Source organism: Miniopterus schreibersii (assembly GCF_964146895.1).
Source record: "Miniopterus schreibersii genome assembly, chromosome: 1".
Taxonomy (NCBI): Eukaryota; Metazoa; Chordata; class Mammalia; order Chiroptera; family Miniopteridae; genus Miniopterus; species Miniopterus schreibersii.
Genome location: NC_138101.1, coordinates 164,334,199 through 164,406,287, shown reverse-complemented (window position 1 = coordinate 164,406,287; position 72,089 = coordinate 164,334,199). Strand labels below are relative to the sequence as shown.

The 72,089-nt window shown below is 46.6% G+C and overlaps 1 protein-coding gene across 1 annotated transcript; it reads right to left on the bottom strand.

Annotated features, from left to right (window-relative positions):
• Positions 1-27,886: 27,886 nt before the first annotated feature.
• NOX5 (NADPH oxidase 5) lies at positions 27,887-62,673 on the bottom strand (the record flags this gene model as incomplete). The annotated part of the gene is given in 24 exon segments (XM_081126522.1): positions 27,887-28,018; positions 29,086-29,215; positions 29,217-29,247; positions 40,041-40,140; positions 41,057-41,134; positions 41,410-41,486; positions 41,489-41,537; positions 41,860-41,904; positions 43,468-43,662; positions 45,936-45,976; positions 45,979-46,050; positions 48,561-48,639; positions 51,198-51,293; positions 51,299-51,355; positions 51,403-51,504; positions 52,783-52,933; positions 52,935-52,972; positions 54,544-54,649; positions 56,724-56,809; positions 56,811-56,888; positions 58,489-58,574; positions 58,577-58,583; positions 58,585-58,612; positions 62,624-62,673. Coding segments are annotated over 24 exon segments (1,914 nt in total).
• Between the last annotated feature and the right edge of the window lie 9,416 nt (positions 62,674-72,089).

Here is a 72,089-nt window from a genome sequence, read left to right as displayed (position 1 = left end):
AGAAGACAGTCTTAACCAAATGAATATGTAATTACAAATGGAAGGAGGATGGTGCAATCATTCATCTGTGTTTGCTCTTCCTGCCACAGACATTCCCCCCCCATGGGAGGCAGCCCAGGATTTTTAAGTTCTGTTCCCAGAGGCCTTTGTGTTGCCTGGTGAGCTGGGAGACACAGGCTGCAGTTTGTTGCCAAGCACCCAGAAGACACCCTCCCCTTCCTGGCTTTTGTTTTGTGAAAAACACATTTTCAGGGAAATTATGCTGCATTGTCTGAGAGAGGGAGTGCTCGGAGGGAGCAAGATAGAAGCAGCTGGAGTAGAGAATTGGGGAGCTTCTCCCAACCAGAAAAACATCAGGCTTGGGAGGTGGGGACCATGCCCTGATGGGACCTCAGAGGGGTGTGGCCATCAAGGAACCTACTTGTCACACAGACTGCCAACCTTGGCAAAGATGCAAATAGTCCCCTTGCCGCCACACACACATACACACACTCAAGTGTATGCTTGGCAAGGAGATACTAGAGGCTGCAGTCTTTGGGGTCTAGGAAATATGCCCACAGCTGTTAGGTGTGGCTTTGAGGGTAAATGTAGACCAGCCTGATTGATGTTGATTCTGTAAGGCCCCTGAGACCCTTACTTGAGTGGGGAGGAGCCACAATGTCAACTGAGATGGTGTTTCGCACCCTCATGAGCACCCCCAGTTCCTCACCTGGTTCTCCTACTTCCTATTCAAACTCTTTCCTGGCCTCTGAACACTGTCTGAGGGGCTGGGTGATGGTACTACTACTACTTATTGGGAAGTTGTATTAAATGAGATAGTCCACATGCTGCATTTAGTACAGTGCCAGGCACATGGAAAGTGCCCAATAAACATTAGCTATTGTTATTAAAATGACCTCTCCAAGTACAGGGAAAGTGGAAGGCATGCCCAAAGGCGTGAAGGTGCAAGGCACGTTCAAATAGCTTCATTACGAACAGTGCAGCGCTGGGCTCATGTGAGGTAACCAAGGCAAGGCAGTGGCCCGGGGCCTAGAATCTGTATGTCATCATATGTGCCCTGCTAAGTGGTCAGTGATTTGTTCCGGCAACCCATGGGAAGTGTTTTTCAAGCAGGAATGTGTATTTTTACAGAGCCCACTCAGCCACAGTGTGGAAGATGGATCCGAGTGGAGAGAAACTCAAGGATGTGCTGTTACATGCCATTGACCCTGGTTTATGAGGACAGACTTCAATATCTGGTCAAGCTACATAAGAAGGGGAGTCTAACCCATTTCCCAACAGCATCTCATTTTTAGTGAGTAAGCAACTTTAGAATCATGTTAATTATACTGGCAGGGAAGTGAGAGAGCAGGAGGGAAAAAACCCTATAAAGAGACTGCAAAACAGAAAATAGAAAATCCGCTGATGTGGCTATGCAGGTATCAGCGATTCAGTGTCAAAGTTTCTGTAATGCTGACACCTCCCCTCCCATCCCATGTTCCTCCTTTCCAAGCCTTCTCTGACCACTCCTCTTAGACTTTGGGGCTCCTCTTCTCAGACCCTTTAAGTAGAGGGTCCTCACAGTACTCTCTTCAGGCCTCTCTCTCCTGAGCTGTCTCACCTTCTTCTGCCTTCTCTGACCACCCATTTGTTAATGACTCCTGAATCCACACCACAGTCCAGATATCACTCCTGTGCCGTGAAACCATAGACCCAGCTCCCCACGGGGCCTGTGCATGCGAAGATGCCACCGAGGCCTGAGACACCTAAAGCCCAACTCAGTCTCACTCCCCCGCAACCACGTGGCTCCAAAGCTGCTCTCCTGTGTGTTCCCACCGTCACTGCTGAGCTGGAAACCTGCTCATCCTTGACCCCTCTCCCTCCCTCCCCTAAATGTAATCAACCTCCAGGCCATAAATCTCTCCAGAGTCCATCTACTTCCTGGCTGCACCGCCCTTTTGTGTTAGGTGCTCAGGAGGTACTGGGTGACCACCGGCGTCTCTTTTCGCCAAGGCCCCATCCCCTTCGCTGTGGGACTGTGTCACTGCTGCCTCGGCAGCTGAGTGGCCTTGTGCTGAGGGCAGGGTCTATATTTTTGTCACTGATGCACTGACTGGAGCCCAGGACAGTGCCTGGTGTTTAACAACTCCCACAAAAATATGTGGAATGAACAAGCAAATGAATGAGAAAAGAGTAAGAGGGTTCTTTTTGGGGAGGAGAGCCAACATTTCTGAAAGCCCAGGAGAGCAGCTGCCTCAGACCACCTGTGCTGGCCTTGGCCATTTGTCCCCTCCTCATGCCATGCTCATCAGGCCGAGGGGTGCCCACCACCAGGCAGGGGGACTGCAGAGAGGCTTCCGGTGTGAGGCAACCATTCGAGGAGAGGGTTCCTAAAGGCCCTTCAAATCTCTGGATCCTGGGACTCCAAGAGTTGGGCTTTTCCTTTAAGCGCAGTACAGTTAGCCCCAGTTACCACCTAGAGCAGCTAAAAATGGAATTGCTCCATTTCTTGTTTGAATTCACCTGAAAACTAGCACATCACAGCAGGGGCTCTGGGGACAGAGTGGGCCTGTTCACCCCCGCCTCTGGTCACGGGTGGTGGGCATGTGGGCTAACGACACCTAGGATTTCAGCTACTGCAGTGACATTAAAATGTGTATCGGGGGAGGCAAAATGTGCCTGCTTGGCTGGAAAAGGCTCACAAACTTTATTAACCTTCTGTGACTTGGCAGAGACGGCAAACTGGTGGCAGACACACAAATGTGAAAATAGATATGTGTCTGCGCCACGTTGGCTTTCTCTATGAGGCCTCTGTGCTCTTACAGACAAAGACTTGCTCTTACCTCTCTTCAGCGGAACAAGGGCTCCTTTGCCCTTGACAGGGTTGGAAAGAAAGGTAAGGAAGGAGAAGGGGACTTGGTTTTGTTGTGTTCCTGCCAGGCTCAGTCTCCATGACGCCTGCGCACCTCATAAGGACTGTCTTATTTAAGCCTCACAGGAACCCCAAAAACAAACATCCTCACCATCACTGTTTTACTGATGAAGAGACAAAGGCCCAGAGGAGACCCCGGACGTGCTGGAGGTTGAATGGCTGGGGAGTGGCAAAACTGGGACCTGAACGCAGATCAGTTCTCCCCATAGCCCTGGAGGCGCCAGGCTGATGACACAGTCATGTTAGTTCTTAGGGCCTTGGTGACCCAGGTCACAGATGCCAGGATCCCAGAGGGCTGGGGGTTTATTACACTTCTTTTGGCTCTAGCCCCCCAAGGAGAAGCCTGAGTAGTAAACCTTACAGAACAGCCCAGTGCTTCCTGTTGGCAAGAACATAATACATATATACCACAATAGATTCTCTGCCAGGTTTGCACCTATGTGGTCCACTTTTTATTATGCTGTTCGAACATTTTTTTTCTCTTAATAGAGAAAGGTACCACTTACCCAGAAGTCTAACCTCTTTGGGGATCCTGCTGGCAGCAGAAGGGTGTGGAGGCAAGGGGCAGTATTTGACAGAAATTGTGTTCTGTTCAGGTATTTTGTTTGAGAGGTGGAGGGATGAATTAGATGACCTCCCAAGGTCCCTTCCAGTTTGACCTGCCCATAACCATGTCCCCACCCTTGCCAATCTGCCTCCGATATCTTACTAAGAAACCTCCAGCCTTAAGGCCTCCCTGAGCAGATGGACATGAGATTTTCCCCCCTTCTGATTATAAAAATAGTGCATACCTGTTATTACCAAAAAATCAAATTCAGAAAAGCATAAAGAAGCAGGAAAATATACCCATAATCTAGATATCCAGAGAGAACCATGATTAACACTTTAGCCTATTTTCTTCTAGTCTTTTCCCCATACATATATATTTGTAATTCCTGTGAGAGGCTTAGTTCTGGAGTTTTCTGGAGAGGGGGTGTCAGGAACTCAATTTACTACTTCCCGGTATCCCCAGTGCGTCAACGCTGTTCATGCCCAGAGGCCCTCAGTGAAGTGCTGCTTGGCCCACCCCACCAGGGAGGAGGCTGGCGAACCTTTCTCTGCAGTGGCCCTGGACCGTACTGAATGAGACCGGAACACCATCTTCAAGCCTTACAGAATTGGAGCTGTATTTGGTGGGGATGGGAAGGTGGAGCAGGTATCTTATAATGTCCCATGGACCTACACAAGGTCTCCCACTTGGATCTCTTTTCCTCTCTCCTCTCCTCCTGTTGCCCCTCTGACTCTTCACCTCTTTCTTCTCAGAAATCCAGCCCATCTCCTTCTGGGAATCACCTCGCTTCCAAAAACAAATGAGGAACTCTTGAATCCACTCCCGTGCCTCCCACATTCCCAGCTTTAAATGACCACGTCTTCTCTCCACTGCTGCCAGCTGCTCCTGCTCCAGAGAGGAGGGGAGGTTTCCCGGGGGGGGGGGGGAGTAGAACGCAGGGAGGCAGAGCACTGTTCTCTGGGGTGCAGGGTGGGAGGTAGAATATGCGGCACCTCCACTTAAACTGTAGCTGCTTCACCCAACAGTGTATCTAAATTAAAGCATATCGCATTACCCCAAGTCTAATTTCTTCCAAGAAAACCCCCCACAACCGTACAATATTTGACCCACATAGGAAATTAATATTCTCCTTATTACTATACTTGTAACTCTATTTCCTGTGAGCAAACACCCTGACCTTATTAGCCCAAAAGAACATTTACCTTCTCTCTGTCAAGGTTAGATGACAAGATAGCCTTCATTACCTTGACAAAAAAGCATATTGCTTTAATTGCTTGAAAAAGAAATAGGGGTGGTGGGGAGGGCAGAGTGAGAAGTCTCTTTTTACTCCATCAATGTATTTTTTAACATACTTGAAATTATACAATTTTGTATCCTGCTTTTTCCACAATATGATAAGCATTCTCCCAAGTTTTTAAAAACTCCCTAAACACCCTGTCTTTTATAAGCATCATTTGAAATGATTGTATAACATTCCAATTTAGAGCACAGCCTGGGATTTCCAGGGGCACAAAATAAACATTCCAGGATTATTATTGCTACAGTAAGTCTTTAAGAGCCCTAATAACTAGCTTAGAAATTGCTGGGGACATTCCAAAGAAATTGCTAATAGGGAATAGCTTACGTTAGACTGGAAATGCCGCTCTAGGTTATTAAAGCTGTGTGCAGAAGGCATCGAGGCCAGACCTATGGTAACCACCTGACCGGGTCAAGAAACATATCCTAGGAGGAGCCAAAGTAAAAGTATAAAAAAACTAGATGCAAAAGACACATTACGTGGGTGATTGCGTCAGCAGCCGTCAGTGTGTCCCCGGGGGGTAGAAGGGAAAGCATTTTATCTTGGACACAGGCAGACTGTTGTGTTACTGGGTGGGAGTGGACAGGCCTGGGCCAGAACAGTCCTAACTTTGAACCCTGGCTGTCTCTGAGACTGTGCAGCCCTCGGTTCTCAACCTTGACTGCAATTAAGGAAAAACAAACCAACAAAAACAAAGGAAATGACCAGGGCTTATCACATACTTATTAAAGAAAAAAAAATCAGATTTTTTTTTTCCTCTAGAGAAAGACAAAGCTCTCTGTTTAATTTTACAGTTTAGATAGCCTAGAAAACCTTTCTGGGGGCAGGGAGTGACCTGTATGACCTCTAACAGGTGTCTCCTGCCCCTCCCCCCATACCCCCCCCCCCCCAAGTTAGGAATCTATGCTTTTTTAGTCAGGACTTGGCAGGAAACATTGGAATATCAACAATTTTATTTATTTATTTATTATTATTTTTTAAATATATCTTTATTGATTTCAGAGAGAGGAAAGGAGGGGGAGAGAGAGATAGAAACATTAATGATGAGAGAGTCGTTGATCGAGCTCGCAACCCGGGCATGTGCCCTGACCAGGAATTAAACCCTGATCGCCTGGATCCTAGGTCCATGCTCAACTGCTGAGCCACGCCCGGCCGGGCATCAACAATTTTAAAGAACATTTGTGCCTAGTATTTTTTTAGGGGTTTAATAATTTTATTTACTTATTTTTTGAAGGAAACAAAGGTCTTTTTATTTTTTCAATTACAGTTTATATACATGTTATTTTGTATTAGTTTCAGGCGTACAGCATAGTGGTTAGACAGTCATATACTTTACAAAAGTGTTCCCCCTGATATTTCCAGTATCCAACTGGCACCATACATAGTTATTCCAATATTATTGGCTATATTCCCTATGCAGTACTTTACATCCTCATGACTATTTTGTTTTTGCTTTTGTTTTAAATATATCTTTATTGATTTCAGAGAGAGGAAGGGAGAGGGAGAGAGAGAAATAGAAACATCAATGATGAGAGAGTCACTGATCGGCTGCCTCCTGTACGCCCCCTACCAGGGATCGAGCCCACAACCCAGGCATGTGCTCTGACCAGGAATCAAACCTCGATCTCCTGGATCCTAGATCGATGCTCAACCGCTGAGCCACGCTGGCTGGGCCCCATGACCATTTTGTAACTACCAATCTGTACTTCTCAATCCCTTCACCTCTTTTACCCAGCCCCCCAACCACCCTCCCCTCTGGCAATCACCAGTTGGTTCTCTGTATCTAAGAGTCTGTTTCTGTTATGTTCATTTATACTGTTCTTTAGATTCCACATAAAGGTAAAATCATATGGTATTTGTCTTTCTCTGACTGACTTATTTCACTCAGCATAATACCCCCTAGGTACATCCAGTGTTAGTGTTCTGTTTTGTTTTTAAATCTTGCAAACCCTATTTTCAGGTATCATCATCAGGAGACTTGGTTAAAAGGACAGAAATCTGGGGATGACAAGGAACTCAGCTTTGGCTGCCTCAGGTCTTCTCAGGCTGTTCTGGGAATGAAGAGTTTCATCCAGATCCTACAGGGGAACTTCCAGGGAAATAATGGGAAGCTCACTGCCACAAGGAGTTTCTCATGCCCTTACCAGAGGGCCCAAGCTAGGAACCTGGCAGGAAGCTGTAGAAGAGCAAGCCCAGCCCCATATTACATCACAAGCAGCTTCCAGAAGCCAGCCCTGAAATATTTCATCCCCTCCTGATCCGAGCCCTTCACCCAAACTCAGACATCTGATCAGCCAGGAAGAGTTATCAACACTGCCTTCCAAGTCTGTCTTAGATCCACTTCTCCCCAACACCAACTCCCCGATGCAGGAGCAGCTCCTCATGGGTCTACCAACCTCCGGTCTCTCTGCCTCTGGTCTGTTCTCCATGTCACAGCTGACATGATCTTTCCAATTTTAGAACTTCTGATTTAAAGATGGTGCCTAGTTAGTAATCCCTACTTCTTTTACTGGAAATAATCCAAAACCAAAAAGGAGTTGAGAAATAAGTACACAAACCCCATCTTTAGTGAAAGCAGGAAACACCCAAAACACAAAATAGGTGGAAGAGTTTCCCCAAACAATGGATCTTCAGCAGACACTGGTAGCTGAGGACATGGTGCCACAGTCTCGGGGGCAGCCTGAAAAGCCCTCATCCAGAAGGTGAAAGGCACACCTGGAGGTGCAATATGTGGAGGTGCAATACAGAAAGTCCTTGTTTGCAACAGAAGGAAGCAGGTGCACATGCCAGTGGCATGAGTCCTGTTGTAGATCAAGACTAAACAAGACATTACCCGGACTTGCCATATTTGTAGGAAGTGGTCTGTCTCTGTGGCAACAGGGGAGGAGAGACTTCACATTGGGAACAGCCTCACCACTGTCTGGAGAGAGTTCAAGGCTGAGTGCACTTGTATTAATCTTGGGTCAGAAGGAAAATTTAGCCTACCTGGAAGACAACCTCAGCCACTTTTATACTGGAGGTCCATGGGGAAGGAAAATAAATCACCTGCTTCAATGATGAGTAATCTATACAAAGATATGACAAGAAAAAAAGAGGGGGGGGGGGAAACCCAGCAGGCAAAGAAGACACATCAAAAAATGTTGTCATGGAGCAGATGAAAATTCTAACCAGAAAAATCTAAAAACATAGTGAAGAAATTGCCGCTACGAAGGAAGTACACGCATTAGAGGTCAGGGGAGCAGTCATGAAACAACAGGAGGAAATGAATCCTGGGCTGGTGGAGCTCAGGGAAGGAGTGGGAGAGAAAAAGACAGCCGCCCAAACTTCATTCTTGATTTAAAGCCTAAAGTCTGAAGGAGGAAAAGGGAGAAAAAATCCCGATTAAAAACTCAGAGAGAGAGAGAGAGAGAAATAAGAACAGTTGGCAAATTAAATAGAAATAGAGAGGATTAGGGAGAAAACAGTAGATATGAAAGGCAAGAAGATCCGTGTGAATGTGCATTAAATGTCTCAGAAGGGCGCACAAGGAATTGGTAATACGGTTTGCTTCTAGGAAGGGAAACTGGGCAGGTGGATGGGTGCGTGGAGGCCAGGGGTGGAAGAAAGAATTTTCACTTTTATGTCTTAAGATTCTGACTTGTAGGCACATATTAGTTCATCAAAAAATCTAATTAAGAAATCCGTCCGCCCCCCCCTCCCCCAGCACCCAGTCCCCCAAACAGATGTGACTGTGTGTATTTACTCTCCTTTCTTAAAACCCTTGAATCGCCCTCACTGCTGTTAGGATAAAAAGCGCACATCTCCAAATGGCTTCGAAATTCCCCATAGAAATTATTGCCCAACAGGGCACTTTTGAGATTCAAAGGAGGAAGTGCTACTGATTAAGTTGGGACAGAGGTCCCCTATTTATAAGGCCAGTCCTGGCCTGGCCCTTGCTGCCCACGCCGGCCTCAGGTCTCACCTTCTAGCCCTGCGGCCCTCACCCCAGCCACAGGCCAGCCTCTCAGCACTCACAGCCCCCTCTACACATATTCCACCTCCTCCACCCCGTCCCCAACACTCCACACTCTGGCTTATTCTGCCAAATGTCCTTTGGATGCGAATTTACCCCTCAGCACTTTCATATTTTATCCATTCTAAAATGCACGTTTTCCCCCCTACATTTTCATATCTGAAATTAGAATAGGTCTTGCAGTCCATGGCCTGTCACTGTTTAATTGGCAGCATTTTTCTTAGTGGCACATACATTAACGGTACATCTTGCAGCAGAAGGCATCTTAGATCTGGTGACATGTGTTATCACACTGCACTGTGACTGTCTAGTCACATGGTTAGCTTTCCACTAATTGGGATATCTCCGAGGGCAGGACCACGTGTTATTTTTCATTGAATACCCAATGGCACTTACTAGAAGACAGTAGTTACACAATAAATAAATTCTGTGATAAAGCAGAAATTTTCAGAAAAAAATAATTGTCTAGGAATAGGGGATTTTTCTCTGGAAAATTTCTTTTTAAAAAATTTTTTAAAAATAGATTTTTAGAGAGAGAGGAAGGGAGAAAGAGAGAGAGAAACATTGATGTGAGAGCAAAACATGGATGAGTGGGATTGAGCCCATAACCCAGGCATGTGGCCTGACTGGGAATTGAACCAGCAACCGTTCAGTGCATGGGACAATGCCCAACCAACTGAGTCACACCGGCCAGGGCTCTCTTGAAAATTTCTGAAAGAACATTTCTCAGGAATATTTCTGGTTTCTCTGGGTCCAAATATCCAAACTTGGTGACCAAATGAAGGAAATCAAGTTCCATATAAAATGCATCTTTATGTTTCTAACAATGGGGCTTTAGATCTATAAAGGAAAGTGAAATTAAATATTGTATATATTCCTATTTTATTTCAAAGTTTCCATTTCATGCTTGACTTGGTTTATAAGATAGAAGTGACAAAATACAAAAAACCATTTATTCATTCAACAAACATCCATGGAGTCCCCACGATTTGCCTACACTGCTCTTCATGCTGAGAATGCCAAAACAATAACATACACACAAATAAAAATATAACATGTCAGAAGTGGTGATTATAATGATGATACTATGAGAATATAGCATTTTATTACAGTTGTGGGTCCCCAAGCTTATCTGATCATAACCACCAAGGAGCTCGTTAAAGGCACAGATTTACTGGCCCATGTCAGGTCCACTGAATCAAGAGCTACAGGGGAGAGGTGTGGGCAAAATTATATGAAGGAGTTCTCCAGCTGATTCTTGTGGGCACTGAATCCCTAGGCTGTATCAGAGGTTTTAAACTTTGGCTGCATGGTAGAATCACCTTGCCCAGGTCCCTGCCCCATAGATTCCAATTTAATCCATCTGGGGTGAGTTCTGAGCTTTTGCATTTATTTAAAAGCTCACCAGATAGTGTTAGTGAGCAGCGAGAGCTGAGAACCAAGGGCTATACTATCTCAGGAATGGTCGAAGATTGAAATTAGGAACTTCTGCCCCGCCCCCCAGCCTATCCATCCCTGCCCAGGAAGCAGGAATTAGGCTCTTGCAGACACACCTGCCTGTGTCCAAGATTAAATGTCTCAGATGCAGACCCAGAGACAGACTGATGTCTAACTCAGGTACTGTCTTTTGCACCTGGTTTTATACTTTTGTTTTGGCTCCTCCTCAGATGCTTTCTGCGCGGAGCCGTGTCTGAGAGGTGACCCTACTGTACCATTTCAGCCACGCCTGGCTCCAGTCCCTTCTGCGCACGGCCATGACAACCCGGAGCAACACTTCCAGTCACCCAGTATAGGCTGATCCCTCTCTATTAGCAATTTCTTCAGAAAATCCCCAGTGAATAATTTCCATTAGTAACTTCATTTGGAAATCTCATCAAGTCTACCAGGTGCTATGCCAGGAACCCAATAAGCAAACACGCTAACAGCTCCCTCTTTAAAAAAAAAATGTTTTCCTCCTTCAGCTCAAAATTTCCAATATCATTACATTACATACCTCCCACAGCTGGCCTCTGAGGGGAAATGACGAGGGAGAAGAAAAGATGGGAGCTGCAGCCCCCCGTGTGAGGAGCACCACTGTGCTCTATGCCTGTGCCTAGCTGCTGAAGCCCCCCCCACTCTGACAGGAGGTTGAAGGGAAGCCCCCAAATGGCCTCAGTTGTAGCTGTGTGACATCTGTGAGCCTCAGTTTCTCCATCGATCAGTGTTGTTTTAAGGATCGGGCAGAGTGTAGCTAAAGTAGCAAGTACCTCACCTTGCACGTAGTAGGCAGCTGTGATTGTTATGACCTCTTTTCTGTGCTTTGGTGTTTTTCTTCTAGAGAATTGACTGCGTTGGGACATTTTTATGTCATTGCTCAATGAGCTGGAAACGGCAGCCCTGCTGATTAAAATTCTGGTTTGCAGGGAACTGAGTGATAGTGTTGACATTTGCAGAAAGCTTTCTTCCTAAACTTTAAACACTTTGCAGATCTAATCCTGCTGGCATTGCCTGTTAGTGATATTTCTATGGTGATGACGGGCACACCGAGTTCAATAGACACCTGGGGAAAGGGCAGGATAATTGGTTTCCTTTAGGGTCCCAGCGAAGTTAGGTGGGCACCAAGTCTATTTTAGCATGAAGGAAACTAACATGTATTGAGTGTTACTGAGACAGGCCAGTAAGCCAGAGCAAGTGGAATAGGGAAACTGAGGCAGTTAAATGGCCAAGCAGTTTACAGCCATCTAGTAAATCGAAAAATCCTATCTTCCCTAACCAAGGACACCTAAGAGTAAATGGTCTGCACTTCTCCCCAACCAGAGGGTAAATAGCTTAAATCACCCTACACAGGGAGATATATAGCAGAAATCCAATTAGTGCCATTTGCCAACCACACTCAAGGTTGGAGGAAGTCAGAGAAATAAATCTCATTTTGGCACATCAGCATAAGGCTGATGAATATTCTCTTGAGATCCTCCCCTAAGACCTCTCCTAGACTCCCAGTCTCTAAAACTCTCAAGACAAGGACTCAGGGTGTGCTGTCCCTCTCAGGAGCTCTTAAAGTTCCATTGGTGTATTGCTTTTCTTTTAAATTACATCGATGGTGGTTCCCTTAAGCTTTGTTATGTTTAGAGCCTCTAAAGGTCTTAGGCTCTGATCATGAGCTCCTTAAGGCCAGGGTAGCAAGAGGATAGTAACCAGCCCACCTTACTCTCTGTTCCATCTCAGGTGAAGAGAACTTGGTTCAGGAAGCGCAAACAGGCCCAGCTGGGCAGATGCCTAGCCAGAGGAAGGCAGAGAAGAGTTGAGGACTTGGTTTCTCCCTAGACACAGGCTGCCCAGGTGCTTCAGATCGCCCTGACAGAGTGGGGACAAGCAGGCGACCAGGTGGCCGGATCTCAGAGTAAAAGGCCCACTTCTCTCCTGTTGCTGTTACGACCTTGTAGGGTTGCAAACCGACGAGGCCCTCCCTGTGCCCCCTCCTCCAGTCTCTCATTTGTGCCCAGATCCCCGATTCTTCCCTAGGCCTTTATGCAGAATCTGCCTGGACTCTGGGGTGTGTGCTGTCCCTCAGGGCAGTGCGCACAGCAGAGAGCCCAGGGAAGCCAAAGCTCTCTGACACCCACCCTGCTCCTGGCTCACCACTGCGACCCCCTTACCTCCTCTCCCCTGAGGCCACTCTGCCACTCTGCGCAGCCTGCCACCCCGTCCCTTAGGGTGTAGATGCCCTCTCCAACCCTGCACCCTCTCTCTACCCCAAACCCCACAAGTGGAGTGCAAGGGCGGGAGGAGGGGGTGGAAAGAGGCAGGGAGGTGGGACCAAATTGGCAGCTACCATCGTCCTCCCCATCAAAAGCAGCCCCAGCACCTCTGCTGGCCAAGCAGAGGCAAGGCCACAGAGAGGAAGTTCCTTCTTGATGTTTTTAAATAAGAGGCCTATAATCAGGACTCAATGGGTTGTCAAATGCCTCTCCCACTTGTCCTTCCTTCCATCTTCTGTATCTGCCTGCCTCTCTTTCTCTCTTTAGGATTTTCCTTGTTTCATCACACAGTGGGCTACACAAACACATTTTCACAGTGAGAAGTTGAAACAATACATGCCTGAGATTAGGAAGCAAAATGTCATCATATTGCATTTCCGCTCCCCCACCCCCCATGGAATTTTCACTTCCCCCCTCCCAGGTAGAATGCCTGCCAGCACTTTGCTATGCACCGTTTCATCCCTGCTCACACATATATGAATATATACATTTGGGTATATACAAATATGGCTTTATTACAGGTGTGCATATATGTACATGCATATATAATTTTTTTTGGTGTTTTTATATAATTGGGTCCACATCATAAGTGTTCTGCAAATTCCTATTTTCACATAGTAATATGTTTTGGGGAGCTGTCAATGACAGAGCATATGGGTGTTTTGCACAAAGCCCTGTCTCATTCTAACATCTGCATGTTCCAAACTGTGGAAATCTCATGGTTTATTTAACCTCTCATCATTGTCACTTCTGGTGTTTCTAATTTTTTTGCTATTACGAACAAGGAAGCAATGAGTTCTGTATTAGTTATCTGTTGCCTAACACATTACCCCAAAACTTGGTGGTGTAAAACTATAATAAATATTTATAATTGCTCATGGTTTGTGCCAGTCAGCAATCTGGGAGCTGCTTGGCTGAGTGGATTCGGGCTCACGGTTTTTCATGAGTTTGCAGTTCAGTTGTCTGGGCTACAGTCACTGAGGTATGACTAGGGCTGGAGGGTCCACTTACTCCCAGGCTGGTGACTGGGTGTTGGCTGATGGTGGGAACCTTTGTTCCTCCCCATGTGGGCCTCCCCACCAGGCTGATTGGATGTCCTCACAACAAGGTGGCTGGTTTCCTCCAGCATGAGTCATTCAAGAGAAAACCAAGCAGAAGCAGCAGTGCCTTTTATGACCTAGCCTCAGAAGTCACGCATTTCACTTTTGCCACATCTATTCATTAGATGATCATGCCCTTAAAGAGGCTGTTAGCCTAATTCCTCTTTCCCCCTGGAGAATGCTGTTTGGAAAACAGATGTGGTGGAGGCCAGCTCCCACCGCGTGATGAAGGCAGCTCCCTTGGAGATGGTGGGTGGGGTGACCATAGAAATAACCTGGGTCCCTGGATGACCTTGTGGAAGCAAGCCACCCTTCTTCCCAGGACTTCCTACCAACTCAGACTTCTGTATAAGAGAAAAATAAAACTTCCGTCTTGTTTAAGCCACTGTTATTTACTGATGAATTTTTAGGCATCAGCAAAGCTAGATGAGGGGCACTTGGCCCAATTGGGGGTGCTTCGCTAATGCTGTTGGAATCATAATTTTTAGGGAGCTGGTCCCAATTTCCTCTTCTCCCCCCCCCCCTCATCTTTCCTCTCCTGTTTTCTGTCTATCCTTGCCTAAATGGCCATCTGAGTCCCCGATGATTCAATGTGATTACGTTTCCATAGGCAGGTGTGTGTCTTGTTTAGTCACATTAAAAATAAATCACTTGGCCACACACAGTTGATGCATCAATCTGTTACTTTCCTCTGCTTTCCAGGAACAGATTGCTCAAAAAGCAAATGACAATTGGGTGAAATTCGAGCAGGAAAAGGAGTGAGATGGAGTGAACAGAGCCTTTCAAAGCTTGCCCTTCAGACTTCCCACAAATCAGAAAGGGAATCAGTCACGCCCGCAATTATGCCAACCACGGAGCATCATGCTGCATTCCTGAGACCAATGACAGTGAGCTGTGGAAAAATAAGGTTTGGGAGGAGATATACCTACTGAATACCTACTATGTGCCAGGTCCTGTGCTTACTTTTGCATCTGTTCCCTTCTAAAGCAGATCAGGGCCCTGGCTGAGGGACCCTGGGCAATTTTGCCTTTGGGGTCTCATTTCTTTAGACTAGACACATTGCATCATTCTCTAATGATTCTTTTTGGTATGATGAAAAAGTCACAGTGTCAGAAAGACCTAGCTCCACCACTGTGGGCAGATTACTTAACATCTCTGAGCCTCAGTTTCTTCATCTCTAAAATGGGGATGGAGATCAGGATTAAATGAGATAATGTATCTAAGACACCTTGTAAATAGGCAGCTGAAAAATAATGGGTGTTTAATCTCTCCTTCATAACATACACACAACGTCACCCTCTTAAAGATTTTGTAATTTTATAGGTTGTTATTTTTATAGGGGTGTGTGTGTATGCTATTCTTGATGAAAACAGTCTGAGGGAGAGAGAAACAAGTTTTTCATAGAAATCTTAGCCCTTCAGAAAACCAGTCCCTGGCCCTGATAAAATGTTCTTGGGCTTCAGTCAGAGAGTAGTGAGTGTCAAAGACATTGTCCAGCAAACCAGCTCTCCATAGTCCCACCCTGTGTTGTCTCCTTCCACATTGGATCCTGGCTGGCCTGTGACTTGCTTTAACCAATAAAATGTGGTGGAAGTGACCCTGGGACAGTTCTGGGACTAAGTCTTAAGAAGTTCTAGAAGCTTACACTTTTGGGCTTTTGGGCTCTTAAGCCAGTATGTGCAAAATTCTGTCTCTCTGTGTTAGAAAGACCCTATAGACAGAACATGTGGAAAAAGAATATATGGAGAGAGAGTCCCACCTGTCCCAGTTCCCAGCTGAGCCCAATCCTCCAACCACTTGTCCAAGGCACCAGGCAGATGAATGACCCACCCTGGACACTACAGCCAAATCCAGCCCAAATGGCTGTGGCCCCAGCTGATATCATGTGCAACCTGAGAACTGCCCAGTTCTCAATTCCAATCAACCTGCAGGCTCATAAGAGTCCCAGAATGGTTCTCTTAAGCCATTAGCTTTTTTTTTAAAAAAAAAAAACTTTTATTGATTTTTAGAGAAAGAGGAAGGGAGAGGGTTTGAGAGAAACTTCAATGTGGGAGTGAAACAAGATCAATTGTCTCCTGCACACCCCCTCCTGGAGACTGAACCCACAACCTGGGCCAGGAATTGAACTGGCAACCCTTTGGTACATGGGACAACACCCAACCAACTGAGCCACATAGGTCAGGACAAGCCCCTAACTTTTGGAGTGGTGTATTACACAGCAATAGAGACCTGAAAGTCCGCAATATTTTCAAGCTTTCATTGTGTACCAAACCATGTCCTCTCATTATGAGAGAGACAGAGGAACCGCCCTCTGGAACCTAGTTTAGACAAGGAGATTGAACTTAGGTAAGTGTAAAGATCTGAGGCAGTTACTAACCCACACACTCCAGTGTATGCTTAGAAGCACAATGCAAGCAGACTATTTAGTGATGAGGTTGGGAGGGTGAGGCAGGGAACACTTTCTAGAGAAAAAGGGTTTTGACCTGGATTTTGAAGGAAACAACAGATGACATTTCTGAGAATGGTGTGTGTGTGTGTGTGTGTGAGGTATTGATAGCAACATGGCAAGAAAATTAGGAGCACCTGGAGGAGCAGAGAAACTTCAAGTTTGATATTAGCTGGATATCAAAAAATGGGGCTAAAAAGAGATCTTGCCAAGTCAGGATCTAGGCCTGCAGCGGGCACCTCAGGAAAGCTGGTTATTTCAAGATCTTTACTGTCTCCTTCCCATTTGGTAAAAATATAACTTGCAAATGGCAGCATCTCTTCCTGCTGAATTATCCATGCTCATGCTTGTGATTGTGAGTCTCTTGAGGGAAAGTTCCTTTCAGCACCCATTGGTGGGTGCTCGGGAGGGTATGCAGAACCTGTTTGCAGAGAGCCCTTTAGGTCTCCCCCAAGGACAGCTTGTGGGGGGTGGGAAGTGAGGTTGGCAGGGCCTCTCCATGTAGCCCTAGAGCAGAGACTTAAAAGACTGTGAAAGCAGCAGCCTCAACCAGAGCTAATTGGTTGGTAATTAGCAGGTTAATGGCTCACATCAGGGATAATGCAAGGCTGGAGCCATGTGGCAGGAAATGACTTTAAAGTGCCCCCTTGGTGCTTCCCTCTGCTCCTGGTGTTTGGTGGGGTTTTGCCACTCTCCTCCCTGGGAAGACCTGGGTCCTGCTCACCTCCTCAGCTCTGGGAGTCAGGGCCAGGCCAGAGGGCTGCACCAGGAAACAGTAACTCCTAAGAAAATAAGCGACTCTGCCCTTCCCATGAGGAACAGGGAGGGGTGCAAATGCAAGCTGGAGCGGGGGAGAGGGGCAAGTGGTCCTCACTCTAGGCAGCAAAAGGCTAAGAGTTAGGGAACCACGTGGCTCATCACACCATCTCCTTTCAAATTTTAAGGTGGCACCTGAGTTGTGGGCCTGCCCAGTTTACTCCATTTATAACTTCAGCATACAGTGTTATTAATTTTTACAGATACTGAATGAATCCCTTAGGAATGAGTTTAGTTGTTAAGTAACACATCTCTCAAGTGACAGTGCCTAAGCAATAAAGACATTCCCTCAATCCACAAAGAATTACTGAGAGGTGACCATGTGCCAAGCACTGTGGCCAGGTGAGGGCAGGGGCTTGACCTTGCCCTGAATGCCTGAACGATGTCTTTTTCCTCCATTCACCCTGTGTATTGGCTTCTGCCTCATGGCCATTGGATTGCTCAGGATGCCCTGGAATCTGGGTCAAGACAGGAAGCAGGAGACAGAGGTGGCACCGGCCTCACCTGTTCCCTTATCAGGAGAACAAATCTTTCCCAGAACCCCCTGTAGATTCTTCCTTACCATCACCAGGGAGAACAGGCACTTGGCCACATGGGAATTTTCATGACTATTAATCTGGTCATTATTTATCACCTGGGGTTGCCCAGAACAAAGTCAGCATTCAGTTCGCATAGAAGAGGGGGAGAGCATGTTGGGGTCAGGTGGCCTTGCTCCCTCCCTGTTCGTGGGGGGAGGCAGACACTGACAGAGGTAAACACTCCATGGGCAAATACACTACCGTAAATCTTCAGTAAACAGTGAAACAATTTAACAATGACATTAGATACAATCCAAGATCAGGCAAAAAATCTTTATTGAGTGCCTGCTGTGTACTCTTTTTCAAGTGCTCTGTAGGAAATGTGCAGCAGGGAGAAAAGACCCAGCTTCAGGCAACTTCCAGGCCAGCTGGAGGTGACACACACTCATAGGAAGAGCCTGTCACCATGAGAGATGAGAAAGGCTCTGGTGGGATCTGAATGCATGGGCATCGAACCTGGCAGTTTGAAAGGCACTCACAGCCTGTCCTGCCCACACCGCTTCTAGACTATGTCGCAGCTTCTAAAGGGGTGGTCCTATGGTTGTCCAGTTCCCTTCCCCCAGGCCCGGCTGATGTCTCTGCCAAAGGCAGCCAATCCACTGGCTGGCAGCAGTGAGGTGGGCCGAGCCACTCCGAAGCTCTCTCTTGAGAATCCGAGGAGATGGAGACGCAGAGACTGCTGCCCCCATGTGAAAGGTCCTGGTATCATCTGGGGCCATGTCAAGAGGCCATGCAGGTCCTCACTCCTGACCTGGGTCCACCCTACCCTGGGGTTCGTGGTTGCCTGTTCCCTCCTGATTATCAACTTTTTTTTATTTTTTATTAGAGCTGGTTTGAAACGGATTTTGTGTCTCAGCTTGAATAGTCTTGGTGTGGGAAGGTTTTGTCCTCAGCTCTCACCCCTCTCCCCTTCACCTACCTCTTCCCCCTTCCCCAGGCGATCCCCACCTCTGCCTCAGTCCAGGTCCTCTTTCCCCTGCATGCTCTCCCTGCATTTGCTCTCCTCTCTCCATTTCATTTTCCACATCTTTCTAACATGACCTGTCACACCCTTGCTTTAAACCTTTGAGTGGCTCCTCATAGCTCAGCCTCCAGGCCCATCCCCGCCCCTGCACTCCTCCCCTCACTGGTCTTCCACCTCTCTCGGCTCCAGCTTCCCCAAGATAAACAGTCAGACCTCTGTGCCTGTGCACGTGGTGTCCAGACTTGTATGCACAAATATAGCCCCCCCCTCACATCTACACCCACACCCACACCCCTGTTTACCACTCCTTCAAGACCAAGGTCAAGGGTCATCTCATCCCACCCTGACCTTGACTCCCCCATCCTTCAGCCACCGTCACACTTCACGAGGCCCTGCACTGGCATCTACCTGATGTATGGGCACTATATTTGGTGTCCTTGTCGCCTGGCACAGTGCCTGGCATACGGCAGGCATTCAACAAATGCTGTGGGGAGAATGAATGAGTGATTCTCTAATGATGAGCTAACGGGCCTCAGCTGACTTGATAGGGTTTGCGGGGCATAGTGGGGCATGAGGAGGGAGCTTTGCTTTCTGGGAGATCAGCCTCAGTCCAGCCTGGGGCAGGGGTGGGGGGAGGGCAGGTGTTTTTTGAGGCCCTCCAGCCTCCTTCCCCTAAAGCCCCCCATCTCCCTCCTCTGCTGGAGATGGGCTCATGGAAACCGGCCTTTCCCTCCTCAACACCAGAACCGAACCCTGCCCTCCCTCTGTCCCCCCCAGCGAGAAGCATTTCCGTTTTCCTCTTCTGGAGAGGAGGAGCTCAGAGCCAGAGCCAGAGGGTGGGGAAGCGCAGCTCAGATTTGATAAACAGGCAGGAGATTTCAGAAGCAATCAGGGGAGAAGAGAACATACATTATCCCCGGAATTCACAATGCAGCGCTAATGAGCTGGGGGAGCTGTGATTTGATCTCCTCTTGCCTCCTGCAGCCCCGATTAGAGGGTTTGGGAAAGGAGCCTGGAGGGGTGTTGTCTGCTCCAGGGTTTCCACACTGCAAGGCCAGGGCTTCCCCTGGGATGTGAAGGAGGGGGGGTGGTGTTTGCTGACCCCTGGGAGTCTTGTGGTTTCCCCCCCAGGGAGGAGAAGGCATTTGTGGGCCCCCAAATGTGACTGGTCATAAAGAACCGAAAGACAAGGGGCTGCAGGTGCCTCCTGGCAGCAGTGGAGCCACCCGGTAGAGGGTCCTCACCAGAACTCCACCATGCTGGCACCCTGATCTCCTCGGACTCCAGCCTCCGGAACTGGGAGAATAAATTCTGTTGTCTATAAACCGCCCAGTCTATGGTATTTTGTTTTAGCAGTTCAAATGGACTAAGAAAGAAATAACCATCACCTACTGAAACTTACTACATGCCAAACCCTGTTTGAAGCACCTCTCGCACATTAACTCATTTAACCCTTCTCATTATTCCATTTGATAAATAACATTTTTATTATTGTCCCCATTTTATGGAGGAGGAAACTGAGAGCAGGAACCTTGACTCTTCCACCCACAGTTGAACTCTAGCACCCCGATCGGTAGGAATTCAACAAACTCATCTATGTAATATCACGCTATGTGCTCTAACGTGGAGCCTGGGGGCCAACAACCTCTCAGGAAGTGGCACAGTGTGACCTGGAGATGGACCTCCGGGTCTGAAGCTATTCAAGAGGCTCCACCCTTCCCTCCTGCACGCTTTCCTACCATACTTATTTTTAAGGGCCTCCTAGGTGCAGAACTTGTGCACAGAGAGTCATCAGATTTACTTCCTGTCTCCAAGTAAATTAAAATTACAATTTAATAAACAGGGATAAGCTATGAATAAAAATTATGGTAAAGTAATAAAACATACAAAAGGAAGCAGACAGTGTGCTGTAATAACTTTGTCATCCATTCATCCATCCATGGCTCAGTCCATCCACCCATCCACCCACTCATCCACCCACTCATCCACCCACTCATCCACCCACTCATCCACCCATCCATCCATCCATCCATCCATCCATCCATCCATCCATCCATCCATCCATCCATCCATCCATCCACCCACCCACCCATCTATCCATCCATCCATCCATCCATCCATCCATCCATCCATCCATCCATCCATCCACCCACCCACCCATCCATCCATCCACCCATCCATCCATCCACCCATCCACCCACCCACCCATCCACCCACCCATCCATCCGTCCACTCAGTCACTCATTCAAGGAGCATCCACAGCGAAGCCGTGGGACGTGGGGCTGAAGGTGACTCAGGGCCCCCTCTGGCGGAACGAGGCAATGGCTTCCTCCCTCAGCATAGCAGAGGGTTGGGGAGAGAGCTGCCCAGAGAGCAGGCTCCAGGCCTGAGGCCTCCCCCAATCCCTCTCCTCTGCTCTGAGGGGTGCTTTCCCCAGAGCTGGCCCAGAGTGAGGACTCTGACCTGTCAAAAAAGCAGATCAGAGAGCCTTGCCCCTGTCCTTTGGGCTGACTGTCCCCTTTCAGTGTCTCTGGCCTTCCTCCCTCCCTCCTCTCCGCAAGGTGGCTGGCGGAGGGCCCCAGGCTCCTGGCCTGGCCTTTCACGCGAGGAGCTGACTGCAGACAGTGCGTGGCCGCTCCCATCCGCCTGCCCCCAGAGCTCTGTGGGGTGATTGATGGGGCTGCTCTCGCTCTGGGTCCCAGAGAGCTCCTTTGAATAATAACTTGGCAAAATTACTCTCTCTTTTTTTTTTTTTTTCTTTCCCTCTTTCTGATTCATTTGCTCTTTCCCAGTCATTCATCACTTTTGAGTTCGAGGATGACTGAGAGCGAGGAGGAAGAGGTGTCAGAGGCTACAGGGCCCGGGAGCCCCACCTCCTCATTTTACAGGGAGCTGCAGACGTGGCGCCTCCACCATCAGGAGTCCTACATGGAACCCGACCTCTGCTTGAAGAAGAAAAGCACAGTGGGAGGAATGGAGGTGGGGAGGCAGGGCTCTTCCCAGGGCCCCTGGAGTTACACCTTGAAGGCTCACTCCGTCCCCATGTGAGGCTGGCCCTGTCCGCCTGCGGGATGCTGGCGTTTTCTCCCTGAAGGAGAGAAACAGAGAAGGTAGGGAAAGGAGGGAGAGATGGGGGTTTAAGTGAGTCACATCAGCTCACCAACACTCTCATTGATCACCTCCTACATGCTGGGCGCTGGGGACACTAAGACGAATAGACACTGTCCCTGCCCTCGAGGAGTTCACAGACAAGTAGATGGGTAAACACAATACCAGTGGTAGATGCTGTGGCTACGAAGTAGGTCCCAGGCAGTCATACAGAGGAGACAGTTTATTCCGTGATGAGAGGGATCGGCAAGGAAGTCTTCACAGATGGGCTGATGATAAATGCTCTGAAATCTCAATGTGAAGGTGGGGGAACATGTTCCAAATGTCAGGCCCTGCGGAGGCAAAGGCTGGAAAGCGTGGTGCTGCGTGGAGTTGCGGGAACTCTAAGTTATATGGTACTTTTAGAGCACGGAGAGTGAGCTGGACGTGGGCAAGACGCAAGAGGCAGACACCAGGGATCATACTGGTTTTAATAATAACAGCAGATCTCAATGGAGTGCTTATGTGGGAGAGGCCTGTGTGCCAGTCTCAGGAGTTCAACGACTGCAATAGGACAGTTACCCAACGGGAAGTTGCGTGATCAGATCCCCAGCAGCGTGGAGGATTGGAGCTGAAAGAGGCTGGAGAAGGGGCCTGTCAGGTGAGAGACCAGGCAAAGGGCAGTTTACGAACTGAACCAAGGCAGGGCCAATAGGAAAGGGAATGGATTTGAGAAACATGCAGAATGTCACATTGAGAGGGCTTGGTGGTTGACTGTGGGAGGAGAAAGGGGGAGGTGGAGGAGTCAAGGGTACCTCCTGGCACCAGCAGCTGAAACAGAGCTCGTGGGGGCAGAAACATTCACGAAACACCGACTGCCAGGCACCTACTTGGTGGTTGCACTATTCCCGCCCCGGAGACTCAGAAACAAATCACGCGTCTCCCTTGAACCTACTTCAGGGTTATTTAAAAACAATCCTCATCTGTAGACATAAACTCACATCCAGCCAAATCTGGGTGAATCTCAGAATTTTTTTTTACCAAAAAATGCACCCTTTTCTCCCCTGTCACATTGGGATGATTTGAGGTGGCTTCATTTGCCCGTGGGTAGGATTAGGGCAGCCCGTTTGGGGCCATGGCTACCTGGCTAAGGTTGGGAGGCTGGAAGCTTCCTCGAGAATCAAGTCTCCTTCCAGCCATCTCTGCTATTCAGCTTGGGTATTTTCCCCCCTGGGATGGATTTCCCCATAAAATAAATGTCTTGTCTGAATTAATCTTATTTTTAAAAGGAGAAAGTCATCCCATTGTAAAGACAGATCATAAAAAGATGCATCAATTGGTCAGGAAGGCTGGTTGATATGAGTATTTGTTTAGCAGAGACTGCACCCTGAGGCGTCTGGACTGGGAGGCTGGGCAGGTGCTGGGCCTGGCCCTGTGGGCAGAATTTCCCCCTGAATGCGGGTGGCCTCTGCCATCTCTCTGGACCATCCTCAGGCCTGCAAGGGGCCTTTGGTTTTAATATTCAGGCCTTGGAAGGTGGGTAGCGGCTTTGTATATTGTGCACTGGTGCTGTAGCAGCCTCCCTTTTCAGAAGAGGCCCCCCCTGGAGGGGGCAGACCCATGGCCCAGATGTGTCTGAAACACTCTCACTTGAAGACTAATCAATATGAGGGAATTTTAGACTTCAGCTCAGAAAATCTCTCCATTCTGTTTTAGTCTTTTGAGAAATGTACACAGGCCGTAACATAAGTACACAGACAAAAAAGTAAAACATCACACGAGTAATACATGAAGTGTATGGTGTAAAAATTCTCTTCTGTGAAACATTACATGGGAAATACATAAGTATGTGAATCAGAAAAGAGAAAGTGCTCAAGTCCTCCTTTACCACTTCCACAGTTGACCACCGTGAACTATTTGGTGTCTCTCACCCTCTGCCAACGCATTTCTACCTATTTGTCCCATGCACAATGCACATACAGTTTATGTTTTGTTGCAAGAATAGAATCATATTAAAATTTGGTACTTTTTTTAACGTAACATTCTAGTTTGTGTTTCTTTTAAAAATAAAAGTATAAAACTAATACTGAAGTATAACACTGCCATTTTCTACCCTTACAACCGCTACTTTGAAGATAAGTAAGAGCAACAAAATTTGGTAGAAACAATGACCTCTTCCCCTCCCTGGCTCTTTGTAAACGTCGTAAAAGATTTCCGCCTGTAAAAATTCCAGGGATTAGTTAACCAAGAAGGTTAATTAACACTTATCTTAGCTTCTGTCTGCCGTTTGCTAGTCCCCCACCTGCAATCTCCCCAACCAGGCCGTGGTTTTTGCCTTTATATTCTCCCTGTGAAGACTGTTCGGGGCTGTGAGTTTTGTTTGGGGCAGGAGCCTGCTCGCAGTAGCCTGCTAATAAAAATCTCCAAACGGTCAATTTGGTCTCTGTGTGAACTGGTCACGAAGGTTGGGTACAACAATATATGTTTATTATGAAAACTTCAAACTTTAAAGAGAGAAAGAAATTAAAAAGTAAAAAAACACCCCAAAACAAAAAACAAAACGATTTCCTTCCTGTCCCTCCACTCCCACTCTTCAGAGCAAAGAGATAAATATATAAATGTATTTTTGTTTATCTTTTAAGAAATGATTATGCATATACTAGTATGTAAACACATATATCCTTCAGCTGTTCACTTTATAGATGAGGAAGTGAGAGCTCAGAGAGGTCATAGGCTTATCCAAGGTCACACAGCTGACTCGGACAGAGGCAAATGTGGAGCCCAGTGCCCTGACTTCAGAGGGCAAAGACCTTTCCGCTGCACATTTCCAAGGCATTTGCCCAGAGCCAGCCTGGGCTGATGTCTCCAATCCCTTCCTAACCTTGACTTGGTCTGCAAGGCGGTGACACTTCTCACTATTGCCATGTCACCCTTCCCTCCCAGGAATGCTGTAGGTTCTCAGTGTGTTAATAGACTACACTTGTGCTGCTCATCCGGGTACCTGCCTGTTTATTTCACTAATGCCTGCTGTCTGTCAGCAGATCAGCATCGTGGAACCTGGCAAAGTGAGCTGTGTTCGCACCTTTGTTCCCAGATTACAAATGACAATTATATGCAGAGGACTCTTCCCAAAGGCAATTCCATTTAAGCAACCCCTTGGCCTGGTGGGAACCAATGTCTGCATAAGGCCTATTGTCCCTTCCTCTGTTTTAGATTCTGGGGCCACAGGCCTGACCCTGGGGAGCTGACAGCACACACCCTCTGTCTGCAGTTAGCCTGCGCTCCCTGGTGTGTGTGTGTGTGTGTGTGTATGTGTGTGTGTGTGTGTGTGTGTGTGTGTGAGTCTTAGCCAGCTTGGGCCCAGATGTGTCTACAGCATTGCCAACATCTGGGTGAAAGGAGAAAAGTCAGTCAGCCATACAGATGCATTTGTTTCTTGTTGACAGCAGGATGGCCCCATCTGGACATCTGGGAACCATCCAGATGGACAGAGAGAGTGATCCATACACCCACATATTAAATCCTGCCACCTATGATATGAGATGCAGAGTCCAGACTTACAACTCTCCCTCAGCTAGGCCTGTCCTCACCTTGCAGATGGGAAAGAAGCTCAGAACTTGGTCACTGGGTGTGGGCAAGGGAGGGGTGTGTATGTGTGTGTATATGTGTGTAGGGCGGCAGGCTTGTGTGTCCACATGCATTTGTGCGTTGGGATGAGGGGCTGGCAGCTAGAGAAACTCTGATCTTGAAAATGAACTCTCCTGACATAACAGTTCTGCCTGAGACTGGGCCTGGAGGTGTTGCCTTGAGCAGGGAGCTGCGGAGTGAGGTGCGGTCTTCTGTGGCCCATCTTTGATTCACTGCCACTCAGGAAGCAGGCTCCTTCCACCAAAAAACTCCTCCTGAGATCCCTGATTCTGCATCGCCCTCTAGTGGGCAACTGGAATATTTCTAAAGAGAAAGCCTTCTGACACACTTGATTGCAAGTCAAACACGTGGATTTTAGAATCTCAATTCTTTCTCTGTTCTCCCCCAGGGACCTCCAACCCAAGCCGTGGAAAAGAAAGGTACAATTTACAATCCCATTGGAAAGTGCCTGATCCCAACTCCATGAAGGCAGCTTTGGGGATGAGTGTTTTAGACTGTCACAGAAAAGACAGAACCTGGCAAGACTGGACGCAAGGTGGAAGGTGCCCAGGAACCATGGGGTTCACAGGGCTTTGCCATGTGGGGCAGCTTAGATCCGAGGGGTTGAGGCCAGCCCTTCACTCCTGCCGCAGCCCAGGGCCTCTCCTCCCCAAAGCGTCTGCTAGGAGGGCTTCTGCATCTGCTGTCTCTGCTGTCCACTCCCTCCCAGACAGCGATAGATGCAAACTGAGGCTGGGACACAGAGAAAGAGGGAGCCACATGTAGCTAGAAAATGCAGAGACAACGACGTCTGGAGCGATAAAGAACCACATGGGAATGGAAGACGAATATCCTGAGCACTCAGAGTGGTGTCTCATTTTACTGTCAATTGTGACAGAGATGTCATCAGTCCCATTTTTCAGATGAAGAAACAGACTCACAGAGGTTGCCAGGGCCATACAGCTGGGGTGTGGCTGAGCTGAGCTTCAAGTCACAACCTGTCTGATCCGCAGCACATGGCCATTCTGTGACCTCACAGACACACGGCACTGTTCCATCTCATTTCTCTGATGACTCAGTGCTTGGAGAGAAGGGAGAGACCGACAGTGTAGAGCAATGGAGGGACACTGAGGAACAAGGGAGAGAAAGAGAGAGAGAAAGAGAAGAAAAGGGGCACAGATAGAGAGATGATGGGAAGACATGACACAGAGAAAGGTTGAAAACTATGCTGCTTATCTCTCCTACAGAAATAGCTTTGGGAGAAAATACACATCCAGGTCTCATCCCCAGATCTTTAGAATCAGAATTTCTGGGAGTGGGACCCAGGAATCTGCATTTAAAGAAATCTCCTTGCCCAGCCGGTGTGGCTCAGTGCATTGAGTATTATCCCATGCACCGAGAGGTCGCCAGTTCGGTTCCCCGTCAGGGCACATGCCCGGGTTACAGGCTCAGCTCTTGGTGGGGGCGGTCCCGGAGGCAGTCAACTGATGATGTTTCTCTTTCATTGATGTTTCTATCTCTCTCTCTCCCTTCCTCTCTCTAAAAAAAAAAAAAAAAAATCCAAAAAAAAAGAAATCTCTGAGTAGCAAAGTATACTTTGTTTTTCTTTTTTTTAAGTTTTAGCTCAGAAATTCTCTTACTTTTGGTTTCAAAGGTCAATGATATCAGTAAATGCTATAAAATGTTCTAAATTACTCTTAACTAATTTCTTTATTAAGTGAAAGCATGTATAGCAGATGCAATATTATTCATAGATTAGATGCTAATTTTGTACCATGGTTAAAACATGGGGTTCAGCCTGGCCGGCCTGGCTCAGTGGTTGAGTGCTGACCTATGAAGCAGGTCATGGTTCAATTCCCGGTCAGGGCACATTCCTGGCTTGTGGCTCAATCCCCAGTAGGGGGCACGCAGGAGACAATCAGTGACTCTCTCCCACCATTGATGTTTTTCTCTCTCTCTCCCTCTCCCTTCCTCTCTCCGAAATCAATAAAAACATTTTTTAAAAGTGGGGTTCAGTGAATGTTAGGTTAAAGAGGATATAAAAAGTGACTAACTATTCATCTCCTATTACTAATAATAGCAAAAAAATTATAGAAAACTTTTCAGAAAACAGGATTATGAGGGATTTTGAATGACATCAAAACTAAGAATTAAACCAGTCTCAATACATCAAAAACTTAAAATTTGTTGGTGTTAGTGTTACCCTAAGTTGATTTATTTATAGAAAGACCAATACAGTTTTTATTTTAAGAATATAAACAAATGTACTGTTATCTAATGTGTGGCCTGAAACTCTTAAAATCTTTACCTTGCAAAGTATACTTTGAAATGCATCAGAAAAGTAAGGTACATTGATGAGTGGATAGAGGGAAGGACAGGTGGATAATACGTCATAAAGCAAACATAGCAAAATGCTACTGAGGGCTCTAGAAAGTGGATAACACTGTTCACTGTATAATTCTCTTCATTTTCTGTATGTTTGGAAAATTTCATAATAAAATGTTGGGGGAGAAATTTCCTGAATGATTGTGATGATTAGGCAGGTCTAGGAAGGACCACTGCTGAAGGGGGAAGGCTCTCTTGGGAGACTTTTGGAGGAGCAGTTGCCCTGGAAACCTCCGCCCTACCCCTTGTGAAGGAAGTCCATCTGCCCCGCGGGGCCTCCTGTTCTGTGTGTGGCTGTCTGAGGCTGGTCCCTGCGGCAGCTGGCGCAGTCCAGTCCAGCTGGCTGGTGGTGTGGGCAGAGTTTGGAGAGGTGGGGCTAGAAGTTCTCTTGGAAGAATCTGAAGCTGAACTGCTCACAGTGGACCTTGAGCACCTTGGCCAGGGCTAGGGAGCCCCAGAAGATGACCTGCACCTCACCTTTATTTCCAGAGGCCACTTTCTGGAACACCTGGAGTCCGTGGGGTTGGGGAAGAGCAGAGGGAAGAGAGATGGGACTGTGGCCCCACCCAGTGACATGTCTACCCGAAGCTGACAGTGTAGTGGGTTAGCAGTGGCAGTGATGGCCATCTGTCCATCCCCATGAGAAATGCCAAGATCAGCTGCTTGTCTTCAGAGCAGAGTCTAACATGCAGCCATTCCTTTAGGAGCCATCTGCTCCACTTGTAACCTCACCCCGACCCCAGGGAGGGGGTAGGCCAGAGAAAAGTAAGACTCAGGCCCCTTGCCCAAGGAGCTGTCTCTGTGGGAAAGATGCACACCTCTGCCATGCTGGAGGACAATGACAGAGACCCTTGTGGCATGCTGATCCCAACTGCCTAAACCTCATGCTGGTCCACAGCTGGCCATGTGGCTCCATTGCAATGCCTCTTTCCTAAAGTCACGCTTTTTTCCCTCAGTGGGGACCCTTTTCCACCTCAGATTCGGTTTAAGAATTGCCTTTGCTGAAAGTCCTCTTTGGTGCCCAAGCCCCACTGGCAGCCTGTCCTGCCTTCAGCGCACACTACCTGGGCCTGGATTATTATAGCAGTTGGAAAGCAGTACTTGCTGGGTCACTTTGAGGAACTCTACCACAGCTGGTAAGCACTCAGGGAAGAAAAGTAATAAAACCAGTCTGAGAAATAAAATAGAAAGAATGCAAACTACTTTATGCCCCTGAGCCTTGGATCTCCCACTTGTATGAACCAAGAAGGCATAAGACATGGACACTGTCCACTTGGGCCTTCTGACTCTGGCTTTTAGGAGGTCAGAGATGGGAGAAGCTTTGGAAGTTGTATAGGCCAACTTCCTCTCTAAACAGATGGGGAAACTGAGGCTAATGATGGAATAAAGGGAGCTAGTGATGGATCCAGAAGTAGGTCCCCTGCCTCCATCTGGATCCAGCCCTGAGATCCTGGCTGGATTCCAGATACTGGCCTCATGCTTCGTTCCTGGCTGCTGGGCCCTAACCTAACCTGCTGCTACTCCAAGCTCTCAGCCTCGCTAGTCCCTGCGGCTGTGGCTCCAGCCGGTCATTACCTTGCTCCAGTCAGGCCACCCCGGGTGGGTGCATGTCTGGAGACCCCTGATGGAGTCTTTCTTTTCCTTCTTGGCCAGAAGATTGAGAGCCATCTGCAGGCCGATGGCCTTCATGTCATTCTTGCCCAGAGGTCATGTACATTTGCAGCTCCAGGAAGTGGCCTATGTGGGGGAGGAGAGGATGGCACTGAAGGGCCAGCAGCTGTAATGGGGACAGAATGCCAGCCACCTTGCCCTGGGCCTTGGAGGAACACCAAGAGGGCTTGGCAGTCACCTACAGCCACTGTGTTCACCCAGGGCCCCCATGTGACACGTGCTGTAGAGAGAAAGACACCCACTGCTTGAGCTGGGCCTCCTCTGTGCTCCACAAACATGAGTTGTTTCATATCCATTGTCTGATGTGAGTCTCACAACCAGCCCAGAGGTTATATTTCTAGAGGGGAAATCAATCCTAGGGCAGCATGCAGTCCTTGGGCTCCGAAGTATGGGCCTTTCCATTCCACATGGTGGCTGCTCAGTCAGGTTAGGGACACAAGCCACACACACATGAAAAGGTGCTGAGACCAAAAAGCCAAGGGTTGAGTGAGTGGCTGAGATGGCAGATGTTACTGATACACACGGAGGAGCTGGAGCAGGCGGAGCTGCTTCCTGGGAGAGTGGGGGTGGGTCAGGTCTTAGAAGAGGGGCAAGAGTCAGAGGAGATGAACAGAAGGCACTCTGAGAAGGGAAACTAGCATGAGCCAAGGGCAAGAGGATGGAACACACATGGTAGTTGTGGGGCATGAGGTGCCTGCCTGGCTGGAGCAGAGGATCGTTGAACAGGAGCATCAGGAGGTGGGACTGAGGCTAGAATGAGAAAGGTTTTGGATGCCCAGCTAGGAAATGGGGGCAGGTAGAGGGTATCTGAGCAGGGCATGCCAGGATGGAAAGGGGAGTCACAGGATATAGGGACAGGGCACAGGCTGGCATCACAGAGACCATTAGGTCTGAGTAGCCTCAGTGACACGCCTACAGTGAGACAGGTTAGCTGAGGTGCTGACCCTTCAGCGTTCAGGGCAATAGAAGTTCCCAGGTGGGCAGCTCTGTGTTCAGGCTCTTTCCTCGGTTTTCCTAGACATGGCATACACACGTTACCATTTCCCGTGTGTGCCACAATGTGTGCTGCTTAGCCTGTGCATCTGTGCAGAGTCAGGTCCGGGCTGCTGGATTCCTGGGCTGATGATCACTGCATCCTTCCCCTCCCCCTGGACTAAAAGATTTGTGCAGTTCTCACTAGCTCTCGATGGTTTCATAGGGCACCATGGGCCCAGTTTCCCCTTGGCTTACTGTCTTGGCCATGTTACTATGCAAATGGCCTTAGAAGGGACTCCACATTTTATTTCACATATCAGTGAACTCGAGTAGTGCTGGGTGGTATGGGAGGGAGGGCGATATACTGTAAAGGATGCCTGCCTGGGAGAGCCCTGACTCCATTCCCCCTCCCGCAGCCACCATACCCCAGAGACCGGTAAAAGAAGAGAGGAGGAGCCCCAGGTGGGAGGGAGGAGGAAGATCTGACCTGACATAGGTTCTCCCTCTCCAAAACAGCTGAGTTTAGACAGTCATCCCATTTCTGGGACACTCTCCTAAGGAAATCATCCAAAGGAGGGAGAAAAAACCTATGTGTACAGACACACTGATGGCAGCTTTACTTACGATAGTGGAGAATTAGGAATAAACAAGATATCCAGTAGTAAAAGCTTGGTTACATAATTTGTGGCAAACCACTAACTGTACCATTCATTAATAGCCATTAACTACTACTACTGCTATTGCTAAATTTATTGAATAGCTACTACTTTTACCACTATTAAGTTTATTGAGCGGTTACTATTACTGCTACTACTACTGAATTTTACTGAGCAGTTGTTAAGCTCCAGTCGCTGCTCTAAGTGCTGTACAGATGATATCTCATCTAATCCTCACAACAATCCTATGAGGTAGGTACCAGTCGCATCCGTATTTTTCACATGAAGAAATTGCAGCAAAGCAGGCAAATAATGTGCCCAAGCCTGTATAGCTACCGAGGGATAAAGATTCAGACCAAACAGAACGACTGAAGCTTAAGCTGTAGAAATTAAAAATGATAAATTGCATTCTTTAACTCAAACCTCGGTATAAAATTAAAATTAAACCAGAGGCCACAAGTTTCAGCTGCAGTTAATGAGAAACTTTGGCTGAAATTTGAGGCAATAAAGGTGTTGACTCGAGTGGAAAGCATTGGGTTAGCTGTTACTCCTTGTTTACACAGATCAGGAGGAAGCAAACAGCTAATATTTACATACCAGTAACTAGAAATTTACATTAAATCTAAACTTTTCCCTTTGCTTACATCATAAAAATCCAGTTTCTAATGAATTAATATACATAAAGGCACTCAGAACAAAGTCGATGCTATTTAAATATTTGCTATAATTGTTATTTACAAGAAAGGGCAAGGAGCTTCACTGCAACATTCTAAAGTTTAACAGTTTTCTTCCAAAGGCTGTTGACTTGGGCTTTAAGACTTGAGATGTTTGTTGAAGTAAGCTGCATCTGTTTGAATGTTTCTTGTAGAAAACTATGTTTGATTACTTGAACTTATAAACTATGTTTATTATTGGAATTGGAATTTACTCATGGCAACCTTGTGAAAATTAAACAGCAAAATAAGATCTAATTCCAATGAACTCAACCAGGATTTAAAAACACACCCATTCTGTTGAAGTTAGAAGCAGATCTAAAGATATTTCTCCTTGTATAAGTTATTCCACAAGTAAAACAAAATGAAACAAAAATAATGAATCTAGCATATTAACTTTAGAACACAGGACAACGCCTCAGGTCCCACAAAGGTGTCCCCTGAAGACTATGATGTAACCCAGAGAAGCACGTTCTCATACATCTAAGCATTGGCTTAGTAAATAATGTAGAATGTGCACTTGGGTGGGGTGGGGGAGACTGCAGGGGCTGGAGGGGGACATTCGAAACATTCCTTTTTGATGAAAGTATAAAAGAAGGGACCAAACAGTAAAAGAACTCGTATATAAGGTGTTTAATCTTTACCTTAGACCACTCTTTAAATGTTTTGACTGCCACCGCATCAGGGGAAACGTTGAGCATTTAACCACAATAAATATATGTGTTTATTTGCATGTTCGTTATATTAAAAATGCATGTTGGAGTAAAAAGAACTATATTTACTTTCTCACCTTAAACAACTAGAAAAATGGAAAAAATAAGTAAAACAATGGTCAACAGGTAGTGTAAGACTGTAATTGCCAAGAGGGAAGCAAATGAAGTGAGCCCTGCAATTGCCCCAGCCTGGTGCTGGTCTCACTGAGTGAGGAGAGAGAAATTGGAGTTCAGACGGAAAGACAACTAGAATTTGCAGGCACAATACTGGGAAAAGGGAACCGCAGAGAGAGAGGGAAGGCAGAAGAGAGGAAGGGAGGGGGGAGGGAGCTAGCTCTGGAAATCTACATAAAGTTTCCCCTAAGCCTTTGGCTAAGCATTAATCTGTACATGTGTAAAAGAAAATTTCCAGAAAACACTAGACTGAGCAGTACCTGGAGCTCAGAGGGTTGGGAATAATCTTTGCTTCCACCAGCAAGACGGGGGAGACCTTGTACTACACAGGGCAGTAGGTAGAGTCCTCAGAGGTGTAACATCTTCGTACTGGGGCTAAATTAGTCCCACAGTAAAGTCTGCTCTGGACTCCCCATACCAAAAGTGAAAGCAAGTCCTGAACAGATGCAAATTATCCTAAATAATGTAACTGTGCACCAGAACAAAGTAAGCACTATTTAAAGAAATACCACAAAATCCAGAATACAACAACATGCAATTCACAATGCCCAGGATCCAATAAAAAATGATCAGGCATGAAAAGAAGAGGGAGAAAGTTAGTAATTAGAAACAGGTCCAGAGAAACGAGATGGCGGCGTAGGTAACAGCTGCACTCACTGCCTCCCGCAACCACATCAAAATTACAACTAAAATACAGAACCACCAGCACTCAGAGCCTCCTGAGATCTGGCTGCACAGAAGCCCCACAACCAGGGAACTGAAGGAGCAACGAGACCGTAGGAGAGGGGGAGACGCGGGCGGATCGGGGCTGAATCGCGGAGACACGGCTTCAGGCCCACACCTGGTGCCGCGGGTTAAACCCAGGAGGGAATCTCGGCGGTGGGGGTTTCCCGGAGGAGTGAGGGGTCCCAGCCCCACAGCAGGCCCCCAGCCCAGGGCTCCAGGGCCGGGAAGAGACGTCCCCATAACTCTGGGCTGTGAAACCAGCGGGACTGTCCCTGAGGGTCGCGGAGGCTGCGGGAGCCCCAGCAGCTCCTCTTAAAGGGCCCGGCACGGACTCACCCGGATGCTCCCTCTGAGCCCAGCGCCGGGCAGCGGCCGGAAAGGACCCGGGACACTCGGGAAGGAACTAACCTGCCTGGAAGCCGGGCGAGAGGTGGAGGGGCGGCTTCCTCCCAGGCAGAAGGGCTGGCGGAGGCCATGGCTCCTTTGGCGAATCCTCCCCGCACACAGCCGGCAGGCAGGCGCCATATTTGAATCGCCAGCACCTGACTCACACCTTTGGCCCCGCCCCGTGATTCCCGGAGGCCCCGCCCCTCCCCACCTGCAGCTCATCCAGGCCATTTCCAGGGGCTTTTCTGTGCAAGTGGCCTCTTCAGCCTCATGCTTAGGACTTTCCTAAAATCTCTCAAACAAGCAGCAGCGGGCCCCATACAGCTTGATAAGCGGCCCCAGGCCTGGCACTAGCGGCAGCCTGCATTAGCTCATAGCTTGGCCTCTCCTGGACACCTCCAAGCCCAGCACAAGTAGCAGCCAACTACGGTTTGCTGAGTAGCTCATGCTGGGGGGCCCTGGGCAAGGCACTGCACCTCCCCGGAGGCCCCAGAGACAGTGCACCTGGTGGTCAGACTCGACCATGCTGGATTACAACCCTACCACACCCACGAGTGACACACTCAAGGGGTGCACTTGGTGAGCACCAAAGCTCCACTAGAGTAAATCCTGCTCCATAGGGGTCTCCAGCACAGCAGCTCTCTGGCTGTAGTTGCAGCTGGTCCTCACAGCTGATTGGCCGGGGGGGTCAATTTCTCCCAGTGACGCCAACAGCAACCAAGGCTCAGCTACAACAGGACAGTGCACATAGCCCACACAGGGGAGCACCTAGAAGGCCCAGCTCAGGTGACTGGGGAGGCTGAGCCACTGGACCCTACAGGACACCTACTACACAAAGACACTCTACAAATTCCAGGAGACATAGCAGCTCTACCTAATACATAGAAACAAACACCAGGAAGCAGCCAAAGTGTGGAGGCAAAGAAACATGTCACAAAGCAAAGAACAGAAGAAATCTCTAGAAGAAAAACTAAATGAAATAGATCCAACCAAGCTAACAGATACAGAGTTCAGAATTTTGTTTATAAGGATGTTTAAACAGACTATTAGGGAAATAACTGAGAAAATTGATAACATAATAAAGTTCCAATTTGAAATGAAGGCTACATAAACTGAAATGAAGAATAATTTACAGGGAATCAACAGTAGAGTAGAGGATGCTGAGAATCAAATCAGCAATTTGGAACATGAAGAAACAAAAAACACCCAACCAGAAGAGCAAAAAGAAAAAAGAATCCAGAAATATGAAGATAGTATAAGGAATCTGTGGGACAACTTCAAGATGCCCAATATTTGTATTATTGGGGTGCCAGAAGGGGAAGAAAGAGACCAAGAAATTGAAAACCTATTTGAAAAAATAATTACAGAAAACTTCCCTTACCTGGGGAAAGAAATAGACTTACAAGTCCAGGAAGCACAGAGGGTCCCAAACAAGAGGAACCCAAAGAGGCCCACACCAAGACACATCATAATGAAAATGCCAAAGGTTAAAGACAAAGAGAGAATCTTAAAAGGAACAAGAGAAAAGCAGTTGGTTACCTACAAGGGAGCACCCATATGACTGTCAGCTGATTTCTCAACAGAAACCTTGTAGGCCAGAAGGGAGTGGCAAGAAATATTCAAAATGATGAAAAACATGAAACTACAACCAAGATTGCTCTACCCAGCAAAGCTATCATTTAGAATTGAAGGTCAGATAAAAAGCTTCACAGATAAGAAAAAGCTAAAGGAATTCATCACCACTAGACCAGCACTACAGGAAAAGTTGAAGGGTCTTCTTTAAGAAGAAGCTAATGAACAAAAGAATCTGATGAACTAAATAGATCCAGAGACATTGACGCATGTAACAGACGATCATATTTTAGAGGAAAGAGGGAAGGAGGGTGAAGGGTGGGAAGAGATTAACCAAAGAAGTTATATGCATATATGCATAATCCATGGACACAGTCAATAATGGGGTGAAGGCCTGGGGAGGGGTGGGAGCGAAGTGGAGGGGGTCAGTTGGGGGGGGAAATGGGACACCTGTAATACTCTCAACAATAAAGATAAATTAAAAAAAAAAAAAAAAGAAACAGGTCCAGAAATAACAGATATGATGGACTTAGACAAACATGTTACACAAATATTATAAATGTGCTTGAGAATGTAAAATCAAAACAAAGCAGGTATGATGAGAAGGGAAATTAAAAACATAAAAAAAGGCTCAAAAGGAACTTCTAGGGAAGAAAAATACAATAACAGAAATGAAAACTACAATGGCTAGGATTAATAGCTACTTTAGATCCCTTGGTTTTCCAAATAAATTTTAGTATCAGCTTCTCAATACCTATTTTTTTTGAAACCTGCTTGAATTTTTATTAGGATGGGAATGATAGATAAGGTACTACAGAAGGAAAGATCAGTGATCTTGAAGACACAGCAATAGAAACGATCCAAAATGAAGCAGAGACTGAGAGAAAGGGAAAAAAAGAGCAGTCTCAGTGGCCTGGGGAATATCACACTGTCTAACATCTGTGTAACTGAAGTGACATGAAGGGAAAGAGGAGAGAGAAAAAAGTGTAATGAAAGAATGGCTGAGATTTATCCAAATTGATGAAAACTACAAGCTCACACATCCAAGAAGTTTAATGAACTCCAAGTATAAGAAATATAAAGAAAACCACTTCTTAGAAATGCTTTGTAGTTTTCAGTGTACAGATCTTGCCCATATTTTGCTGCATTTATCCTTAAGTATTTCATGTTTTTAAGACTTTTATTTTAAAAGTTTCAATTACAATTATTTCTTGTTAGTAAATAGCAATACAATTAATTTTTGCATAGTGACTATATCCTGATTTTCGTGAATATGAGACTTATCCAAATGAAGAACTAAAATTACAAAACTTTAGAAGGAAACACAGGAGAAAATATTCATAACCTTGGTAAAGCAAAGATTTTAGGACACAAAAAGCATGACAAATACAAGAAAAAACTTGATAATTTGAACATCATCAACATTTCAAAATTTTGTGCTTCAAAAGACAGTTTAAGAAAATGAAAAGACAAACCACAGACTGGGGAGAATGTGTCTGTAAGATGTACACCTGATAGTAGACCTGTTTCCAGAATATGTGTATAACTCCTACAAGTTAATAAAAAAGAAGACAAACATCTGGGTTTAAAGAGTGAACTAAACATTTGACACTTTATAAAGATGTACAAACAACAAATAAGAACATGAAAATATGTTCAATATCATTAGTCTTTAGGGAAATGCAAATTAAGAGCACATTAAGATACCACTATACACCCACTAGAACAGCTAAAATTAAAAAGACTGCCAGTGCCAAATCTTAGTGAGGTTGTGGAGCAAGTGGAACTCTCATCCATTGCCGATGAAAATGCAGAATGGTACAGTAACTTGGAAAACAGGTTGGTAGTTTCTTTTGGGGGACGGATTTAAAAATATATTTTTATTAATTTTTTTTTTTTTTTTTTTAAGAGAGAGAAAGGGAGAGGGAGAGGGAAAGGGAGAGAGAAAGAGAGAAACATCCATCAGCTGGGCATGTGCCCTGACTGAGACTCTAACTGACAATCTTTTGATGTACTAGATAACGCCCAACCAACTGAGCCACACCAGCCAGGGCTGGCAGTTTCTTAATAGTTAAACTTAACACATACCCAGCAATCCTAGTCCTAAATATTTACCAAAAAGAGATAAAAACATATGTGCACATATTTATAGCAGTTTTCTACAAAAATAGACAAAAAGTGAAAACAACTCTAATATCAACTAGTGAATGGAAAAACAGATTGTGATATATCATAAAAGAGAGCACTACTCAGTGATAAAAGGAATTAGCTACTTACTGATACATACAACAACATGGATAAATCTCAAAAATATTATGTTAAGTGAATGAAGTAACACAGAAAAGTCTATGTATTATATGATTCCATGTATATGAAATTCCAGAAACTATAGTGGAAAGCAGATCAGTGGTTGCTGAGGACTACAAGTTGAGGGGAGGGTGTTGACGCAAAGTGGGATGAGGGAAATTTTGGGGGTAATAGAAATGGTCCCTATTTTGATTGTGCTGATGGTTATACAACTGTACACATTTGTCAAAATGTCATTGTATTCACTGTACAGGTATATTTGTGAATTTTATTGTATGTAAATTAGCCCTAAAAAATTCTTTTTTAAAAAGGTATGAATAAGCCTGGCCGGCATGGCTCAGTGGTTGAGCATCAACCCATGAACCAGGAGATTGCATTTCGATTCCTGGTCAGGCACATGCCCTGGTTGTGGGCTCCATCCCCAGTACGTGGCATGTAGGAGGCAGCCGATCAAGGACTCCCTCATAATCGATGCTTCTATCTCTCTCTCCCTCTCCCTTCCTCTCTCTGAAATAAATAAAAACATATATTTTTTGAAAAATATAAATAAGAATCATCCAAGAAGTATATTAAAATAATTCCCAATGTCATTTTTTAAAGAAATATAACAAAAAAATCGTCATATTTGTATGGAACCAAAAAAGATCCCAAATAGCCAAAGCCATCCTGAAAAATAAAGAATGAAGCCAGAGGTATTGCACTGCCTGACTTCAAGTTATACCACAGAGCAACAATAATCAAAACAGCATAGTATTGGCAGAGAAACAGACACACAGACCAATGGAACAGAACTGAGAACCCAGATAAAAAAACCACACGTATATGGGCAAATAATTTTTGACAAAGGAGCCAAAACACGCAATGAAGGAAAGAAAACCTCTTCAATAAATGATGCTGGGAAAATTGGAAAGCCATATGTAAAAGAATGAAACTAGGCTACAGTTTGTCCCCATGTACAAAAATCAATTCAAAATGGATCAAAGATCTAAATATAACATCTGAATCAATAAATTACATAGAAGAAAGCATAGGTACTAAACTCATGGACCGTGGTCTTAGAGAAGATTTTATGAATTTGACCCCAAAGGCAAGGTAAGTAAAGGCAAAAATAAATGAATTGGACTATATTAAACTAAAAAGCTTCTGCACAGCAAAAGAAACCACTACCAAAACAAAAAGGCAACCAACCAAATGGGAGATGATAGTTGTAAACAAGAGCTCTGATAAAGGTTTAATATCCAAAATATATAAAGAACTCATACAACTAAACACCAAACAAAGAAACAATCCAATTAAAAAATGGACAGAGGACCTCAACAGACACTTCTCCCAAGAAGACATTCAAATATCCAACAGATATATATAAAAAGATGCTCAACTTTACTATTAGGAAAATGCAAATCAAAACTACAGTGAGATACCATCTCACACCTGTTAGAATGGCTGTTATCAATAAGACAAGTAACAACAAGTGTTGGAGAGGGTGTGGAGAAAAGGGAACCCCCATTCACTGCTGGTGGGAATGTAGACTGGTGTAGCCACTATGGAAAACAGTAGGGAGGGTCCTCAAGAAATTAAGAATAGAGTTGCGGTATGACCCAACAAATCTTCTGGGTATATACCCGAAAAACTTGAAAACATTTATTCGCAAAGATATATCCACCCCTACGCTCATTGCTGCATTATTCATGGTGGCCGAGACATGGAGACAACCATGGTGTCCTTCCATAGAGGGCTGGAGAAAGAAGATGTGGTGCACGTATGCAGTGGAACGCTTCTCAGCCGTAAGAAAGGATGAAACACTGCCATTTGCGACATGGATGCACCTTGAGAATATCATGCTAAGTGAAATAAGTCAGTCAGAAAAAGCTAAGAACTCTATGATTTCACTCATATGTGGGATATACAACTGAAGCTCATAGACACAGACAACTGTACGGTGGTTGCCGGAGGGAAGGGGGGAGGGGGGAGTAAAGGGTAAGGGGGCCAAATACATGGTGACAGAAGATGACTTGACTTTGGGTGGCGGGCACACAATGCATTATACAGATTATGTCTCATAGAAATGTACACTTGAAACGTATGTGATCCTATTAACCAATGTCACCCCAATAAATTTAATAAAAATAATACATACCTACATACATAATAAAGGACTAGCAACATGGAGGAGGAAAAACAATTAAAAAAGGCATGAATAAGAATCATTCAAGAAGTATGTTAAAATGCGTGCTCCTGGGCCTCACTCAGAGCATCTGCTTTGGAAGGTCTCAGGTGAGGCCTGGAAATCTAAATTTTCAAATACTAACGTCGAATTAAAAGAAGTGTCATGAAAAAGAACAATTAGAGAAAAGAAGGGCATACATTTTTATAAAATGTGACTAAGAAAAAATACCAGAAGGAAATCCTTTAAAATGCCTGGAATAGTCTGGAGAGCTGGATGGGATTATGAATGATTTTTTTCTCCTGTGTTGTTTGTTTCAAAAAATGTTACATTTAAATGGGAAATAAAAGCAACCCTCTCTCTCCTACATTTCTGATAGAAATGGAATAATCTAAATACCTTCTCACAAAGGCCCTGACCCTGAATCCCGCTGCCCCACTCCCACCCTCCTCAGGCCCTGTCCCTCTCCTACCCTCTTGAGGCTCCTCGGCTTGGTCCACCTCCAGTTTGGTCAGTAGGCTCACAAACCACTCAAAAGACGGCTGGTCTCGGTTGATCCAGATGAAGTCCGCCTAGGGAGAGGGGCCCTTTGGTTCTGAGGTGGGGCCTACCTCATGCACAGCACGCTCATGTCTGTGATAGCCAAGGCCTATATGAGCACCTTGGTGTGAGCAGGGCACACATTATTTACAGAGGGGAAACTGAGGCTCACATAGGTGAGGAGCCTTCACCAGGTCACAAAGCATCATGAGACCAGAGCCCAGGATTTTCTGTAATAATCTATTGTTACAGCAAATAGTGTTCTGAGATCCTAAGAATAGGACAGCCAGTAAAACATAACTTATTATTATTATTCTTAATCCTCACCTGAGGATTATTGATTTTTCAGAGGAAGAGAAAGGGAGGGGGAGAGAGAGAGAGAGAGAGAGAGAAAAGTGATGTGAGAGAGAAACATACACCAGTTGCCTCCTTATGTGCCCAGACTGGGGGTCAAACCTGCAACCTAGGTATGTGCCCTGACGGGGAACTGAACCTGCAACCTTTTGACAACACTCCAACCAACTGGGACACCCAACCAGGGCAACGTTACTTATTTTTAAAGAAATTCTTTGAAGTGGCCTAGTCAAAATAATAAATTTTCAAAAGGCAAACATTTTCATTTTTAAACCACCACCAGGTGAAGGCTAGTAAGCATTGCGGCTATAAAGGAATCCAGGCCGCCTGATTTTCAAGCTCCTTGGTCTATAATGAGATGCTGTCTGCAGAATATCTCTCAGAGGTGACGAGGGTTGGTGGAAGCGGTGAGGCCTGGACACTTAGGAGACACCAGGAGAATGCGGGCCACTGGCGGAAGTGTAGGGGCCAGCAGGTCCCAGCAGAGGAGAGGCCATCTGTCCCTCCCCTACCTCTGCACAGGAGGGCCTGGCTCCTGCTCCAGGTGGTACCCCAGGAGAGGGTTCCAGGCCTGCTGTGGAAGGCCGTGCTCACCTTGTGGAGCTTCATGTCATCTTCCTGGAGGCCCTCCATCCAGGAGTGCTGGCAGCTGGGACAGATGTGCTTTCTCTTCTGTTACCTGAGGAGAGGCAGGAGCAGGAGTTTTGAATTTGGGGTGAGTCAGGGACTTTTCAGGATCTCGGAAAACAGTGCAGGGGACAGGGGGGAGAGTGGGGTGATAGACCCACTCTATGAGGAAGGAGAGAGATGAGACCCAAAAAAAAGAGGCTAGAGGAGCAGGAAGAAAAGAGAGAAAAGGGGAGAGGGAGACAGGTGAAAGGAGAGAAGGGAGGGAGGAAGGGGGAGAGCAGAGGGGAGGGCTCTCTTAGGACTCAGCCCCAGGCCACCCACCTGTACACGATGCTCTGCAGGATGGAAGCAAAGGGGGTGATGCCAATGCCCGCCCCGATGAGCACTGTGTGGCAGAGGCGAAGATTCTGCGGGTGGGGGTTCCATAAGGGCTGTCGATGGAGCACTGTGCACCGCCAGAGAGGTGAGAGGAAAGAGAGCGGTAAGTGGGCCTGGGGAGAGCTGGACCCTGAGGCTTCAGGGCCTTTTATATGCAGGCCGTTGTCTCCTGGCCTGGAACCCAGGCCTAAGTGGCCCCCACTTCTGTGCTTTGAGGGTATGTCTGGGAGAGCCCTAGAATGTCAGAATGCAGAGCTAATGGGAGCACGGCTCAACCAGCATTTCTGCGTGCACCCGGCACAGGAGAGTTTGGTTCCATTCTCTGGATACCTGGAAGTCAGCCTGTGGGAAATTAAGGGACTTGGAAAGGACTTCCCGGAGCCACTTACCTTGATGTTACAGAATTGGTGGTTCTCAGGGGACATCTCAGACACCTGTGAGGAGCACAGCAGTGAGCTGTAGGTCTTTGGGAGTGGGCATGCCAGGCATTTCTCGGAGGCTTCCTAGCCCCTGCCAGCCTGAGCAACTTTACACAAAGGGAATTGCCTTTTCCACCCCAAGCATTCCAGGGAGCAAGGAGCCCTTCTCAGGAGGACCATCAGTGGTGTCTGGAAAACACTCTTCAAAAGCAACCGCACTCCCGATTGTTAGTGTCTGCTGACTTCTGGTGTGCATGCTGCTGTCCTGGCTCCCACCAAGATCTGTGTTTAATAACTGTCTCTCAAAATTCCTGGGAATTTAACAATCAGCTCCGTGGGCCAATACAAGTCAACTACAGAGTGTGACTGGACAGCACTCATCACAGACACATCTTCAGCTCGGTCTCCAGCCCCTCCTGATAACCGTCATGTCTCCAGACAAACCCCTGGCCTTGAACATTCTTTTTGCTCAGCAGGGAACACCCTTTCCTCTGCCCCAGCTCACAAATTCCTGTGCTTCCTCCAGTGTCCAGCTCCTTTGAAGTGGCTGTTCCTCCTTGAAGCTCTGCCCAGCTGAACCAGGCAGAAAAGCCAGTGGCTGGACTGACTCAAGGCCCCTGGGGACAGGGAGCAGGCCTGCCGGACTCCTTTGGGCCTGAGCAATGGCAGGCAGTTTTAAGGACTACATTTGTTGAGGTCAAATTCTGGAAGGTGAAGGAAGCAGACCCCCATCAGGTTACAGGGCCCTGTGGTAATTCCCTCTCTGGTGCCAGAGGCAGAGTTAGGAGTTACCTTTGTGATCACCAGGCCCACCCCTCATGTCACAGAGAGGAGCTGAGTCTGAGAGCACATCAGTGACTCTCCCAATTCTCCCAGGGCTCGAGTGGGCAGAGCCTGGGTCTCGGACACCTGTTCAGTGTTCTTCACACTCCACCACGTTGCTTCTTTGTCTGGGAGACTGAGTGCTGCGTTCCCCACGTGTTGGATGGGAACTACTTGTGGTGACTTTGGGAGGTAGACTGTGAGAAGCCTACACCTTTCCAGTTTTTAATCCTTCTGATTGCAAAGAGAAAGCCTTACATTATAATTTCTATGTCTTTAACACTTACTAATCCCTCCTCTTTTTTTCCTTTTAACAAAGTGAGAGTGACATCGCAAGAGAGAGAAAGTAAAGAAAGAGGGGGGAGAGCGAGCAGAGCAGTGGAGTGCTACTTCAGGCTCCGAGCCTTGGCAGGCACAAACATCTGGTGAGAGTCTAATAACATAGGTTTTCATCGCTTTTATTTTTAGAGGTACCTTCTGTTTATGGCACAGGACACTGGTTCTCTGTTAACAATAGCCAACAAAAGAGGCCTTTTTAAATACAGTTAAGTTTAAAGCAATGTTGGGATGTAAAGGGAAGTGCGAGGTAGGACATATTACCAGTGGGAAGTGAATGTGGCAGAGTTAGGAAGGTGGGACACAGGCGAGTACTGCAGAAACACCATGAAACACAGGCTTCCAGATGCAGGACGCCCGCCAGCCCTGGAAGACAAGCCACTGGCTCTCCAGCCTCCAGCCCAGCTTCCTCAGCCTTACCAGAACCCGGCTGCTGGCCGAGGCTCCCCACTGTGCCTGAGTTTCTTCCTTTGTCCCTGCGTGTGCCAGGCCTTCGTCCCGCTGCCGCGGAGCACCGTCTGGGCTGTAGGATATCATCTCCACACGGACGTCCTTGTTGGAAGCCATTGCTCCCTGTGCCCAGGCCTCCGAATAGATGGGCTGGGATTGCAAACCCTGTTTGGGTTCAAAATGGGAATTGCTTCATTAATTTAATCATAGAATCAATACATTAGTTTTAAAAATTCAGACATTACAGAATGTTAGCGAATAAAGTGGAAAAGAACCTGGATCAGACAATATCACTCCTCTAAACATTTTCTCTCTGTCTTTCCAGATCCCCTCCTTTCCCCCCAACACACACTCTTTTACATAAATGGGACATACTGCTTTGTAACCTGACTTTTCTACTTATTATAGCTGACTAGGTTCCCTTGCTTCCCAGTGCATATCTGTTTTTAGGTGACCTATATTCCATTATAAGGGTGATCGGTAACTTATTTAGCTACTTCCCTGTTGTGGAATTTTTATTATCCTCATTTCCTCATTATTGTTAACAAATATATACAAAGAAGCACCTTTTCCATCTCCATCCTTTACCCCAGTGATTTTCAACCTGTGTGCTGCAAGAATTTTAAAAATATGCAATACCTGAGTACTTAGTCAGGGGCACTGACCTCTTTTCCCTTAGATTGTCAAATTAAAAAATGACAACAGCTAACACAACAATAGCCATCTGGTGTGAATGCCCTGTCTTGAACCGTAAATATGTAGATTATACAACAGAGTTGCATCTTATTGGTCACGTCGCATAATAAGGTTGCATCTGATTGGTTAGTTCTTGGTACCAGAAATCTTTATATACAAACAAGTATAGGCACCTGATTTTTAAAAAGTCACTTTGGAGCAAAAAGGGGAGTAATTACTATTAATTTTTTATAAACCAATCACAATTATACCTATTTTTTGTCAGACTGGCAAAAAATATAATACATTTTTTGGTGTGCCCTGGAATTTTAGTAATTAGCTTATGTGTGCCATGAACAAAAAAGGCTGAAAATAGCGGCTTTGCCTTGATTTATTTTTCTTCATAGCATTTATCACTTGACACCGTGCCTATTTTGTTTGTTTATTGCCTGTCTCTTCAGACCATAAGCAGTGTCTAACTTGCTTGTTGATATGTCTCCAGCATCTAGAACAGTATTTGGAAAACAGTAGGTGCTGTCCTCAGTAAATGTTTGCTAAATGAATGAACGAACAAGGCAATTAATGTCCTTCTTATGCATCTGCCCAACTAGCATTTTAGGATAAATCCCTAAAAATGGAATTGCTGGGTCAGTGGGTATACATATTTAAAATGCTGACACATATGGCCAGACTGCCCAGCAGAAAGTTTGTGCCAATTTATTGTCTGGCAGAGGTGCATAAGGTCCCAAAGGAAACAAGCTTTTAACAGTTCCTGGTGTGCCATGACTCACCTAGCTTTGAAAGTTGGCTTCCTTCTTCAGGGAGTTTCCCCTGATTAACAGTAGAGAATGCTCTCTTGTTTCTACCTACCCCTCCATTTCCCAAAGCTTTGCTCTTGGCACCATTCTAGAAGGGTCTTTTGGTCTGACCAGGCAGGATTCCACCTGGTTTTTCTGCTGGACTTTAAATTCTTCTAGGGCAAGGCAGGGCTGAGCCAGGCCTGGGGGCTTCTCTTCTTCTGACCTTCAGCAGGGTTTCCACATATGAAGCTGTCTCCCAGCCTGGCAGTACAGCCTACTAAGTGTTCAGGCGCCCCCAGCCTCCTTCATCTATTCTTACTTCCTCAGGTGCTGCTTTGATCTCTATGTATCCCTACCCCCCCCCGCCCCCCCCCAGACTGTATTCACTCCAGGCATTGGTAACTTGTCAGCTTTGTGGGTTTCATCAGGGCTCAAACAGCAATGCCAATGCTAATGCTGATGGTGTTGATGGTGATAATGAATGGCTCACCTGGACCATGCTGCCCAGTTCACTCAACACTTTAGTCATTCATTCCATTGGTCCTTAAAAGAACCATGTGAGAAAGGGAAGTCAAGGATGGGAATTATCCCCAATTCGGAAATGAACAACCTGAGGCTCAGCAAGGTTAAAGGATGAGCCCATGGCCATACAGTTAGCAAGTGCTGGAGCAGAGACATAGAGGTGAGTTTTTCTGATCTCAATTTCCCCTCTCTTTTCATTGTCCCCCACCTTCTAATGGAGAACATGGACTGGGGAGGACCTTGGCGGGGGGGGGGGGGGGGCGGCAAGCTTCAAGGAGGCTCTTAGACTACATAGTCCTCAGCTGCTTTGGCCCCCACGCTGCCGCTCAGCCAGTGTACACACTGCTGCTCAATGATTGGTGCCACAAACCTGGAAGAAGGCAACTTGGTCCCCATGGGTTTGCCTCCATGGTGGACCCTTCCTTGCCCACAGCCACCTACCTGGGGCCTCCTCTGACTCCTTCTCATTCTCAAACTCCTCACAGCCTCTTGGAGTCACAATCCACAGGGTTTGGTGCCTTGAAGGACTCACAGAGCCTGTTAGTCCACTGGCTTTCTTGTGTTTTTTTTTTGTGTTTTTTTAATTTATCTTTATTGTTGAAAGTATTACAGATATCCCATTTTTCCCCAGTTGACCCCTTCCACTTCGCTCCCACACCCTCCCCAGGCCTTCACCCCGTCATTGTCTCTGTCCATGGGTTATGCATATATGCATATAACTTCTTTGGTTAATCTCTTCCCACCCTCCACCCTCCTTCCCTCTTCCCTCTGAAATTTGATCGTCTATTACATGCACCAGTGTCTCTGGATCTATTTAGTTCATTAGATTCTTTTGTTCATTAGCTTCTTGGTAAAGAAGACCCTTCAACATTTCCTGTAGTGCTGGTCTGGTGGTGATGAACTCCTTTAGCTTTTCCTTGTCTGAGAAGATCTTTGTCTGACCTTCAATTCTAAATGATAGCTTTGCTGGGTAGAGTAATCTTGGTTGTAGTTTCATGATTTTCATCACTTTGAATATTTCTTGCCACTCCCTTAGGGCCTGCAAAGTTTCTGTTGAGAAATCAGCTGACAGTTGTATGGGTGCTCCCTTGTATGTAATTACCTGCTTTTCTTTTGCTGCTTTTAAGATTCTCTCTTTAACCTTTGGCATTTTAATTATGATGTGTCTTGCTGTGAGCCTCTTTGGGTTCCTCTTATTTGGGACCCTCTGTGCTTCCTGGACTTGTAAGTCTATTTCTTTCCTCAGGTAGGGGAAGTTTTCTATAATTATTTTTTCAAATAGGTTTTCAATTTCTTACTCTCTTTCCTCTCCTTCTGGCACCCCAATAATACAAATGTTGGGCATCTTGAAGTTGTCCCAAAGGCTCCTTATGCTATCTTCATATTTCTGGATTCTTTTTTCTTTTTGCTCTTCTGGTTGGGTGTTTTTTGTTTCTTCATGTTCCAAATTGCTGATTTGATTCTCAGCATCCTCTACTCTACTGTTGATCCCCTGTAAATTATTCTTCATTTCAGTTCATGTAGCCTTCATTTCAAATTATGTCATTGATTTTCTCAATTATTTTCATCATACTCTTACTAATATCCTTGAGCATCCTTATAACCATTATTCTGAACTCTGTATCTGTTAGCTTGCTTGCATCATTTAGTTCCTCTTCTAGAGGTTTCTTCTGTTCTTTCCTTTGTGACATGTTTCTTTGCCTCCACATTTTGGCTGCTTCCTGGTGTTTGTTTCTATGTATTAGGTAGAGCTGCTATGTCTCCTGGAATTTGTAGAGTGTCTTTGTGTAGTAGGTGTCCTGTAGGGCCCAGTGGCTCAGCCTCCCCAGTCACCTGAGCTGGGCCTTCTAGGTGTTTCCCTGTGTGGGCTGTGTGCATTGTCCTGTTGTAGTTGAGCCTTGGTTGCTGTTGGCACTGGCTGTGAGAACCAGCTGCAACTACAGCCAGAGAGCTGCTGTTCTGGAGACACCCCTATGGAGCAGGATTTACTTCAGTGGAGCTTTGGTGTTCACCAAGTGGGCCCTCGTGATGTGGGCAGGTTATAATCCAGCGTGGTCGAGTCTGACCACCAGGTGCACTGTCTCTTCGGCCTCCTGGGAGGTGCAAAGTCAGCCTGTGCCAGTGCCTTGCCCAGGGCCACCCAGCATGAGCTACACAACAAACCATAGATGGCTGCTGCTTGTGCTGGGCTTGTTGTTGTCCAGGAGAGGCCAAGCTATGAGCCAATGCAGGGTGCTGCTAGTGCCAGGCCTGGGGCCACTTATCAAGCCATATGGGGCACGCTGCTGCTTGTTTGAGAGATTTTAGGAAAGTCCTAAGCATGAGGCTCGAGAGGCCACTTGCACAGAAAAGCCCCTGGAAATGGCCTGGATGAGCTGCAGGTGGGGAGGGGCGGGGCCTCCGGGAATCACGGGGCGGGGCCAAAGGTGAGAGTCAGGTGCTGGCGATTCAAATATGGCGCCTGCCTGCCGGCTGTGTGCGGGGAGGACTCGCCAAAGGAGCCATGGCCTCTGCAGCCCTTCTGCCTGGGAGGAAGCCGCCCTTCCAGCTCTCGCCCGGATCTCAGGCAGGTTAGTTCCTCCCCGAGTGTCCCAGGTCCTTTCAGGCCGCTGCCCGGCGCTGGGCTCAGAGGGAGCGTCCGAGTGAGTCCGTGCGCGGGCCCTTTAGGAGGAGCTGCTGGGGCTCCCTCTGCCTCTGCGACCCTCAGGGACAGTCCCCGCTGGTTTCACAGCCTGGAGTTGTGGGGACATCTCTTCCCGGCCCTGGAGCCCTGGGCTGGGGTCCTGCTGTGGGGCTGGGACCCCTCACTCCTCCGGGAAACCCCCACCGCCGAGATTCCCTCCCGGGTTTCAACCTTGGCCCCAGTTGTGGGCCCCCGGCCACCTCTCCGCGATTCAGCCCCGATCCGCCCGCGTCTCCGCCCCTCCTACGGTCTCGATGCTCCTTCAGTTCCCTGGTTGTGGGGCTTCTGTGCAGCCAGATCTCAGGAGGCTCTGAGTGCTGGTGGTTCTGTATTTTAGTTGTAATTTTGTTGTGGTTGCGGGAGGCGGCGGGTGCAGCTGTTACCTACGCCGCCGTTTTGTATCTCCTCCCTCTCACAATTCTCTCCTCTGGCCTTCTCACCGGATGTGTAGCCAGACAGTGTCTGAGCAAGAGATAAGTGAGGAGGGGGGATCAATGCTGGACTCCAGAGGGCAGCAGGCCCATCTCATCTGAGTGACTGGGACTGTCGGATGCTCAGATCGTGGGTTGAATGTCCTTCCTCAGATCCAAAGCAGTGCCACAGCCACAGGTCATGGAGATCTGATCTCTCCCTTGCCAATTTGCTCGATGGAGTCATCTAAGCCTACACACTAAGGGTCCAGTCTCCTCAGCCAAGGCAGGGGTCAGAGCTGCCCTGAGCACACTAGGAGCTCCTTGCGGTGGGGACCCTTCCTCCTCCATCAAGTCAGGGTCTCACCAAGGAGGGGACCATCTCCCTCCCACATTCAGCCAGATGCCTGTCAGTGGCTCTGCACACAGTAGGTGCTCGATTGGTGGTGGGACCAACAATATTTATTACACCACTGGGTGTATTACACCACTGGGATGTGCTTACTAAGGTTCTCTGTTGAGTGGATGACTGGCGGAAAGATGGTGTGGGGTGGCCACCCTTCTGCTGAGGGGGACCAGAGAGAATCCACATGAGAGTGCGGAGGCCCCTAAGAGGCCTCCGTTTTCTTTTATTTTAAGCCATGGACTGTTTTGGCAGTTCTGTGAAGGCAATGAATAGACTCCTCACAATAAGGTATTTAAATACATAAAGTAACATTCACAGGCATTACAAATGAAACCAGTTATGATGAGAAAGTTATCAAAATATCTTTAAAACCCACGTGTCATTTAGGAATGCATATGCTTTTTTGTTGACACATGAAATAACTTCCGCTGGGGAGTTGCATGGCCACCGAAATCTGAGGTAGTGATGAGGTATCAGCCACACGGCTGTGTGATATAAAGGAATCTATGGTTTTTATTTAGAAAAAGTCACAGGTATTGTTTACACTACTGTGGGTCGTTATCTGCACTCCTCATTGAAGAAAAGGCTAACTTTCAGTTAGAGGTTAGTGAAAGTAAAGGTGCCCCCTCCCCCCCCCCTTCATCCAAGTTCTTAAACTGGCTCAGCGCTGTATTTACAGAGGCCGGGAGCAGGTGTGGCATGCTCTCACAGCTTTGTGAGGAGTGAACTGAAAAGGCAGGACTGGAGTTGCAGGGCCTCAGACCTCTGCTCCCATGCTCCTCTCTCAGCTGCCCCCCAGATGCAAGTGTGTGTATGTGTGTGTGTGTTGCAGGGGGTATGCCTTTTCTACACAGATGCACCCTGAGGTGCCTCACACAGTGACTCACAGGTAGGAGGCTTCCCTAAATGTCAGTTGCATTCAGCTAGTCTCAGCTGCCAATCTGAGTACCACTCCTGATTTCTATAAACAGCTTTGTAAACAAAGTCAGAGTATTTTCCAGCTCCCATAAGGGCTCAGCTCATTGCAGGAGACTTGAGGCTCAAGAGATAGGCAGATTCCAAACTGAGGCCCTGAAGAGACCCCTTCAAAAACTGGTCAAATAAATGACCCATCCATGTAATAAACATAGTCATTATCAGAGTAGTAGCTATACACTGGAATATTATGCAGCCACAAAAAGGAAAAGTTCTTTTTGAAAAAACTGACATGCAAGGATTTTCATGACATACTGCTCACTGAGAAAAAGTTGGCTGCAAAATGGTGTGAACAGTGTAATCCCACATATGCAAAGTTGTCTCTGCATCTAATTATCATGTAGATGTACAGGCTGGAAGGCTGTTCACCCAAAGATTGACAATAGTTTTCTTTGGATGGAATTATTTGAGGAATTTTAACTTTTTAAAAACTATGTTATTTTATTTTATTGACTGATTTTAGAGAGAGAAGGGGGGGGGGAGAGAGAGAGAGAGAGAGATCGACCCGTTCCATTAATTTTTATACATTCATTGGTTGCTTCTTGTATGTGCCCTGACCAGGGGATCTAACCTGCAATCCGGGCATATCAGGATGACATTCTAACCAACTGAGCTACCCAATCAGGACCTTTAATTTTCTTCTGTACAGATTTCTATGTTGTCTGAATTTTCTGAGAGCACGTATCTTCTTTACAAAACAGAAAAGGAAAGAAAAACAGAAAGAAAATAACACGCCCTCTCCAACCCCATCCCTACCTTCATCCCATCGTACACCCAGGCTACCAATCATGTCATTTGAGGGTAGGTGACATGCAGCCTCACGTTGGGGGAACCGTGGCCTTGGGTCTGCACCCTGAGCTGTGGGAGCTGGGTCCTGCTGGGCTCTGGCTAGGAGGCATCCTAAGTGAAGCTAAATCTTTTAATGGGGATGTGTCAGAGAACCCCTTTGCCCTTGAACTCCTTTACCCTCATGAAGCCAAGCAAGGGTCTCATTGTAACAGGCCATGCAAGGCCTTTCCTTTCAGAAGCATCACTTGAGGCCAATCTCTGGCCTGGCCAGGAGGGCAGAGGTCTGGGTGCTGGCTCCAACAGCCCAGGACCAGAAGAAAGGCACACACATGGGTGGGGGTCAGAGGACAGCTGGGCAAAGGGAGGGTCAGCTGAGCAGTTCACCTCCATGTGCCTGGTTGCCAGCCTGTGCTTGGCACACAGCAGAACTCAGTAAATACCTGAATGACTGGGGGACTTGGTGTATCTTTCTGCTCCGGAGCGCTGCTGATGGTGAAGGGGTGCCACTCGTAGTGAGCGATGGTGGGGATGTTCAGTTACAAGTAGTCACAGGCCTGTAGTTGAAAAGAGGGGGTCTCTTGATGAGGAGATGAGTCACCTGGGGAAAGAAGGAGGTCAGCATCATTCCTCTGCCATAAACCAGGCCAGCCTGGTGTGCGCTAGCTGCCAGGGCAAAGAGCAGCATGTGGAGGCAGCCAGGCGGAGTAGCTGGCTGCGGTGATTGTGCCAGTAGGCAGAGGTCAGTGGGCGAGGACAGTGCACGTGTCATTGGGTGGTGGGGGACTTCAGCCAGTGGGCAGCACTGCGAGAAAGGGGATCCACTCAGAATGATGTAGTGGGGCAGACTGGGGAGGAGAGGAATCCACGTGGGTTATGATGGGCACTGCCAGAATCTGAACCTAGAGACCCTAATCCCGCTGCAGCCCACTAACTCTCTGGAGCCTTGTGGCAAGCAGATCAGCTTCCTTTTTTTAAATATATGTTGTTGTTTTTGGAGAGAGGAAGGGAGAGGGAAAGAAAGACAGAAACCTCAATGATAAGAGAATCATTGATGTTTCCTGCTCGTCCTGCTTCCTGGACATCCCCTACTTGGGGCATGTGCCCTGACCAGGAATTGAACCATCATCTCCTGGATCATAGGTCAACGCTCAACCACTGACCCACAGTGGCAGGGACAGATTAGCTTCCTTTGACAGTAGGAAACAGAGAGGGCAAGCAACCTGCTTCAATCACACAGCTATGTGGAGCTGGGATGGAACTGTGGTCTGTCTGATGTCACATCTGTGACTATTTTTATTACCTCTCCTTACTTCCCAACTGAACAAACAAACAAACCCAGCAATCAAAAAGGATGGAAGAATTTGAGCTCTGTTGTGGTAAATAACCCATAAGAAAGTTAATACACAAAAAGAATGAACTACAAAATGGGTACTGTTCAGAGCTTGGGACAAACTTGGGTCTGTTACACTTTATTTATATTATTTCTCCACAGCCCTTATTACCTATTACTCTACTTTATGTGTTTTTTAATTGGTGTAAGTTCCGTCTCTTCATCTGGAATGCAGCCCCAGCAGGGCACTGCCCTTATTCAGAACAGTGCCTGGTACATAGCAGCTGCTCAACCAAGTTGAATACATGACTGTCTGCTAATTGCTTGTGTGATCCTAGGCATGCTACTTCAGGTGAAATAGCTTTAATTTACTTTTGTAACTTTAATTCTTTTATAACTTTAATTTCCTTTTACAAATATACCAGTGCTGTAAAATTCACTGGTATATTTGTAAAAATGCCCAGCACATAGTAGGTGCTTGCTACTGTGAATTGATTCTGAAGAGACACAGTGGAAAACGGAGGCATAACTATAGCTGTCCCCCGCGGAAAAGTGAGGGAGAGGGGGCTGAGCTGAGTCGAGTTGGGGAGGCGCGAGGGGCTGTGGCGGGAGAGCCCAGGCCACTCTTCGCACCTAGAGTCTGAATCGGCATGGAGACAGGGCCGTGCGTACCTGAGTCAGGTCCTCCGTGACACCGGGGAAGCGCTGTGGCGCATATGGAAGGTGATGTCGCTGCTGCAGTCCTTACCCGCCGACTCTAAGAGACCCAGCGTGAGAGGGTCCAGCTTCTCACCCGACAGCGAGGTGGCGCTCTCGAGCAAGCACGGCTGCAGCAGGGTGCGCAGCGTCAGCTTCCATGGAGCCATTGCCTGTCCCAAGAGGGGACTGAAGGGGGGGGGTCTGCGCCGGGACCCCACTAAGTACCTGCAGACACCCTGCCTTGCTCAGTCATTGCGTAGTGAACTTTTCCTGTTCACCTACCTCAGTCTTCCTGCCAACCAATTCCCTTTCCGGGTATAGACCAGACAGTCAAACCAGTGTGTCACTCTCAGCTCACAAACCCTCCATGGCTTCCTATTGCCAAGCTCAGCAGAGATAAACCCCTCCCCAAGCACGGAGAATCTTGGGCCTCGGTGCATGCCTTGCTGAAAAATCTGCAGCCTCCTCTTTAAGTACCACTCAACATCTAAGACCAACTGTCCAGAAGATACACTTGCTTACATAATCTGTAGAGAGCTATGTGACCAGAGTTTCAATTATCCAGAGGCAAATTGTATGCGAGGTGATGGTGAGGGGAGGAGTTTCCTGATGTTTCCCAACTTGTAGCAAGCTCTGCTCATCCATGTTGTCCTAAGAGGCCACAGCTGGTCACTCAGGTCCAGAATATGGCCTTATGTGAATATGAGTGGCTAAAACTGATGTGAAAGGGAAGCCAAAACTATCAACTGAGATGAGATTTGGGGCTTTTCCTTTTCATATATATTTTCATTCTTCAAAATCAGCAGGACCCTTGATTAATGATTTCTTGGCCTGCTTTGGATATGACACACATGAAGCAACATGCTTCTGCCCCTTACTACCCGTGTGATGGTGAGCTGTAAGTCCTACATAGCAGTGAATGTTATTTTGCTCATCTTGAAAATGAGAATAATAAATCTTCCCTTTCAGAATTAATTATCTTCAAGGATGAGAGATAATTAATTATAAAGCAGTTAACGCAGTATCTGAAAGAAGGTGGTTGCATACAAATGGAAAGTCTTATTGGCTCTGTAATCATCATTTGGGCCAAAGTGAAAGTCTGTAATCACATTGCAGAGCAGAATCTAACACATCACTCTCTAGCCACACCTCCTGTCCTCAGCTTTTCTAGTCAAGAGCCACCATGCAAGAGGCTTCAGATCATATCCAGAGGAGCAGTCCCTCCCCTAACCTCCTTCACACCCTCTTGTTCATCCAGCTCTATTCCTCCTCGGCCATTTGCAAATCCAGGGACTTCCTTCACAATTATTCTCATGCACACATTCTTCTTCTTTATCCCTCTGTCCTTCTATTCCACGGACCCTAAAAATATCCCATCCCTGGGTGAATCCAACCACCTGTTTTCTCCTTCCTTGTACCAGGGCAGCTAAGTGAACATTGCTGAAGAAAATCACCCAGGAGGGCAGGAATTGTTTGATCCCCAGCCACAGCAAGGCTTGCAACTTGCCCACAGTCCCCTCCTGCTCCTCTGGTAAAGTCATTCTCCCCCTGTCTGCAAGGACCACTTCTTACCTCCATGCCCATCCAATCACTCCTTCCCTGGCTCTCAGTGAAAGCTGGAGCCTTTGGAAGGGAATGCCCTCTAGTTCTTGCTGTAAAACTACAAACCTCCTTATATCTGCCCTGCCTTGTCTTCCTCCCCATCTCTGTCTGCAAAAGAAGGTGAGCGTGTTGCAGGCCTGTGTTCCCCCGGTTACAGGCCAACCTCTCCATCTGAGGTTGTCGAAAAACCTCAGGTGTGAGCAAAGCTTGGTGGTCAGAAAGCAATCAGTGAAGTGGGCCCCATGGTGACTGGAGTGGGATCTGAGGAAGATACCCAGGAAGCAGCATGGTCAACTGCCCATGGAGTCAACTGGGGAAATGGGTTCCAGGAATGAGGCCTGGCTAGATTGAGTCAGGTGGGGATGAGAGAGAGAGAAACCCCACAGGCCAGAGAGCCTTGCCCAGCAGCAGGTCTGCAGGTAGGCTGAGCTTTTTAGGAGGGAAATCCAGCCCTGTGACTGCCCTGCTCAGCACTCTTCGATGGTTTCCCGTTGCTCATTGTACTGAGACTCCAAACCATGGCTTCCGGGGCCTGCACAGTCTGCCTCACCCACTATTCCAGTCTCATTGGATGCCCCTTTCCCATTTCAGTCTCTTTTCTCCTGATTATTCCAGCCCTTCAGAGACCCTTTAAGCTACAAAGTCACCAAAGATGTAAAAACCAGTATATTCATTGCAGTATAATTTATAATGCCCCAGGGCAAAAAGAAGGGGGAGGGACAACGGAATCCTCCATTTTGGTAATAGGGTTTGAATAAATAATAATAAATAACAGTTGATACCTATAAAGAGTATCCTGTGCTAGGTACTGCTCGGAGTTTAGCTAAATTAACTAATTTAATCCTCAGATCAATCTCATGAGTATGTACTATTATTATGATCATTATTCTCATGTGATAGGTGAAGAAATTGAGGCACAGAGAAGTGAAGTAACTTGCCCAAGGACACATGATTAGTAACTGGTGGAGCTGAAATTTGAACCTAAGTAAGCTGGCCTCAGAGTCAGAGATCTTAACTACTAGGCTACATTACATGAAACATAGGACCACATACGTACAATGGGATATGGAAAATGATGCTATAACTACATTGAGTTACCACTTCACACCCACCAGGATGGCTTTTATAAAAAAACTGAAAATAAAAGAATGCTGACAAGGCTGTGGAGAAATTGAAACCTTGTGCATTGCTGGTGGGAATGTAAAATGTTACAACTGCTGTAGAAAAGAGTATGGTTTCCTCAAAAAATTAAAAATAGAACTTGCATAGGATCCAGCAATTCCACCTCTGGGTATATGCCAAAAGAACTCACATCTGAGTCTCAGAGAGATATTTGTATACTCATGTCCATTGCGCCACTATTCACAACACTCAGGAGGTAAAATCAACCCAAGCGTCTATTGGTGGGTGAATGAATAAACAAAATGTGGCATATACATCAATGGAATATCAGCCTTTTAAAATATGGAATCTCGTCACCTAGTACAACAAGGATAAACCTTGAAAATGTTACGCTAAGTGAATAAGCCAATCATAAAATAGCAAATATTATGTGATTCCACTTATATGAGATACCTATAATAGCCAAATTTTTAAATACAGAAAGTAGAATGGTTTCCAAGGACTGCATGAAGGGAGAATGAGAGTTAATGTATAATAGGTACTGGGTTCAGTTTGGAAAAATGAAAAGTTCTGGAGATGGTGGCAATGGTTGCACAACAGTGTGAATGCAGTTAATGCTGCTGAACTGTATACTTAATATGGTTGAGGTGGTAAATTCAATGTCATATTTACTACAATAAAAAATGATGTTATAAAGCAATATATTCTTACATGATTGAATGTTCCTATTGTTTAGTGATAAAAGTATCCTGTATAGTATAACCCTGTTTAGTTGAAAAAATGTGTGTGGTGTGTATATGTATGTGTGTGAGTGTGTGATCAGTTAGAAGACAGTAGAGAAAAATGTTATGAGTAATTTTTGGTTTCTTCTTTAAACCATTTTGTATTGTCTAAAATGTTCACAGTGGGCTTGTTTTATTATTGTTATAAGGAAAAAGCAGCAAAGAGATTTTTTTCCCCAAACATGGAAAAAGACGAAGGAAAGCTCTGTTTTCAGGTGTGTTGAATCAAGGGCTTTTGTTTCCTGAGCCAGAACCTCCTCTTCTCCCCCACTCCCCACAAAAGGAGGTAGGGACCAGACAGAAAGATGGGGGAGGGGTGCACAGAGGAACCATCAGCCTCACCTGCAGAAAACAGCCCTGTGTTGGGCACAGCTCTGAGATGGGCTGGCCCCCTTTGTTCCCTCCCACTGAGTCCACCCCCCCTGCCCTACAAAGAGCCCTTCCCATCGACGTCATACACCTGGAAAAGGAATTTGAGTTTGTCAATGGGGTTGCCATAGATGAGCAGGGTCAGTGCCCTCTTGCAGCTCCTGGAGGGCGATGGTGCCACTTCCATCCGAGTCAAACAGGGCGAAGAATCGCTCAGCAAAGAAAGACTGTGGCCACAGAGGGGCGGAGACAGGCACATGTGTGAACACAGGGCCTGGGCTTTGAATTCATTCACTGTGTGTGTGTGTGTGTGCATACAACGGGTAATGGAATTCAAGCAGGATTCAGTTTACATCTGCCCATGAGGCCACACCAGGGTGCAGTGTCCATGGCCCATTGCCTGCTGAGAGCAAGTTTGGGTTCCAATGGAAGGACTGTTCAGAGCCCTGCAGTGAGGATGGATTTGTGTCCGGGGCTCAGGCCCCCTTCTGGTTCCTGGGACTGGTCATTTGTGTGGTCTCTCTGTCCCTACATGCCATCATCCCCATCAGCCTTGCAGTTCAGACCTCTGGTGGCCCCTTATTCAACATGGAGAGAGGGTCAGACATAGGGTCCTCCTGCAGGCTCTCCCAGGTCTTTTCCATCCCTTTTGGGGTTACCTCAAGGGATAAGTGAACCCAGGAAGGACTTGTAGAGTGGATGTCACTTGTCTTTTCTTTTACTCGTTTAGGCTGCCTACAGCCTACACGTAAGGCTTGTTCTTAAGTGTCAATTCACTTCATTCATTCATTCATTCATTCATTCATTCATTCATTATGATCATGGCCTGCATAGCCCTTGCTTGCCAGGCCTGGTGTTAGGAGCTGGAAAGGCAGATATTAAGAAGACGGGCTGGATCAGTGTCCCAGCTATGCCATGTCCTGGATGCTTCCCTCGAGGCAGGGAGAGAAGCCTGCAGGGCTTTTGTGTCTGACCTAAAGAAACCAGGAGTTTACCTGAAGCGTGAAGTCAGCTGTGGACAGTCGAGCCTGCCTTGGCTTTACTTTTTCCCCCCTGGATCCTTGAGCAATGCCTTTATCACTCTCTACCATCCTGAATGGCTTTTACCTTAAAACACTTTACAGCCTCCTGTTATGATGGTAATGTATTATTAACCAGATCTTTCTTCCTTCCCCATAATTACAATGGAAGAAGGCAGAGCATTTACAGTTCTTTGCAGTATCTCAACTACCAGCTAGTGAGGGATCCTTCAATCCAAAAAGGGGAATTCAAATGCTCATTGGCTCACTCTTATCAAGGACATAGGCCACCACCAGATGTCAGCTCAGAGGACGATTGGGGAGAAGTTGGCATTTGCAGGCTCACTCCTGCTGTTTCTCTACTAGTGCCGCCACTGTTTGTCAGGCACACAGGCTGTTATGGGGATGGGCAGAGGACCTACAAAACCGAGAGCACTGAGAATGTTGCGGCAGTGAGAAAAGCTCATTTCCTGGAAGGAGGCTTACATTATAGCATCAACTCCACCCCTGAGGCTAGTGGAAATTGTGAGGGCAAATCAGTGATATTTCTTAAGATTTGACAAGCTACTGAATTCCAACTTTAAGTGTTGTTTTGAAGATCACATGAGGCATGACCACCAAGAGGGATGGAAGGCCCCAGTAACAGAGACAGAAGCACCTTCCGATTCTGCTCAGAAGTGGGGACTCGAGCCTGGAGGAAAGCCAGAGAACTGGGAGGGGACCTTTCCTCCTTGTGAGGCACTGTGTCCTGGGAACCAGATTGCTCTACCTCTGTAAATACAGTCCCCACTTATGGAGTGACACTTGCCTCTTTCACATTTAGGGCTGCTTTGAATTCTTGCAGGTTGATCACCCGGTCTTCTCCAGCAATGGTCTCAAACTGGTGTGTCACTCACTGAGGTCACTTGGCATCCTCCTTGGCACTCATGGTGCTGAGAGAAAAAGGAGGCAGGTTTATGAGGTTTGGGATGGCTTAGGGCTTACAGTGGTCCCAGGATCTCTGCCTTCCTCTAACTAGGGCCATGGGCCTCCCATGGGGTTGAATCAGCTTTGGCCATGGAAGAGGAGCTTCCCCACAGGGGTTGCTCTATGTCTTTAAAACCCTGACCCTTCCATTTAGTATCAATGGCCCAGGCTTGTGTCTCTTTAGGTTCTGGAATGATAGGGCCCCAGTGAGATGAACTCCAGACTGTAGGCATAAGGTGGGAGACTAGAACACTCCTGGAGTGCTGTTACCATGACGACAATGACTTTCCCACTCACATTTACACAACTCTCTACTGTTTTCCAAATACTTCCCACCCACTACTCATTTTGGTCTCTGTGACAGTCTGGTGGACTACAACATTTTCTAAGGAGCAAATAGGCTCAGAGCAGTTGAGTAATTCAGCAAAATTTATTCAGCAGGTTAGAGACAGAGCTCATATCCAAGGCCAGTGTTTTTCCCGTCATGCCCCAGAGCCTCTACTCTCTGTTTGAACACTTCTAATACAAGCCACTCCAGGACTCAGACCTCGGGTCTTGACTCTCCAGGTCCAGGGCATCTTCTACAATACCCCAAAGGTACCAGCCATCTAAAACCCTCACAGATGAGCTAGCTATCCAGTGATCTGAACAGAGGTTAGTGATGAAGTGAGGACATCAGGACCCAGCAAACCAAAATGAGGTAGTAAGTGAGGATTTATAGCATCCTGTTGCTATAAATTTTCTTCTGAGAGAATGGCTTTGTCTATATCCCATGAGTTCAGTATAACCTTAAGTGATTTAGCCACAATTGATCCTCATTAGCTGCAGATTCTGTATTTGTGAATTCACCTACTTGCTAAAATTTATTTGTAACCCCCAAATCAATACTTGCGACACTTTCGCGGTCATCGTGGACAGAGCAAAGCAGCGATAAATTTGAGTCCCCAAATGCACACCTTCCCAGCTGAAGTTAAACAAGGCGACATTCTGCCATCTTGTTTCACCTCTCATGCTGTGAGCAAATGTCCTTTTCATGATCTATCTAGTACTGCATGTTTCACATTTTTGTGCTTTCTGTTGGTGATTTTGTGCTTTTATTTTTTAAATATTTCTTTTACAGATTTTTAGAGAGAGAGGAAGGGAGAGGGAGAGTGGAGCTGCGAACCTACAACATTTTGTTGCACAGGACGACACCCAACCAACTGAGCCACAAGGCCAGAGCGTGATTTCGCTCTTGAAAATAGCACCCTAGAGTAGTGCTGAAGTGGGGCCTAGTGTCCCTAAATGCAAAAAGCTTGTGATGTGTCTTGTGGAGAAAACACGTGTTAGATAAGCTTTGTTCAGAAGTGAGTTCTAGTGCTATTGACCGTAGGTTCTATATTAATGATTCAACAATTTATATTTTTAAAGGAGTCTTTAAACAGAAACGCATAAAATAAGGTTATGTATTGATTGTTTGATGAAAAATTTCTGCCCAGATGTTGGCAAGAACCAAAGCCTGTATTTTCCCTAGCAGTCATTATTCAAAAATTTGTAATTCACTGTTTGCAGTGACTTTATAGTACATAACTGACATGAATTACAAGGACTGACTGGACTTGTCTGGAGCACGTGTCTAGATTGGATACCAGGTTCGGTAGTGCACGATTTCTGGTCCCAGTTGACTTGAACTTCGTGAGGTTCAGCCTTACAGGCTCTTGGGAGGTAAGGCCAAGTCTTAAGCCTTGGTCTTTCAACAATGAATGTTCTTAGCTATGAAAATGAGAAATTTTACAAGTGACTAAACAAAGACCCTGAGAGGTTGGTTCCCTGTTCAAAAGAACATAGCTTGCAAATGGCAGACCCAGACTCATAAATTCCAGGGACCCAAAGCTTAGGAGTTCCCTCTATCAGAACTGTTGCAATTGCATGAGAAGTGCCAATTTAAAAAGGAGCCACTTTGGGCTAAACAATTAGAAAGAGTTCTTATTTCCCTCTGACTGGTAGGAGACCAGGCTGGGTGACCAAAGAAGGGGCTTCTGGTGTTGCCACCACAACAACCTAGATTATTGTTAAATTTTTAACTATCCCATGTTTTCCTCCAGTACTTTTTTTCCTAAAATGAAAATGGCTTCATTTGTTGCAGCTAACTTAAACATACAGAAAAATAAAATTGATTTAAAAAAAGAATTAACTGTATTTATAAGTAAAGATTAAAAATAAATGAGCTAACTTCCACTTCAGGAAGTAAAAAAAGAAAAAAATACACATATACACAAATAAAGGGATAAACTAATAAAAAAAAACAAAACTCAAAAAATGATCAAAGTGATAAGTTTATTTTGATTATGGTGATGGCTTTACAGATATATCTACATGTATAAACTCATTAAATTGTTAATTTTAAATATGCAGCTTATTGTACATTAATTATGCTTCAATATAGTGGGGAAAAAAGTTGGTTCTTTGAAAAGACTAAATAGAAAATCAGGATTAAAGAAAAAAAATGAAAAAAATACATTATTATTGACAAAGATAACAGAACTCCAGAAAATGGAGGGCTATACAAATGTAAAAGTATCAAGTACAAATGTTTGGTGAACTTAGAGAAATGAACTAATTTCAAGAAGTAACAACCTGAACCGAGCAATAATCATTCAAGAAATTAGACAGGCAGTTAAATGTCAACCACTTAAAATAATGTTAAGCCCACCTTGTTTTTATAGCTGAGTTCTATCTAATTTTCAAAGAATAAGTCCAAAATCAAACTATCTCAGAATGTAGAAAATAATGATAAGATTTCTAACTTATTTTACAAAACTAGCAAACCAAATCCCCATGAAGATAGTATACAAAAAAATTCTAGACAAATTTAACTTACAGAGATGCAAAACTCAAACTAAAATATAACCAACCTAAATCCTGAAGTCAAATTTAAAAAATAATAATCCTTCATCAGGAAAGGCTTAGTCTAGTAATACAAGGATATGAGTCACTATTAAGAAATCTATCAACAGTCCTCTGCAGCCCAACAGTGCAGCCTACTAAAGAATAGTGGTCCCCCCACTCCCATCCCCCCCAAAAAAGGAAAAGATTAAAAAAAAATAGCGGTCCCCAAGCTCCCTGATGGGTGCCTGTCAGAAACAGGGAGAGACTGCTAAAATGCAACTTTGGGGTGGGACCCAATAATCTGCACATTTAACCAACACCCTGGATGTTTGTGACCCATGACGGGCGGTCCAGGCTCATACCCGGAAAAACGCTGCCTTAAGGGTTAATCAGCCCCCACTTTTTTCACCTCTCAGGACCCCGCAGGAAGATAGTCCACAAAGCAGAGAGAACTCTGGAAAATCAGTGGCATGCAAGTGCTAATGCCGGGAGGGTGGAGATGGATATGTGGTGTTCAGTTCCCTCTTCTCAGGAATACGAGTGCGTCAGCCTGCAGAACGAGAAAGGGACTCTGGGAAGGGGGTGGGGGAGAGACTGGGGCAGCTGGCAACAGGTAGGGGTGAGGGCATGGGGGGGAGGAGGCAGCCCTGAGGGACACAGAAGGCTGACGGGAGCTGGGCATCTTCAGAGCCCAGAGTTCCAGGGAACAATGAGTTCCCAGGGGCCAGAACTGTCCCCAGGAGACCAGGATTTTAGGTCCAGCCTTGCTTCCCACCGAGTAACTCACCCCACTGCACGATAGTTTCCTCATCTACCAAGTGTGACAAGCGTCCCTCCAACCAAGGGCTGCCCTGAAGACCCAGTGAGATGCATTCAGCAAAGTGCAGCTGGCAAGCACTGTACAAATGCTAGCTCTTGTTAATAGTCTGGCATGGCCAATTCTTTTATTTTACAGATGAGAAAACAGGCCTAGAGGGAACTGGTGACTTACCCAAGATTGCACAGCTTGCTAGTAACCAGGCAAGAGCAGAGCTCAGGTTTCCTGACTTCTGTCCCAGGTAGACACAGTCACCCTTTGTAGATCCACCAAAAGGCAAAGAACCACTCACCCTCTGCAGCCTTCAGGGTCTGGCTGGGCTGCGTCGCTTGGCGGGCTCATCCTTTCTCCTGTCTTCTAGACCACAAGTTCCAGGGAAGCTGTTGTCCACACAGCAGCCTGGGTGGTAGAGCCCAAAGCTCACTTCTCCCCAACTCCTCCATTTCCCGACTTTCCTAAATAGCTTGTCACACCCACATCCCCTCTGCCATTCATGGGATTGCTGGTGGTTGGCTTGGTCCAGAGAAATTCCAGTAAGGAAAACTGGTGCAGGGGTGGGGCAAGAATTTCATGACAATGTTGGTTGTCTTTCTTTTGGCCCAGTTTCTTTCACTTTCTCTCCCTCGAGGAGAGAGGGCATGTAAGAGATCTAGAAATGCACCCTGAAAAAAATCACCAACTGCTTGGTGCCAACAAGCTCCGTGAGACTTCACTGATCACATTAACATCAGTTACCAGCAAGAATGTTGAGGTACTTACTCTGAGCTGAGAACTGTGCTAAGGACTTTACATATATTGCTCAATTTACTAAACAACAAAGACATGCTGATGGGCATCAACATCATCATTCTACAGACGAGGAGCGGGTAGGGTAGCTCAGGGGGTGAGGTAACAGGTCCAGGTGGCTTAGCAGGAATTCAACCCATGTTGGAATGACTCTGGAGACTGCGTTTAACTATGCAGGGAGCTAAACTCAGCCAGTGTACTGTGTAAAAATATATTGGAACAGCCATGTGTAGAGGTTTTCGGTCCAAGGAACCTGGGGAAGAAAGGAGGTCTGCAAGCTCTGTTTGTTAAAAATCTAAGAGAAATTATACAATTACTTAGATAAGGCCACCTTGCAATTAAAATTCAAAGTGCTTTTCATTATTTGTCCTGCCTGGTAACAGATCAGCTCAGGCTGATAACCCTGCACATCTGTTGAAGATTAGGACCTCCTACTGGTGATTTTAGATATCTCTGATTAATTTCAAAACATGGAGAAAATAATTTTTGTTTTGTTTCATTTTGTTTTAAAGCAGACTGATAGAAGAAATTTCTCTAATTCTGCAGTCCATGTGGGGTACTTTAAAGGGCTCCTTAGGTGGTAGTCAATTCAGGATTCTTGAGCCCACAGGTGCCCACCAGAAGGCCCTTTGCTGTCACCCCCACATTCCCCTACTCACAGGCTCAAGGGTTCTCATTTGGGCCAATCCCAAGGCAAGATAAAGTCTGCAGGACTGGGGTGATCTGATGATCTCGGGGAATCCTCTCATTCTGACTTGGCAAGTGATTAAATCCATTAGGTCCAAATGGTTTAAAACAAAGTATCAGAAAGAATGAAGAGCATCGTTCTTTCCCCCCACAAGGGTTTGCACTGTGGTGACAAGCATTTGAGGAGTTCAGCCTCATGGTCTTAGCTTAAGCTTGCCTTGTTGGACTGAGAATCAGGATTGGAAAGCCCTTCAAGGTCACAGACTTCAACCAATCTTTTTTCCACTGCAGTCCCTCTCCCGCCCTTCCCCAAGCACACCTGTGGTCGCTGGTCCTGACCTGCATGCCTCCAGTCACAGGGTGCTCACTTGTTTGGAAAACAACCTATGGGGAGGGGCTACTTTGACTGTTCAAATAGTCTTCATACTAGAGTGAAGACAGAAATAGAGAAAAAACAATCTGTTACACAATTTCAGAAATGAAGTATAGAAAATGGAAAATTCTTTTGAAGAAAATGAGCCAAGCAGTAAATATGAATTATGCTTTCAAGTTATGGCCAATTAAGGGAGAAGAAGAGGAAGAAGAGGTGTGACAGAGCTGCCTGTATCGCATTGTCATCGTCATTGTATGTGCTCCCCCCTCCCGGCTACTCCACTAGACTGTGAGCAAGTTCTGTGTCCCAGGAAACTAGCACTGTCCTCAGCACAGTGGGCATTTCACGTACGTTCGTGGAATGAATAGACCAGCCTCCACTGGCTGGCCGGGTGTGGCTCAGCGGTTGAGCGTCTACCTAGGATCCAGGCGATCAGGGTTCGATTCCCGGTCAGGGCACATGCCTGGGTTGTGGGCTCGATCAATGACTCTCTCATCATTGATGTTTCTGTCTCTCTCTCTCCCTCTCTTTTCCTCTCTCTGAAATCAATAAAGATATATTTAAAAAAAAAAAAAGAAATACCACGTGCAGGTCTGGGCACACAAAGATGAGTGAAATAATCCAACACGATAGAGGCAGGTACAGAAGCACGTACAGGGTGGAGAGAGCCAAGGAGAGAGCAACAGGAGGACTTCCCAGGGGAAGTGACTGATCTGAGGTGGGTTTTAGGGTGTTAATCGGAGTTTTCCAGATGGAAAAGGAAATCCTGAGCAGCTGGAGAATCAAATACAAAGTAAACATCATCATAGCAAAAAAAAAAATCGTGAAATCTTCTTTTCCTCATTTCTTGGGTGAAGTGGAGTGTGTTTTCTACATGGTGATACAGAGCTTCTTTGAGATAGCCATGAGTCCAATGAGTTGCTTTTTAGAATAAAGTACTTTTTTCTTTTTGTCAAAGGCATTACAAAGGATTTTGCTCTAGCCCTATCTTGGATTGTTCCTTTATTCTTGGACCTGATTTTAAGTCCTGAGTCTGTAGCCCATGGATTTCCCCTGCTTGCTGTAGTGTAGAGATACTTGCTATGGCCACTTTCCTGTCAGACAAGCCAAGAAAAGCAACTGAGTGTGACGAAGGCCGGAAGACAATGGGTCACTTGCCTGTGCTCCTGCCTGTGGCTGGCTGCCCATTGCCTGTGCCCTGGAGCCCCCTCATTCCCTCATCCACTCAAGGGTTGTGACCTGCAATTATCCCCCTGCTTTCTGTGTCATTTTCCCCTTCTCTGCTCACTCTCCAGCTATTGACCAATTTCTCCTTAATAATAAAATTTCCTGAAAGAGTTACCTATACTCAGTCTCCACTTCCTCATTTCCTTTTTATTTTTTTTTGGGGGGAGCAGGGAGACTGCCCCAATCAGACTCTATCCCCCAAAGAAACCTTCCTTAATAAGATTACCAATAACCTCCTCATTGCCAAGCCCAGTGATCATTCTCAGTCCTCAGCAGCATTTGACAAGGGTGAGTATCTTTCCTTCCAGATCCTCTGTCTTTACTTGATTTCCAGGATCCTGCCCTGTCCTGGTTTCCTTTCTAACTCGCTGACTCCTTCTCAGTGTCCTGACTTATTGATACATCCTGTTCTTTTATCTGACCTTTGAAAGTTGGGCTCAGTGTTCAGACCTTTTTTTTAGTGTAAAATGTTTATATTTAGAATTAGCCAGCTGGACTCAGTTTAGATGATCCCAATTTTGTTGGCAGGGGCCAGTTAAACACATGCCTTCTCGTCTCCATCAGGCCTGATCAGGGTATTGACCTTGGCCAGGTCAGTGTCATAGAGCTTCACAGCCTGTGACCCGGTGCTTGTTGGCCTTGACGCCCACAGCGAACACAGTGTATTGTCGTCTTCTGTCTTGGCTGACTCGGTCCTTAGGGGGAACCTGATGGTGGCGTAGAGGTCGAGCTGGTTGCTCCTGGGGGCACCCTTCTAAGGATATTTAGGCTGCCTTCGGAGCCTCAGTGTCTCCGGCCATCAGATGGTGGGTGACATGCAAATCTGCTTTTTTTATGTGGCCGTGGGTACCTTTCAGCACTGCTTTCTCTGCCTTTCAAGGCTTTGCTTTGGCTTCGGCTTTGGGAGGAGCAGGGGCTTCCTTCTTCACTTGCAGCGCCATCTCTGTGAAAAGGTCTCCTTTATTCTATCTAGATTAATTCCCTCATTAAGCTCATTTAGCTCCATGGTTTTCAAGTGCATCAACAAGAACGTGTCTCCTACCCCAACCTTGGCCTTGAATTGTGGTCTAATAGATCCAACTGTCTACTTAACATCTCCACTTGAATGTCAACATGCATCTCAAACCTAACATGTCCCAAAGTGGACTCATGGTGTCCCTAACTCTGAACCACCCTTGTGTTCCCATCTCAGCAAATGACCCACTCCCCATTCACCTAACTGTTCAGAGGAAGAACCATGGAGTAGCCCTGCCAGTGTGGCTCAGTTGGGTGAGACTCGTTCCATATACCAGGAGGTCGCCGGCTTGATTCCAGGTCAAGTGTGCAGGAGGCAGCTAATCGATGTTTCTGTCTCTCTCTCTCCCTTTCCTTTCCTCTCTCTGAAATCAATAAAAACATATTTTATCCAGAACAACAAAAAGAACCATGGAGAACCACCTATTCCTTTCTTCCCCACCTGCCTGACATCCAACCCACAAGCAAATCCTGTTGCTTCTACATTAGAAATAGATCCAGAATCTGATGGCTCTCTGCAGCTACCACCCCAGCCAAAGCCACCATCGCCGCTCACCTAGACTATTCTGACAGCCTCCTAACTCACCTCACTGTTCCACCCTCAGCCCCTTTAGTCTGTTCTCTACTCAGCTGCCCTGGAATTTCTATTCAAATTTAAGTTAGATAAGGCCACTCCTCTGCTTAACATCTTCAGATGCTTTCTCATCCCACTTAGAATAAACACCAAAGCCCCCCATGGTCCCTTTATAACGTGACCCCATGACTCATCTGCCCTCATCTCCTGCTTTCCCTCCGTCAGTCTGCCCTAGTAACCACACTGGATCCTCAGTATTTCTTGAACAAGCAAGCATGCTTCTGCCCCAGGGTCTTTGTACTGGCTATCCCCTCTGCCTGGAGTACTCTTCTCCAAGAGACCTACCTGGCTAACTCCCTCATCTCCTTCAAGCTTTTGCTTGTCTCACACTTCCTCAATGCAGCGTACCCAGGGCACCCTATTTTAAAATTGGGTCTCACCTCACCCCAAGCTACTGATTCTCATCACCCTGCTCTCCTCTCTTCTTTCCAGACATGTATCACCTTCTCACATGCTATATCACGTGCTTCATTATTACATTTATTATTTTATGTCTGCCTCCCCCCCACTAGAATGTCAGCTCCATGAAGCTGGGGACTTGTGTCAGTTTCATTGGCAGCTGAATCTCAAAAGACTAGAAGAGTGCCTGGACTATAGTAGTCACCCATCAATATTTAGTAAATGGCTGAGGAGGGCTGGCTACATCAGCGTCCCATAGAGGAAGCTCTGCACTCCAGTCCACCATCCACAATGTCCCACTTGCGTTCTAAGGGATGTCAGCAGGAACAGAGGACCAACCAGCTCCAGGCATTAATCAGGAAAGGTGGCGCCTACACCCAGCCAACTCACTGCCTGGCCTGGGAAAGTCACCTCCTCTCTCCAGGACCCAGTCCCTCACCTGCTTGATGGAGATGTTTTCCTCTCTACTCCCTGTCCCAGGACTTAGTATCAGAGCAGAGAGGGACCGGTATTTTTAAAGCCGAAGGAGTTGTCCTCCATGCTGTGCAACTCATGTCTAGGAGAGAGGCCCACAAGGAGCTATTTATAAGCCATTTGCTGAGGATAATTATCCCCCTGAAGTCCTGTCTACCAGTTTTGGTATTCCTGGGGTCAAGAAAAATCAGCAGGCCCTGGCTGGTGTGGCTTAGTGGTTAGAGTGTTGGCCTGCAGGCAGAAGGGTCTTGGGTTCGATTCCCAGTCAAGGACACCGACCTGGGGTGCAGGTCTGATCCCTTGCCCAGTCGGGGCATGTGCAGGAGGCAGCCAATCGATGTGCCTCTGTGTCTCTCTCACATGGATGCTTCTCTCTCTCCCCTCCTCCCCCTCTCCTTTCCACTCTCTAAAAATCAATGGAAAAAACGGGTGAGGGTTAACAAAAAAAAATAAAATAAAATAAAATAAAATAAAATAAGAAAGAAAGAAAGAAAGAAAGAAAGAAAGAAAGAAAGAAAGAAAGAAAGAAAGAAAGAAAGAAAGAAAGAAAGAAAAGAAAAATAAGCAGAACTCTGACATAACTAGGGTTTATTCTAATGAGATGAAATATTGTTATTCCCCACCCCTCTGGGCTGAAATGAGCTCATGAAAGCAGGGCAGTTAAGGTCACCTAATATCATTGCAAGTTTCATTAGCATTCTGACTGATACATGAAATTCAGAGGACGTGAAGTTTCACCAGTTTTTTGTATCTCCTATTTAAGCCCTGGAAGGCTGGGGCCCACCTTCCTCTTCCTGTATCTTCTGTGGGGCTCAGCCGACCAGTGGGTGCTGCTCCATCAGTGGGTGCTGATTTTGGTCCTGGTCAGTTTCCTGGGTTAGTCACTGTCCCTTGGCTGGAGGAAAGTGTGCAGAGAGCAAACACTGTGTCTGCCTCGAGCAGCAGGTTTCTCAGGGAGCCTGGGGTTGCAGTGAGCATTTGCAGAACACCTCAAACTGCAAGGTGCTTCTGCGAACACGGCCCAGGAGCTCCCGACCAGACGTCAATGCGATGGGCTTCTGAATCTGTTCATCAGACAAATAAGCGATGGGCTTCTGAATCTGTTTATCAGACAAATAAACGGAGGGGCATGGCCTGGACCAGACTGCTCTGAGCCAAGCTAGTGCTGCCCAGTGTCCCTTCTGTCAGTAGCAAAGACCTACCCTCTGTTGGAGAGTTTGAGCATGCCTTGCTCATTTCTAGCACAGAGACTTTGCAGGGGAAAAAGCCCACCTCCTCCTGGAGGCCCTTTCTGCTGTCCCCAGCCCAGAGTTACACTGTGTTCCTATAGCCCTTTCTGTCCACACCACAGATTTGGCCTGAACCCATGCTGTCTTGCAACATCTCATACCTTTGCTTTGTGTGGTAACTTGGTGCTTCTGTCATCCTTTAACTTTTTGTGTGTACCTCTTCTCTCTCTAGCTAGCCTGTCAGCTCTAGGTAGGCAAGAACCATTTTCACTCATTCCCTATTCATTCATTCTTTCCTTCAAGAAATATTCTATGCCATTCAAGAGATAAATCAATGATCAAGGGAGACATGGTTCCTGCCCTCATAGCGTTTATGTTCCTTATTTACCCCCACAGGACCCGGTAAAACCCACCTATGACCGTCAGGCAAGAGTTAACAGTGACGGCATCTGGCCAGCAAGTTGCAGCAACATGTGTCCCTTTGATCTGATCAAAGCTGAGTGGGAACTATTCTTAAGCAGAAAACAGGAAGGACCACAGAGGCAGGGCCTGTGAGGGGCAGCTTCTGGATGACAAGCCGAGACAAGAATTCCTTTTGGGCCCTGCCCCCATGACATATGGGGAGCCCCACCCCATAAAAAGGTTGGAGCCCTTAAGCCCTGCAGAGGCCTACAGCTTACCAGGGGAACCTTTCATGGCATGGATGGGGAAACTGAGGCACCCAGAGGGTTGTGGTTGCTCTGGTCCTGGGCTCCCAGTGCAGAGCTCTTTTCTAGGACCCCACTGAGGTATGATTTCCTGCTAAAGGAAAGACTTGTTTTCCTACTTAGCTGTTGGGAGCAATTCTAGTACACGGGAGTATAGACGTGGAAAAGAGAGAGGCTTGGGGGTGCGGGAAATTCACAATTTCAAATATCTTACAATAGCAGGAAAACACTCGTGCTCTGGTTCTGAGCATCACCTCTGCACCCACGCTGGGCCAGAGGCAGGAAGGAGGGGGTGACTTACACATGGTCCTATGCTCAAGGAACTCACAGGAGACAGCTGGTTGGCAAGCGTGGCCAGCAGGCCCCGTGATGGGAGTGAGACCAGTGAGTGAGTGAGGAGGGCTGGCCCTGAAAGGCCCTCTGCCCTCCCTCGCAGCCCTCACCCTCACTAAGCCTGAGCCCTTTGTAGGGTGGGGGTCACATCTGCCCTGCCTACCAGGCCACAGTGGTGAGGATTGAGTGAAATACCAGAGGAGGAAACACCTGGCCCAGGACAGACACTCAGTCTACTTTCACTCATTCTGAAGGTGGTTCCAATTATTCTCAACCACCTCCATTGTTTCCCAAGTTCCAGAGAAAGAACCTTAATGAAGCAGAAAGAACTGCGCGCACAGGACCCCAACTGCCCGCCCAGAGGCCATGGCCCTGACGCCCAGCTCACTAACCACCCACAGAACTGGCACTTGGGTCCGCCGCTTGATGCCTGAGGCCAACCTGCTTCCTTTCCCTGTTCCCCCATTTTTCTTATCTGTATGGAGGTAGGAAAACCAGGTAAGACCCACATCCATGAAGTTGTTGGGCTTCTCTGAGATGCCACAAGCACAGCCCTAGCAGGTGGCACTGGGTCTGTGCTAACTCCTGTCCCCCTCCCCTTCTCCTTCCTGGGGGAGCTGGTTCAGACAGTGTGGGGCAGAGTCCTGAGGCCGCCCACTTCCCTCCCAGTCCTCTGCCTCCTTAGCACAGGGGCCCCACTTCCTCTGCAACCATTGGAAACACATGTGGCGAGGGCCAGCTGCCACTGCCACCACCATTCAGCTCAGGAGACAGGTGACGTGTGTGTGAGACACACTTCTTTTTGTCAAAAAGGGCAATGGATGGGAGCGGGTTGCTGTGGGGACCCTGCTGCTGAAAGAGGCCCACCTCCATCCTCCAGCTCTACTTCCACTTTCACTCTTCAAGTCTAGAGACTTATGGAAATTAAGTCTGAGTACAGTCTTGGAAATGATTTATTCCAGTGGCTTTCAAACACTTAAAATTAATTTTTAGCTATGTGGATAGAATTTTAACTGACACCCTCCCCTCCCAAATGTGTATGCTGATTTTTTTTCTATGAAAGATTTAGTGCAACTTTTTCTTTCTAGATGGGGACACTCAGGCCCACAGAGTGGCTGTATCTTCCTGGAGGTAACTCAGGAGTTGTTCAAGCTTGGGCTAGAACCCTGGTCCCCTAATGTAGGGCCCTTCCCACCAGCCTCCACACTGGGGAGGTGACTGTGAAATGTGAAACTTGGCTCTGCATCTGAGAGGTAAGGAGCAAAAAGGCAGGGGGAGCTCTCGCAGTGTGAGTGGGGAAAGATTCTTAGGCAGACCCAGGAACTCTGTCAGTTTGCCTTATCTGGTTTCCTAAGAATTGGTTCTTGGAATAAGGGTTGGTTTTTGGAAGAAATAAAACTATTATTCTTGCCCTTTGCTTTTTAGAGGTGCCAAGAATCATCAGGCTTTGGGAGTCCCAGAGGAAGAAAATATGAGCTTTGTGGGTGAAAAAATAACCTCACAGGGTGATCTGGTCATAAATTCTTAACTGGGCAGGTCATGGTCAAAGATGTTCACCAAAGCAGACTCGCCTTTCCCTGCCTTTCTCTACTTTGCCATGTGTTTTCCATTACCCGCCTTCCCATTTCTTAATTTAACTCTATATAGTTTGTACCCACAGGAATCACAACATGAACGACAAAGTGTTATTTTAGGGCAGCGACCTCAGCCTATTCCCAGAACACTGGTTCCACCAGAGAAGCAGTGGGACATCTGGTGATTCAGTGCATATTGTCATCTCACAGGTTCCATTTTGACCAAACATGTTCTAGCCAGCTGACAAGGGTGCATTAGTTCCCTCCAGGCTCTGAGCTCACCTGGACCTGCTTCTTAAATCCTGGAGATACAGAGAGGTT